General features: G+C 39.7%; 2 protein-coding genes across 2 annotated transcripts; one reads left to right on the forward strand and one right to left on the reverse strand.

Moving 5' to 3' along the window:
• Nucleotides 1–42,476: 42,476 nt before the first annotated feature.
• Nucleotides 42,477–47,748, forward strand: LOC107821704 (uncharacterized). The gene is made up of 6 exons (XM_075232967.1): nt 42,477–42,720; nt 42,850–42,983; nt 43,568–43,569; nt 43,955–44,149; nt 44,242–44,409; nt 47,056–47,748. The coding sequence occupies exons 1-6, from the start codon at nt 42,587–42,589 to the stop codon at nt 47,539–47,541; spliced, it is 1,119 nt and encodes a 372-aa protein (XP_075089068.1). The 5' UTR covers nt 42,477–42,586; the 3' UTR covers nt 47,542–47,748.
• On the reverse strand, nt 47,643–50,860 carry LOC107821703 (mitogen-activated protein kinase kinase kinase 3-like). The gene is made up of 10 exons (XM_016648151.2): nt 50,455–50,860; nt 50,100–50,354; nt 49,552–49,639; nt 49,401–49,463; nt 49,158–49,318; nt 48,990–49,065; nt 48,801–48,860; nt 48,597–48,701; nt 48,106–48,329; nt 47,643–48,012 (listed from the first exon to the last, which is right to left on the reverse strand). Exons 1-9 carry the CDS (start codon nt 50,817–50,819, stop codon nt 48,168–48,170), a joined length of 1,335 nt encoding a protein of 444 aa, XP_016503637.2. The 5' UTR covers nt 50,820–50,860; the 3' UTR covers nt 47,643–48,012; nt 48,106–48,167.
• Nucleotides 50,861–72,089: the final 21,229 nt, after the last annotated feature.

Below are 72,089 nucleotides of genomic sequence, written 5' to 3' on the forward strand. Positions count from 1 at the left end.
TTCCATGCCTACTCAAATTCATCCTTGTATAAGGACAAAATGAAGTACCTCCACGACAAATATGCTCGGGGTAAGGAGTTCAAGGTTGGAGATATGGTTCTCTTGTTCAATTCCCGGTTACGTCTGTTTCCGAGTAAGCTCAAGTCAAAGTGGAGTGGGCCATTTGAAGTTGTGTTTGTGACCCCATTTGGTGCTCTTGATCTAAGGAACAAAAATGGTGAAGTTTTCAAAGTTAATGGGCACCGGGTCAAGCATTATCTTGGAAAATTTGATGACAGCCACGTGGTGGCACTTCTTCATCTAAAGTGATGTGATGGTAACATGCGTCGTGCCGTGACGTTAAATCAGGCGCTTCTTGGGAGGCAACCCATGTCTTTTTCTTCTTGTTTTCTCTCATTTTCTTTGTAGTTTAGGATTTATTTTTGAGCTAATTGTTTGTGAGAAGTTGCAGGGATTGTGTTGATGCAGTACAAAACATTTTAGAAAAATTGAACAGTCTCTGGAGTTTGCCAGTGCGGCCGCATTGCACTTTGTGCGGTCCGCACTGGTGAAGGACAAGTGAGGTGCTCTCTCATGATTGCCATCCCGGCCACATTCCATTTAGTGCGGACCGCGGTGGACCTCCGCGGCCGCGGTCGATTTTGTGCGGACCGTGGAGGTTACCTTCTCAAGCTTCTTCTGAACAAATCCAGCGCGGTCCGTTGTTCGTTTTGTGCGGCCGTTGGTAGGTAAGACTGGGTCCCACATCTTTTTCTATAAATAGAGCTCATGGGTCACCATTTACACTTTTTGAAATTTTAACACTCAGAGACCTAAAAGCTACTGTTCATACTCTCTTGTGACCGTAATTCTTGCTTAGACTGACTAATTGCATTTTATCTTCACATCTGGTAATATTTCACTCATTCCTTGTTCGTTTAATTGATTAATTTTGTTTTTATTTTATTACTATTAGCCTGTAACTTCTTTTTCATCCTGTTTTCTCTATTTTTGCTAGCTTAGGTTGGTTTAAGTGTTAGTTCTGGGGTGCTTAATGTGCATAATGACTGGGTAAATTGAGTAGGGACAAAGTAGGTGAAAACTTGAACAAAAATGCAAAAATTGGAAACCCTAACTCAATGCCTGAACTAAGCACCCTCCGCGGACCGCGGTGCCCTGACGCGGTCCGCAGTACCATTTTGTGCGGATCACGATACTCATGTGTCTGCAAGTTGACTTGTACCCAGCGCGGCCGCATTTTACTTAGTGTGGTCTGCGCTGGCCCACCGCGGTCGCGGTACCACTTTGTACGGACCGCGGTGGAGAGATTTAGAGGAGTGGTTTTCTAGACCCTACCCCAATGCAGACCGTGGTGGCTTTTGTGCGGTCCGCGGTGCACCCAATGCGGCCGCACTCCTTTTTGTGCGGACTGCGGTACACTGTTTCTGCAATATGTTCTGCAACTTTTGATCTTCTGTTCTGCAATTCATTTTCCACAAATCTTTCACTATCTGTGTTGATACTAACAAAGCTAGATGTTTATGCTTGCAGGCAATGGTTAAACAAAGAGGCAAAGGCTCGAAATAATCGGGCCGAGGTAATTACTCCCGGGGAGGGAAGCAAAGGATGGTAAAACTCACTCCCCAGGCTAGAAAAAACATAAAGGACATGAGGAAAGAAATCAAAGCGGCCGACAAAGCCATTGACTACTCGGGGAGTGAGTAAGAGCCCTCCCGAGAGATCTCTTCAGATTCAGTCCCACTATACATCCCGTATCCGGAGAACTCTATACATAGATACACTCCTTCCTCTTCCCCCGATGCTCGAGCTTCAATCAACATTTCTTCTGGGTCATCTGAGGGCTCAGCGGCAGGTAGTGGGGATGAATACTCTACCTCTCCCACAACATCAATATCTGGAGAGGGTGCTAGAGGTGATGAGGGAGATGGGGAGTTACCTGGGGTCGGTGTGCCTCAGATTGGGGGTGTTGACCGGACTAGAAATCCCGCTGTTTGGGAAGATAGATTAGTCAGCCAGGTGGCGTTCCACAAGTTTAGAGAATGGTAGCCGGCACGAAAGTTGATTCTTGATAGGAGCTTTATTGACAGAGACCTTCTACCCCTACACCCTAATGTCCATAGACAGTTTCAAGCTCGAATGGGTTGGGAGCACTTCAAAGATAATTGTGTGAAGGCGAATGAGCACATGGTCAAGGAATTTTATAGAAATATGGCCCACATCTTGAAGGGCACTAAAGTGACCAAAGTGCGAAACAAAAATGTGGTATTTACCGGGAAGGCACTAAATGAATACCTGGGGTTCAACAAAGAAGATAAGTCCCTTTACAATGAAAAGTTGGCAATGGGCGAGGAGGTTCGTCCGTGGTTAGCCTCATACCTGGCAGTCCTGGGTACGGTTCCAGAGTGGTTGCAAGCAGGGGTCAAAATACTTCGGAGGACTTTTAACTTTGAGGCTAGGGGATGGTTGACTTTTTGTGTGTAGTTGGCTCGACCCCACTACCCATGATCAGACTATTCTGCTAGCCCGAGCTGTTCTTGCTGCATCTACTATGGCAGGATACCCTATCAACGTGGGCAATGTGATGTCCCGCGTCATTTCTACAGTGGGGGTTGAACATGACCAGAACACCCTTTTCCCAGCACCCTCACTATGTATTTTAGGGACCTGGAAGTGGAAAAGAGACCTTTTGACATTAAGGTCAAACTTGTGGCTCCGTTTTCATGGTACGGTCTGAAGGGGTAAGATAACCCCAAGGACAAAAATTACAAGCCGCCTGCTTCTGCCCCAACCGGCCAGTCTGAAGAGCCGGTTGCGGTAGAGCCCTCCACTGAGCCTGCTTCCACAGTTGCTAACATGCCTCCCGAACCTTCCACTACTGATGGTCCCTCTACTTTAGCTGGCCCGGGGATTCCATCTTCCCAAGCCCATCCTATCACTACCTACCAGATGAGCCAAACACTTTATAGCTTGAATAACTGGATGTCAGCTGCATCATCCAAGTTGTCCATCTTGACTTCTACCATTGCGGCCCAGTCGGCACCATAGCCAGCACAACTTCCACAGGCCATTGAGGATACATTGAAGAAGATCCTGGAGAACCAGGAAAAGATCATCAGTACTCAGGGTGCCTTGGCTAAGGTAGTAGATTCACATGGCAAGGCCCTGAAAGAGCTTGCTAGGGAGCACAAGAAGCTGTGCAAAACACGGGCTTCCAAGGAGTCTGTGTAGGAGCTTAGAGCGGATGTGGACAAACTGAAGGTCGCTGCATTTAGACTTGCTATTTGAGGATCTAGCTCTAGCAGCAGTACCAACAACAGAGCCACAGTAGGAGCAGACACAGAGGCTTCCAAAGAAGAAGAGCAAGCTCCCTAGTGCATATGAGGCGATCATCCAGTTGGCGGACCCACCGGAGGTTCTCTCCAGTCAGCCACAGGATGTTCCTGATATTTAGCCCGTCCAGGTCCAGGCCCTAGTCCTAGCAGCTGAGCAGCAGGAGACCAGGAACCAGTCTGAGGTTCCCGTGCATGCAGAGGACCCAGGGACCACTGATGATCCCATGCACACAGACACAGCTTAGGGAGTTCCCATATCCTTTCCTTATACTTTTTGGTGCTTATTTGTTTAGTTGGCATTGGGGACAATGCCAGCTTTTATTTGAGGGGTGCGCCCTACATTTTTGGATGATTGTATATATTGTTATATTTTATGTCTTTTTGATTTTCATCTTTGGTTTGTATATAATTTTACGTTTAGTTACTTTTATCGCACTTTTATCTTTCATTTGGTCTGTATATATAAAGTTACATTATTGTATATATTCATCCCCGTTGTATATTCAAATCCCCTATTGTACACATTCATTTTATTTTCTATTTTCGTAAAATAAATTTCGTTTTTAGTTCCTTAGATAGGCTCGTAGCTTTTTGTTTTGTTTTTGGCGCTTTCAATAAGCCTTTGGTTTTCTTAATGCCACGGTTCTTTCCAAAGGTGGAGTATTGTGTGAATCGGGTGGCTCTTCCCGATGATGGATGGCATGACAACCTTCTTAAGGATTTGAGTCCGTTTTTGTTTCTATTTTTGGTAGCTTTTAGTTAAGGTTTCCTCAAGCAAAGCTTCACTTGGGCCTAACACAGTTGCCTTTGATCCCATGGTCAAAGACAAGTCGTTGTGTTTAGGATGGTGAAAGTCGTGACCTTGAGACTCTTGTATTGACCAAACAATCATCATGTGGTCTTTCGGGACCATTGTGTGCTCAAATCGTGTCTAAGGTTGTTGTGGGTCCCCGACTCTATGTCTTTAATAATCCTTGACCTTGTGTGGTGAGAAATTGAATTATGAGTCCAAGTTCCGAGCCAATGGTCTAGAACTTGCCCTGAATGTCTGTTGAGGTGAAATCTTAAGTGAAATTTGGCTTGAGAAGTGATTATAGGCTCTCCTTGATCCAAATGATAGTTGAACAATTCCATAGCCCACCAATGATATACTCCCTAGTAAACCCTTTTGAGCCTTAAACCTTTATCTTTCAAGAACCAATACTATCAACATATATCCATTCTAAAATAAACCCTTTTTCGGCACCCGATCTTCCCTTGAGCAATGACAAAAGTCTAAGTTTGGGGGGAGAGACGAGAGAAGGAACAAGTGGTAAAAGGTACTAAAGCGAAAAAAAGGAAGGCAATGAAAAAGAAAAGAAAAGAAAAGAAAAAGACAAAAAGAAAGCCCGATGTGAAAAAGAATAAAAAGGGATTCAAGAAAAAAAAAAACAAAAGAAAAAAAGGTGTGGAAAAAGTTGAAAAAGGAGAAACGCTTTAAAGTGCAATAAAAAGAGTGACATTACGTCTCTCTAACCCCTTAAAAAGAAGTGAGATACTCAGAGAGTCAAGAGAATTGTGCCAAATGAATCAAAAGAAGTGCTTAAGGGATGATGGAACCCATTTAGACCAAACTTTTCCTACCCTGAACCAAAAGCTTTCACATTGACTCCTCAAAAGCCCTATATGATCTTGAGTTGAAGGACGCTTACATTAGTGGATACTTACATGAGGGGCAAGCATATGGTACTTAGAGCTGGACTTGTGACTTTTTCTTGAGAGAGATTAGTGAATTCCCATTAACCTCGGTTGTGTGCTAATACTCTAAAAGGTGAGGTTTGTTTAGGGAGAGTTGAGGATGTGTGAGTTTGGGTTCCACAATGGCCAAAGTGAATGGAGAGAGTTCTTTGATGTAATGAGTCAACTCTTGATGCTCTTGTGTCACACTTGATCCATAGTATTTCAAAGTTTAAATGTTGTTAATGATTCATTCGTATTGAGGGCAGTTGTTAGTCCCAATTGATGCTTGTTGAGATTATTTTAGGATAGTTGAAATACTTGGATTTTCCTTTAGGGGGTGGGTCTTATTTTGTTTGCTTGAGGACAAGCAAAGGCTTAAGTTTGGGGGAGTTGATAAGTAGAAATTTTAACGAGTTTTATGCTCCTTCTTGCTTATGCTTTGATTATAAATCGTTACAAAATAGTCCCAAAAGGCTCATAAGTTATGCTTGATTGCAGGTTTGATCGACAAAGTGACGAAATGTCAAAGATCGGCTCAAACGGAGTGAAACCTACTCAAGTATCAAAGACAAAGTAAACTGAGGGCAAACAAGCCTAGTGCGGACCGCACAAAATAGAATGCGGCCGCACTAGGTGATTCAGAGAGAAGGCAAAACCAAGCCTTAGGCAATGCCGCCGCAGTACACATTTTGCGGTCTATAGTGAAGGCTCCGCGGCCGCGCTACCTTTTTGTGCGGTCCGCGGAAGGGAGATTCAGAGAGTTGGCAAAAAATGGGCTTCAAGTAATGCGGCCGCTGTACACATTCCGCGGTCCGCGGTGAAGCTTCCGCGGCCGCACTATCTTTTTGTGCGGTTTGCGGAAGAGATGTTCAGAGAGATGGAAAATGTCAATGCGGTCCGCGTCATAGTTGTACGGACCGCGACAGCTGCCTCCGCGGCCGCGGTCCATTCTACACGGTCTATGGAGCCCAATTTTAGAGAGCCCAGAACTGAAGTCCAAGAGCCTAGTGCGACCGTGGTCCATTTTATGCGGCCCGCACTGACCCCGCAGGGGTATTTTTGTCCAATTTTTCCAGCCTAGTATAAATAGAACATTTTACCATTTTTTTAGGTTATCAGATATATCAAAGTTGAGCTGCGCTCGTGGGAACCTTATTTGTAGCCATTTTTGGCATCTTAGCTTCAAATTAACGATAGATTCTCTGTATTTACATTAGCATTTAATTAATATGCCTTATTCTTCATCTATTTCTTTATTTTCTTCTTCAAGCATGAGTAGCTAAACCCATTAGCTAGGGTTGTGGCTCAACCCTAGTGTGGGTAATTGATGGGTGTTGCCATCTATTATTGGATTAACTATGGGTGTTTGTTATTTGGGTCAATTTTATGGTTTAATCTATGAATTGGTGGTTGCAAACACTAGTTTGTGCTAAGTTGACTTGGCTCTTCTTGAGAAAGAGAGCCTAAGTCTCCAAAATTGACCCAACAAGGAATTGGGATGGACTCAAGAGAATTGATAGTCCCAGTTAACATGTTAATCCTCGAGAGAGTAATCACCCTACTTGAACCCTAGTTGCTTGATCTAATTTGCCTACCTATTTGGTCTCGAGAGAGTCAATTGGGCAAAATCACTCTCTCTACGGAGAGGTGTGAGAGTGGGTAAAATTGTGCAACGGTTATAGCATAAGCCCCAATTATATCAATCGAACTTTAATAACTTCTACCCGTCAATTAGCCACCTAGATAATGTCACGACCTTAGTGCCCTTCTTCCCATTAGATACAACTTAACAATTATCTTGTAGCATAATCTAGTTTCAATTAATAGTTTGGTAATAGTAGTTTATAATCTAAAATCCCAAAAATGTATGGAAGTGACATTTGGAATAAATACACACTTCTAGTCTAGATAGATACTAGACTCCATTCCTAGCTCCCTGTGGAAATCGATCCCGACCCTCATATCGGGTAAAAGCTATTGTGACCCATTCGTCCTGCTTTTTAGTAGTGTGGAGTTTGAAGCGATCGGGTGGCACAAAAGTTGAAGCATTATCTATCTTTCTACACTATTTACCTCATTTCTCACATGGATCCTCTAAATTATATCTTTCAGAAGCCTATGCCCACAAGAAGACTTGCAAAGTGGAAGATTTTACTTACAGAGTTTGACATCATCTATGTGACTCGGACCGCGATGAAAGCCCAAGCCTTGGCCGACCACTTGGCCGAGAATCCGGTTGAAGAATATGAGCCACTGAAGACTTATTTTCCTGATGAGGAAGTGATGCATGTTGACGAGGTGGACCATGATGAAAAGCCAGGTTGGAAACTCTTCTTTGATGGAGCTGCTAACATGAAAGGTGTCGGAATAGGGGTTGTACTCATCTCTGAAACAGGGCAATACTACCCTGTAACAGCCCAGCTTCGATTTTATTGCACCAACAACATGGCTGAGTACAAAGCATGCATTCTGGGTTTGATGTTAGCTATAGACATGGGAGTCTAGGAAATACTCGTTCTGGGAGATTCAGATTTGTTGGTTCACCAGATTCAAGGAGAATGGGAGACTCGGGACTTGAAGCTCATATCGTACCGACAGTGTCTGAATGATCTTTGTCAACGATTCAGGTCAGTAAAATTCAGATATATTCCCAGAGTTCATAATGAGATTGTCGATGCCTTAGCTACTTTGGCGTCAATGTTACATTATTAGCTACTTTAGCATATCCAAGTTCGTGATCAACATGCTTATTGTAATGTGGTTGAAGAGGAAATTGATGGCGAACCTTGGTTCCATGACATCAAGGAATACATCAAGTCGGGGGTATATCTAGTACATGCCACAGGTGATCAAAAGAGAACCATTCGACGTCTTGCTTGTGGATTTTTCTTAAGCGGGGGAATCATGTACAAGAGGACTCCAGATTTAGGACTGCTGAGGTGCATATATACTAAAGAATCTTCAACTATCATGGCCGAAGTACATTCTGGAGTTTGCGGGCCGCATATGAATGTGTATGTCTTGGCAAATAACATACTTCGAGTAGGTTATTATTGGCTCACCATGGAACGGGATTGTATCAGTTTTGTTTGCAAGTGTCATCAATGCCAGGTATACGGCCCCATCTGAGTTACACACAACGTCTGCACCTTGACCCTTTGTTGTTTGAGGCATGGATGTCATTAGACCAATTGAGCCGGCAGCGTCAAATGGGCATAGGTTTATTCTGGTGGCCATTGATTACTTTACCAAGTGGGTTGAAGCTGTAACTTTCAAGTCCGTGACCAAGAAGGCAGTGGTGGATTTTGTTCATTCAAACATTACTTGTCGGTTCAGAATTCCTAAGGTGATCATCACAGACAATGCTGCCAACCTCAACAGTCATCTGATGAAAAAGGTATGCCAACAGTTCAAGATTATGCATCAAAAATCCACTCCGTATCGCCCCAAGGCAAATGGAGCTGTTGAGGCTGCCAACAAGAACATAAAGAAGATACTTCGTAAGATGGTTCAAGGTTCTAGGCAGTGGCATGAAAAGATTCCTTTTGCCTTACTGGGTTATCGCACTACTGTTCTGCAACTCCTTATTTTCTGGTATATGGAACTGAGGCAGTTATACCTACAGAAGTTGAGATTCCATCCCTTCGGATCGTCGCAGAAGCTGAAATTGATGATGATGAGTGGGTCAAAACCTGGTTAGAGCAGTTGAGTTTGATTGATGAGAAAAGATTGGTTGCAGTATGTCATGGTCAATTGTATCAGAAGAGAATAGCAAGAGCATACAACAAGAAGGTGCGTCCTTAGAAATTTGAAGTGGGCCAGCTGGTATTGAAATGCATCCTTCCTCATCAGGCTGAAGCTAAAGGAAAATTCACCCCAAATTGGCTGGGGCCGTTCATGGTGACAAGAGTGTTGCCCAGTGGTGCTTTGTATTTAACAGACATAGAAGGCAGATTTGTAGATATGGCTATCAGTTCTGATACAGTCAAGAGATACTATGTATGAGTTCTTTGCTTATCTTAAATTGCATTTTGTACTTGGCATGTTCAAAGTTGAAATGGCGAAGGTTTTTTGTTCTGTTACCCAAATACTTTCATCCTTTGTTACCCCTTTTGAGCCTTATTTATTTTTTTCATACCCCTCTTTTGGAATCAGAAGCAGAATTAGAGAATGAAAAAATGAAAAATGATGAAATGATAAAAAATGAATGATGATGAAAAAAAGAGGGGAAAAGAAAAGAAAAGGAAAAAAAGAGAAAAGAAAGAAAGAAAGAAAAAAGAAACAAAAACAAACAATTTTCGTTTGAACTACGTTCGACCTGATTCCTTTTAAGGATATGTAGGCAGCCTTACACGATTCGGTCCTATCAAAATAAAAAACCAAAATTCCCCGGATTTAAAGAAACTGGGGCAGAAGTTTTGGTTTTGAAAAAGATCTGATTCCAAAAGTTGTTATTTTGAACCCTTTTCATCTTAAATTATTTTGAGCCTTCATGCCACCCTTTCTTTCTAACCCTGTCCAAAAGCCTATTTACGATCCAAAGAAAGACCTTCCGATCAATCTTTGAGGATGCCAAGTCAAGCAAGATAGATGTATGATTTACATCATGGGTAACACTTTGTTCATGGGCACAAGGGAAAAATGAATAAAATGAGAGTCTTATTGGTGAAAACCCTCATGGGCATCGTAAGGCAATGGTGAGTTGAGAAAAAATTTAAAATGAGAGAGTTTTATTGGTGAAAACCCTCACGGGCACCATAAGGCGATGGTGAGCTGAGAGAAAATTTAAAATGAGAGAGTCTTATTAGTGAAAACCCTCGGAGGCACCGTAAGGCGATGGTGAGTTGAGATATGAACAAATGGGAGAGGCTTGTTGGTGAAAACCCTTCGGGGCACTACAAGTCGAATGAGGCTCATGACTTTACAGAGAAATTGGATCAGTGAAAGCCCGATTTTTGAAGTATGAAGACATGACATGAACTGAAAATATGATTGGTTGGACGGATTAAGCTGATCAATCCGAAATGCATGTCATGATCATTGGAACTGGCTGCTTCCCTCAGATAAGTCTTATTTTCCCATTCTTCTTCACATAGTCATATGTGTTCAAAATTTTCCTTTGTTCCTTTTGTCAAAAATCATCTCACTTTGCTTTTTGAGTCTATCTTTATGAGTCTCTTGCGAATTAGCCCTTGTTGAACAAGCAGGAAAGGATTTCAAAGCCTACTACCAGCTTCTAAATTGGACAAAGCGGAGTTTGGCTAGGCACATCACATGATTTAGAATAAGAAGTATGGTGATAACTGAGGTTCAGACAATCAAGTGAATCTTGAATTTTGAGAAAATACAAGGACTCAACAACTTTCAGAATGAAAACACAATGCAACAAGTGAGTGTAAGAGATTCAGGTCATTCAGAGGTTTTGTGGTCCAGTTCCAATCAAAAGGTCAAACAACTCCTTACTGGCTCGAAACAGCTGATCAGAATGAAGCATGGCAGTGGCAGAAGTAGACACTCAGCAATAATGCCACAAACTAACCACCACGTTTTCAAACTAACAAGATTTTATTTGTCTGAAACATGGGCAAGAAAAGTTGTTAATTCACAAGGACCTCCCATGAAAAAGGCATGGTTCAGGGGCAAGAAATTCTGTTCAGAATCCTCCAAGAAGAGAGCATGGCTCAGGTAAGTTCATTCTCGGCTTCTTAGGACCCTCCTGGATAATGGGATTTAGTTTTCAAGTTTTCAGGACCCTCCTGGATAATGGGATTTAGTTTTCAAATTTTCAAGACCCTCATGGATAATTGGATTTAGTTTTCAGGACCCTCTTGGATAATGGGATTTAGTTTTAAGTTTTCAGGACCCTCCTGTATAATGGGATTTAATCTAAAATTTTCAGGACCCTTCTAGATGATGGGATTAATTTTCAAGTTTTCAGGACCTTCCTGGAGAATGGGACTTAGTTTTAAGTTTTCAGGACCCTCATGGATAATGGGATTTAGTTTTAAGTTTTCAGGACCCTCCTGGATAATGGAGATTTAATTTGAAATTTTCAGGACCCTCCTGGATAATGAGGTTTAGTTTTAAGTTTTCAGGACCCTCTTGGATAATGGGATTTAGTTTTAAGTTTTCAGGACCCTCCTGGATAATGGGATTTAATTTGAAATTTCCAGGACCTTATTGGATAATGAGATTTAGTTTTAAGTTTTCAGAACCTTCTTGGATAATGGGATTTAATTTTAAAAGTTCTCAGGACCCTCCTGGATAATGGGACCTAGTTAAATTTCAAGACCTTCATAGATAACAAGATTTAGCGTAAGTACTACCTTTAGGAAATATAATTTAGCTTTAAAGTTGTCACTCTTAAGATGAGATTTAATTTGCAGTTTTCAGGGCCCTCCTAGATAATGGGATTTAGCTTTTAAATTCTTAGGTGCTCTTTTAGGTAACATGATTTGATTAACACTCATAGATATGCCCTGATACCAAACTGGGGCAGAAAAACTTCTTTCGTTTCGTCTGTTTTGTTGTAATGGCAGGCGCCCACCTGGAGAATAAGGGAATACATTTCAAGTTTTGGCAATCAGGCGCCCACCTGGAGAATAAGGGAATACAATTCAAGTTTTTGGCAATCAGGCGCCCACTTGGAGAACAAGAGAATACAGTTCAAGTTTTTGGCAATCAGGCGTCCACCAGGATAACAAGGGAATACAGTTCGAGTTTTTGGCAATCAGGCGCTCACCTGGAGAACAAGGGAATACATTTCAAGTTTTGGCAATTAGGCGCCCACCTGGAGAACAAGGGAATAGAGTTCAAGTTTTTGGCAATCATGCACCCACCTGGAGAACAAGGGAATACATTTCGAGTTTTTGGCAGTCAGGTGCTCACCTAGAGAACAAGGGAATACAATTCAAGTTTGCAGCAATCAGGCGCCCACCTGGAGAACAAAGGAGTACAGTCCAAGTTTTTGATAATCAGGTGCCCACCTGGAGAACAAGGGAATACAGTTCAAGTTTGTCAATCAGGCGCCCACCTGGAGAATAAGGGAATACAGTTCAAGTCTTGGCAATTAGGCGCCCACCTGGAAAATGAGGGAAATTATTTCAAGTTCAAGCTGTTGGCAGGTGCCCACCTGGAGAACAAGGGAAATCATTTCAGAGTTACTTTCAATTCGCAAATTCAAGAAGCATCAGAAGCCCGCCTGAAGAACAGAGTCCATTTTTCAGTTTCATGTTGGAGATCAAGTAGAGATTCAAGAAAGATTCAAGACAAGAAGTAGATAGGATCTTGTATTTTTCTTTTACTTTTGCTGTAATATTTCCTTTTATTGTCGATGTAATGGCAGGAACCGCGGACTAAAACCTCGACGGCACTTCACTTGGCTCTCCACCTCGGTATACTCCATCGCTCTTCTCACTCCGAACTACACGTGGCCTAATTCCTTTATAGCCAAGGATATGTAGGCAGCTCAAATACCAAAGCTCGGTCACATTCTCTTTTCTTTTAGTTTTTGTCTCTCTAAATAAGGGTCGGATCAAAAAACATGTTTTATTGTTCTTTGTCTGAACACACTTCGTGTTTCCCGTCAAAGAGGGGCAACTCTAGACATGTAATTTTTGACCCGCGCATTAGAATTACCCTTAACAGTCATAGTATTTTTAGGATATATATTTGAGTTTATTTCAATAGAATTCTACTTTATTATTAATTTTAATTCTATTTTTAAAGCAAAAAAAATTGAAAAATACAAAAATAGTTTCATGTTTTATCTCATTTCTGTTTAGTTTAGGTTATAAATATTTTATAGTGATATTATTTTAATTTTACCATGACTTTAACGTATTTTTCTCTATTCTTATTTTAATATGATATTTAAAAAATACCAAAAAATAGTTTCATATTTTATATATAGTTTAGTTTAATTAAGTAGATTGATCTTTACATTATATAGTATATATTTAAAAAGAACTTAAGTAAAGCCTGCGTATTATTTTAGCCCAAAAGAGGCCCAAAATCAGCAGCCCACCCTGCCGACCCACTTTCAACCCATGACCCACCCCACTTTTCACACTCAATCTTGGTCATCCATTCACTTTATTCCAACAGCCCACAATTAATTCTCCTACCACATAAAATCTTAACATTTGCTAACCCTAAACCTAATTTCTCTCCCAAACGGTGCCCACACCTTCCCAGCCCTCTGCCCGCCTCCAAACTCGCCGGAAAAACTCACAAACCCGGGGAGTTCACTCGCTGGTCCCCCCATGGTCCCCTCCTCTCTTCTCTCCTTCTTCCATATCACTCAAATCGTACAAACCTCATCATATCAATTAGATTCATGCGTTTTTCCTTTCTTTTTCGTTTTTTTAAGAAAATCTGAGACCCTTAAATAAATCTTGGAAGAATGGGAACCGTTGGATGAGGATTTTTGTCCAAAGTTTTTATTTTTCCGATTTTTATTTGTGAAAGGGGATTTTCGGAATTTATTTGGTGGTCCACACGAGATTACTTGGAGAAGAGGAGTAGAAGATTCGAGAGGGCCTATATATTTGGAGTTTTCGGACAGAAATGGGGGGAGAAGACTAGAAAAAGAAGATTAGGGTTGAAGGAAAATTAGGGTTCTGGTATTTGATTTCCACAACTTTTCTCTTCTGATTTTGGTTTTAGTTTTTCATATATAAAAAAAATCAGTTTCTTCTAGTTTCAATTTTACTCCAAAGTCAGAAAAAATACAAAAAAAAAAGTTTCTTCTTCTGATTTCTGCTTGAAATGGAGATTTAATAGAGCCGAGGTTCACTTGACGATCGAGGTTTAATCTTGCGGTTCCAGATTCATTCATCATTGCTCCGTATGTTTTCGTTTGAGTTCGTCATTCAATCTTCTGCTTGTATTGTCTTCCATTGGACACCAATATATTGGAAACCTCACTTCAGGTATCATCTATGTTTCTTACTTTTGTTGGATGATGGTGTGATCAATAGTATGATAGAGCCTAGTTAGTTTGCCATATGTTTAAGAGTCCGTTTAGCCGTGATTGATTTGGAGTTGATATTCTGTTCTACTTTGATATGAATCATATTTCTGTTTTGGGATTAAGTTCGATGTTGGTTTAGCTCAATTTTTCTGAGTTTCCAAACTTTGTTTGTTTATATGACTCATGAATTAGTGAGGCATCATCTCAATAGGTTAATAGGTTGTTTCTCCGTCCCGTTCGTATTAAAGAATTTCCTTCGATTGCATTTTCATGTTTTCATTGGGTTAGCGTCATACATCAAGTTAGGGGCTAATTTCCTAGATCTTGTTTTTGTCTATTGCCGCTCGTTTTGGGTTCATATTCTGCGGCTTTGTTTTATTGAAGTATTAGTTTCTCCATCAGTAATCATATCTAGAGTGCTAGTCATGAAACTAACAGTGGTAACATTTTAAATATCATTAGAATACTAATCATGTTTGCTTTTCTCTTAGTGCAAGCTACTACTTTTAGTAATAATTTTAAGCCCAAATGTTCAGTATCTTTCCTTTATTGATTTGATTTAAATTCTTTAAGTTCTTTTGGGTGTTAACTTCTATTCAATTGTATTTAAATCTTATATGCCTGTGTCAAGCTTTAGACCTTTTGCCACTTTATTTCGGCTTGGTTATTGTTGCTTCAACATGTCTTCATTACCCTGTTGGTGATCTTTGATTGTTCGTGTTATTCTTTGGCCGAGCATGTTTCAATTAGCTAAAGTAATTAAGGCATGTGGCTAGGTAGTTAAGCTTTAGTTGGCTCTTATCATCTTAGATTCACACTTGTGTATTTTTATTTTCTTTCCCTTTCTTAGTTCGTGTGATTGTTTGTTTGTCACCAACATTACGTGATTTTGGATATCCATCTTTTAGATATTCCACTGCCATTGTTTGTGTGGATTGTTTGAGTTGTATTATGTTCGGCCGTGGGAAGTGGAGAAGGTGTTAGCCCATTAGCAATTAGGTATTTTTCACATATTTTAGGATTGGGCTTGGTCTAAAAATAAACTAAAAGACCAAAAGAGCATGCCATGAGTTATTTTGTTTAGCTTCTTCTATTTATTTCATTTCTTTATCCGCTAGTAGCATGTTTTAGGCCGTTATCACTCGGGTAGGCAAATCTTAGGTTTTCTTTATTTCATTTTCATTTGAGGCAAGAGGTCGTTTCTTTTAGTTTATTATTCGGGGAATGCTCCACATAATTTGTATATATTTTATCCGGGGTATGCCCCGAAGTACTTGTATTTGGAGGCTTAAAGTGGAAATCGTAGTATTTTTATTTTTATTTTTATTTTTTATTTTATTAGGCGGGAATGACCTCGAGCCTCTTGTGTGTTTGTTTTTTCTTTTTTCTTTTCTGTGTTTGTTTTTTTAATCTCAATTTGAATATTTTAAAAGCCAACTAGATCGAGTGTGTAACCATACTAGTTACAGGACCTGGGGAGTGCCTAACACCTTCTCTCCGAGTCAAATGAACCCTCTTACCCGAATCTCTAGTGCGGACTTGGTTTTAGAGTCTAAAATGTTTAAAATGGAAAAATCGTTTTTTTTAAAAACGGTGACCTGGCACACCGAAATCAAAGTCAGGTGGCGACTCTGCGTTATTCCCTTTTAAACAAATGTTTTGTCACGTTCAAGTTTGAAAACCCTTTTGAGCTTTATTAAATCTTTTTGTTTATTTAAGAGGGTTAGTGAGTGAAGTGGTTAAAAAAGTGGTGTGACACCGATTATGAATATGTGACCGATGCTGGATAAGTTCCAAGGACAGCAAAATCGAGGACGAAGATTTGAAAGGAATACATCGGTTGAAAACACTGCATTCAATGAATAGCCGTTATAAAGAATCTTATCATTTATATCTAGCCGTTATTTAGCCATCAAAAGGGGTTTATTCGTATTAAAGAAATACTTTATTTGGGGATCTTGTCTCCCCAAAATATAGCTACAAATAGGAGAATTTGTATCTATGAAAGGACATGAAAATCATGTGTAGACAAGATAATATATGTTCTTATTCTATAAAGCTATTCTCTCTCTTTTGTTTTAGATATTGTTCTTATTATTGCTTCCGGAGAGGCTCACCATACAGCCATGCTTGTATTTTATTTAATCAATTCATTTTTGTTCTTAATTATCTTATATTCTTGGATCAAAATAATTCACCTATCTATAAACCACGTTACAAATTTAACTATACCATTTTATGGGTAAACAATTTGGCGTCCATCGTGGGACATAGACAATTGTGTAATTACACTGATTCATTCATCTGTTACTATGCAGTTTGATTCTTTTCTTTAGCAAAAGAAAAATCAGATATGATAGCTAAGATTTAAATAATTCTTACAATGTTAGAGCACACAACGAGTGTGAGGATGTGCTCCAGCGTGATGATTCAACTATTGAAACTCGCAACGAAGGAGATGAAACAACTCCTCTTCGCGAAGAACAAAATCCCCGGCATGTGAGAAGTCCAATTCCTGATGATGCGGATGATGAACATGTTGTTGAAATGGTCAAAATTTTAAGGAAGCAATAAAGAAAAATTACCGAAGCATCTCTCAAGACAAGACTGGGTAATGACAGAGTTGAAGAAAGGCGCTTTCAGTTGCTTCCAATAACTCCAATGGTGGAATTCGATTTCCTACCAGCGTGTCTGCAAATCAAATAATGAAAAGAACCGATAACATCGCTCCAAGGGAAGAGTTTGGTTTTAATGAAAATAAAGCAGGTGGTGTAGGTAGTGGATCCGGGAACAACAACAACGTTAATGACCCTTTGGAAACCGAGCTTATGAGATTCATGATGGAAATGAATGAATGAAGAAAACAACAACAACAACCATCATGTATAATCCCACAAGTGGGTCTGGGGAGGGTAGGATGTACGCTGCCTTACCCCTACCCTAGAAGGGCAGAGAGACTATTTTCGATAGACCATCGGCTAAAGAAGGTGAGAGAAGCCCTGATAGCAAGTAATAGCAAGACAAATAATTATAAAACTAAATCGAAGATAGTAACAGAGAATATGAAAGGGGTACCGATAATAAATAATAGCAAGATAACATATTTAGAAAACCAATTCCAAGGCAGCAAACAAGAATATAAATGAAGTACTGCTAGCAAACTACGGAATTACCGATGACAAGGGATAACAGAACGAGACATGTTGGCACTTGTTTTAAAAAAAAAATTCCGTGTTCTGAGGTTTTGAAAACCTCATTTAGAGCCCCCTCAATTTGCGTGCACAATCCGAGCACGTAGCCGGAAAGCTTAAATATGATAATCTGTGAAAAACGATAAGTTTTGATTATAAAATGAGCTAATTTGACTCTAGTCAACGTTTTAGGTAAACGGACCCGTGATTTGATGGTCCCGGAGGATCCATAGGAAAATATAGGACTCGAGTATATGCCCGGAATCAAATTCCGAGGTCCCAAGCCCAAGAAATAAATTTTTAAAGGAAATTGATAAAGAAATTTGAAATGAAATTTGATTGGAACATGATGGTATCGGGCCCGTATTTTGGTTCTGGCACCCGGTACAGGTCTTATATATGATTTAAGACATTTCTGTGGAATTTGATGAAAAATGGATGTCACATGATGTGATTCAGACTTAAATTGCAAAATTTATATTTAAAGAAGTTTTGAGAAAATTTCATTGATCTCGAGATTTAATTTGATGTTCATGAGGTTATTTTGATGATTTGATTACACGAGTAAGTCCATATGATGTTTTTGAGTTAGTATGACATTTAGTTTGGAGCCCCGAGGGCTCGGGTGAGTTTTGGGATGTTTTTACACTTAGGAAAAAGTTGCAAATTCAGAGAAGTTGCAGGTCTCTGAAGCCAGGTCTCGCGGCCCACGGTGGAAACTTTGCGGCCGCGGTGGGGACTCCATGTCCGCGGTGGGATTTGTGCGGTCTGCAGTGAGCAAGGCCAAGCCTTCGCGGCCGCGCTCGATTTCTTGCAGTCCGCGGTCGCAGTCTTTTTTATGCGATCCGCGGAGAGGGTCTGGGAGGAGTATAAATAAACGAGATTTTTAGTTATTTTGCACTTTTCAATCGGGTTTTGGTTTGAACCTCGGGTTTTGACCACATGGGCCCGGGGGCGATTTTTGACTTTTGGGTAAAACTTTAGAAAACTCATTTTCATGCATTCAAATTGATTCATTTAACATTTATTGATGTAATTAAGTAACTTGTGAGTAGATACGAGCGAATTGGTGATGGAATCGGGGGGTAAAGTTATAATTGAAACTTGAGTTGTGTTCGAGGCATCGAGGTAAGTGTTTGGTCTAACCTTAGCTTGAGGGATTAGGAGTTGTGTCCTATTTGCTATTTGCTTCTTGTCGAGTACAACGTATAGGCATGGTAAATTAGGTGTTCATAGTAACAAGTATCTATACGTTGGTGTCAAGCATGACCGTGGGTCTTATATTGTGATTTTCATGATTTCATTGTATTATTCATGCCTTGGTGAAGATTCCTAATTGTTGTATAAAGTTTGTGGAAAGAATTGTGACCTATGAACATTGAGGAGCGTTGGCTCAAGTTGTATAGTGAAATTGTGAAAGTGTAAGTGACAATTGAACTTTTAGAGCAATGGCTCGAGTTGTGAAATGAGTTGTGAAAGTATAAGTGATAATCGAACCTCTAGAGCATTGGCTCGAGTTGTGAAGTGAATTGTGAAGTAAAATTGAGAAAGAGAAGAGGTCATTATGTTGTCACCCTTTCCGGGCTATTATCGATTTATTTGTTGTTCCCTTGCCGGGATTTAATTGTTTAATTGTTGTTCCCTTGCCGGGGTTCTTATTGCAAATTTCCTATATTTCCTTACCCTATTGTTTGTGATTATTGTTTGGGTGAGGAAGAGAGTTAAAGCACGAAGGGTGATTCCGTGCATTGTTTGTTATTGTGAGGAAAGAGTATAAAGCACGAAGGGTGATGTCGTGCCGCACGACGTACCATTCCGTGCCGAATCCATTGATCATATGGTGAGGAAATAGAGTAAAAGCACGAAGGCTGATGCCGTACATATTTTGATTATATAATTGTTTTGGTGAGGACGAGAGTAAAAGCACGAAGGGTGATGTCGTGCATATTTTTATTATATACCTGTTTTGGTGAGGCTGAGAGTAAAAACACGAAGGGTGATGCCGTGCAATTGTTGATTTTTGCTTCCTTGTTGATATTTTAGTTATGTTGTTTCTTTCCTTACTTGATGCCTTTCTATTCGGAATTATTATCTTCCCCATAGCATGTTTCCCCCTCCCCCATTGACTGGTTATTTCTATATTTCTTTTCCGCTGTATATATATATATGAACTGAACAAGTTTATTTGGTGGTCTGGTCCTAGCCTAGTCATTACTTCGTCGAGGTTAGGCTAGACACTTAGCAGCACATGAGGTCGGTTGTGCTGATACTACACTCTGCACTGTGTGCAGATCCAGGAGCAGCTTTCGGACAGTAGTTGGAGTGCTTCTTTCAGTCCACCCAGAGACCCAAGGTAGACCTGCAGGCGTCCGCAGGCCCTGGTGTCTCCCTCTATCTCTATTTCCTGTTTCATTTCCTTTTGTTCAGAAACAGTGTATTGTATTTCTTCAGACCTTGTATATAGTAACTCTTAGACAGTCTGTGACACTGTGACACCAGGTTTTGGGGTATTTGAGGTTTTAAAAGTTGTAATAGACGTAGCCTTAAGATATATAATTGTTTACTTCCGCTTATTTATTTAAAATTTTGCTCTTACCATATTATCGACTTGTGTTTGCTAAAAGGAAGCAAAAATAAAAGTGTAGCAAGTAGTTAAGGTTTGGCTTGCCTAGCTCCCATTAGTAGGTGCCATCACGACTCCCAATGGTGGGAAATATGGGTCGTGACACATGTGAATAGAGCAAACTAAGGAAAAAAAGGGTACCGTACTAGCACTAATACTATCGAACTAGAGAAGACAAAGGGAAACGCATGACTACCTACTAACCTTCTACCCTAATCTTTAACCTCCACACCCTTCTATCTAGGGTCATGTCCTCGGTTAGCTCAAGTTACACCATGTCCTGCCTGATAACCTCTCCCCAAGACTTATTTGGCCTACATCAAGCCCTCATCTCACCTCCCAAGCCCAACCTCTCACATCTCCTGACATGGGAATCTGTGCTTCTCCTCTTAAGATGCCCGAAGCATCTCAACCTTGGCTCACACATCTTTGCCTCCGCAGGGGCCACTCCCACCTTGTCCAGAATAACTTCATTCCTAATTCTATCCAATGTAGTATGCCCACACATCCATCTCAACATCCTCATTTCCGTTACTTTCTTCTGCTGGACATGAGAGTTTTTGACTGGCCAACACTCTGACCCATACAACATAGTCGGTCTAACCATTACCTTGTATAACTTACCCTTAAGTCTCAACGACACATTTTTATCACACAAGATACCGGAAGTGAGCCCCGACTTCATCCACCCTGCTCCGATATGGTGTGTGACATCCTCATCTATCTCTCCATCCTTCTGAATTATAGATCCCAGATATTTGAAACTCTCTCTCCTGGAAATGACTTGCGTATCAAGTCTCATATCCCTGTCTGCCTACTAGGTAACACCGCTGAACTTGCACTCCAAGTATTCTATCTTGGTCCTGCTCAATTTGAAATGAATGAACGAATGGACCAAAATGCTAATGAATTCCATGCTCTGATGGATCATATCCCGAGAGTACCACTAGTGTTAAAGGGACCAAATTCAAAGAAGTATACACAGTTGCCATTCAAACCAAGTGCGGCCACATAAATGATTTTGAAAAGATTCAAGATGCTCGATATTCCGAAGTATGATGGGACTTTGGATCCACAAGAGCGTATCACAACTTACACTATGACATTAAAGTGAAATGACTTGGCTCCGCACGAGATCGAATTTGTTTTGTTGAAGAAATTTCACGAAACCCTAACGAAGGGTGCTTTAACTTGGTATTCTCTTTTACCTGAGCATTCCATTGATTCTTTTAAAATTCTTGCAAATTCTTTCATTAAAGCTCATGCTAGGGCAAGAAAAGTCCAATATAGGAAAGCAGACATATTATGAATTCCTCAAGGAGATTATAATTGTTGCAAGAGTTCGTAATACAGTTTCAAAAGGAGAGTAATTATTGCCGGAAGTACTAGATGAGTGGGCGACTGAAGCGTTCACCAAAGGTCTGAATCCACTGAGCTCTAATGCATCTAGGAAATTGAAAGAATGCTTGTTGGAATTTTAGGTAACCACATTGGCAAATGTCCACAATCATTATGAATCAAAAATTAGAATCGAAGATGATCAACTAAGCTCTTTGGTGTCAGCCAAGATTTGCAATAGCATCCAGAATCAGGAAAAATTTAAAACTAACTTTGATTTGGACTAGAGCTCTTCCAGGAGCCGAGTTCAGCCTTACAAAAGAGTTGATGGGCGTGGGAGTAAAGGATTTCAGTCATCAGTTAGGTTTGCTTCCGATAGAAGGACGGATCATGGTCAGAATAGCAGAATTTAATAGGAGAAGGAACCATCAGGGTCCCGGGATTCAGCATACCCCCAGTTATCTGACTATAACTCAACATCAGTTTAGTAGAGCTGGTTTCGGCTATGAGGAATATTAAGGAAGCAAGATTTTCGAAATCAATTCGATCGGATCCTAGTCAAATGGATCCTATTCTATGGTGAGAATTCTACGGAACGCATGGCCATAAAACTAGGGACTCTCGACACCTTCAAAAAGAGGTTATAGTGTTGTTGAAGAATGGTCACCTTAAAGAATTTCTAAGTGATCGGGCCAAAACTAATTATGGTAGGAATCGAGATGCTATGGAACTAGTTAAACCAGCTACAGGGTCACCTCGCCTAACGATGAATATGATCTTTGGTTGTGACAACGTAAATGGGTAACATTTTTAGCAGTAAAGAAGACAAAAATATCAGTAATTCATGGCAAGAGGATCCGAGAAGCAACAAAAGATAATGAAATCACCTTCTTGGAAGTGGATGTTGATAGTTTTCTTTTACCTCACAATGATGCTCTAGTTATATCGCTTAGTGTCTTAGATTTTAAAATTAAATGTATGTTGGTTGATCCAGGTAGTTCAGCTAATATCATCTAATTGAGAGTTTTGGAACAAGAAAAGTTAACTGGAAATATAGTTCTGGCAACAAAGCTTCTAGCCGGGTTCAACCTAATAAGTGTAATGACCCGAGGAGAGATTTTACTAACCACGCATGTCGCAGGCATAACAAAGACCACTCTGTTCGAAGTGGTAGATGGCAAAATGGGATATAATGTGATACTTGCAAGGCCATGGATTCATGAAATGAAGGCTATGCCATCGGCTTACCATCAGCTGTTGAAGTTTCCCACACCGGAAGGGGTCAAATAGATTAGAGGAGATCTACCAACTCCAAGAAAAATGAATGCAGTTACCTTGTCCAGTAGCAAGGCAAAAGGGACAAGCAAATAGCAACTAGAGGAACCAGTGCCCTCTTCCATCCCGATTGAAGATAATGGAGAAGAGGAGTCGTCGGATTTCTATCAGGTAGCGAGACCTTTTCAGGTACCGGAGGAAACAACTGCGACCAAATCATTCACATAGGAGCTCGAACAAGTGGACTTGTTCACAGAGTTCTTAGAAAGAAAGTTCCACTTAGGAACATGGTTTAGCCCTGAACTAAGACTGAAAATTATTGATTTTCTTAAAGCTAATATTGATTGTTTTGCATGGTCTCATTATGATATGACAGGTATTCCGTTGGAAGTGGCTGTCCACAAGCTAAGTTTATACCATAACTTCCCTCTGGTAAAGCAGAAGAAACGACCGATAGCAGAGGTCAGAAACAGGTTTGTGAAAGACGAAGTAACCCAATTACTAAATATAGGTTCAATTCAAGAGGTATATTATCCTGATTGGTTAACTAACGTAGTGTCTGTTCCTAAAATGAATAATAAAGTTTAGAATGTATGTAGATTATAAATATTTGAATAATGCATGCCCTGAGGACTCTTTCCCGTTGCTGAACATTGACCAAATTATTGATGCCACGATCAGACATAAGTTAATAAGTTTTCTTGATGCGTATTCTGGGTATAATCAAATTAGGATACACCCGGAGGATCAAGAAAAAATCTCATTCATCACAAATTTGGCATTTATTGTTATAACATGATGCCTTTCAAGTAATGTCGGAGCTACTTATCAAATGCTCGTTAATAAAATGTTCGAACAGTAAATTGGTAAAACTATGGAGGTTTATATTGATGATATATTGGTTAAGTCTCTTAATGTAGTAGATCATTTGGCTTATCTACAAGAGAAATTTGATATTTTAAGGAAATACAAGTGTAAAGGAAGTTTAGAGGTTAATTGGACGGTTCGTGGCACTTAGTAGGTTCATTTCGAGGTCTTCGAAAAAGTGCCATTTGTTTTTACTCTTAAAGAAGAAGAGTGATTTTTCATGGACTCCGGAATGCCAGCTAGCATTAAAAGACCTAAAGAGTACTTGTTTAGCCCTCTGTTGTTGACAAAACCAAGGAAGGGGAGCAATTGTAAATTTATATAGTGGTTTTAGAGGTTGCGGTAAGTGCAGTTCTGATCCGACAAGAGGAAGGTACACAATTTCCTGTTTATTATGTTAATAAGGTTTATCAGGAACGGAGACACATTATACGCACCTTGCAATGTTGGCCCTAGCTCTCGTAGTCTCTTTTCGAAAGCTTGGGCCTTATTTTCAATGTCATCCCATAGCCGTTGTGACGACTTTCCGTTTGAGAAACATCCTTTATAAGCTTGAATTATGGGGTCGATTAGCTAAATGGACAGTCGAAGTTAGTGAATTTGACATTGAATATAAACCCAGTACTGCAATCAAGTCACAATATTTGGCCGGCTTTATGGCTGATTTTAGTCCCGGTATAATGCTTTTAGCTGCTAAGGAAGAAGTTTTATTATTGGAAACTATTTTCAGTGTATGGACCTTGTTTATGGATGGGCCTCCAACTTAAAAGGATCCTATCTCAGGATAGTGTTAATCACTCATTCTGGAGAGACCCTGAGACAAGCCATTAGAATTGTACCTTTGACGAATAATAAAACCGAGTATGAGGCTTTGGTTACAGGACATGAATTTTCCTGAGGACTAGGCTTCGAGGTGATCGAAGTAAAATGTGATTCCTGGCTGGTAGTAAACCAATTTTACAGAATTTTTGGTTCCAAAGAGGAGTGTATGCAATGGTGCTTGAATAAGGTACAAGTTCTGCTTTCCCGGCTCAGGGAATGGTTGGTTATTCATATCCCAATGGAAGAGAGCATGGAGGCGGATGCATTGGCCAATTTAGGATCATCTGCGGAAATAAAAGGAGTTGATTCTGGTGCAGTTATTCAGTTGTTGCATTTGGTACTAGACATATATGAGTATTGCGAAGTTAACTCAACTAACCTGATTTGGGATTAGAGAAATGAATTTATAGAGTATCTAAGGCATAAAAAATTGCCTAAAGATCCTAAAGCTTCCCGACGCTACGAACTAAAGTTGCTCGTTATTGCTTTGTTGACGGTCAATTATACCGAAGGTTGTTTCAAGGACCATTGGCTTTTTGTTTTGGGACATCAGAGGCTGACTATGTGATGAGAGAAGTTCACGAAGGAGTGTGCAAAAATCATTCCGGTGCGGACTCGTTGTTTCTCAAATTGATGAGGGCTGGCTACTATTAGCCTCGAATGGAACAAGACGTGAATGCATTTGTACAAAATGTGATAAGTTTCAGCATCATGCATAGTTAGAGCATCACCCGGCAGAGCTTTTGCATTCGGTGGTGTCACTATGGCCATTCATGAAATGGGAAACGAACATAGTTGGTCCCTTACCACAAGGGCCCAAACAGGTAAAAGTTCTTTTGGTTTTAACTGATTATTTTACTAAATGGGTTGAAGCAGATGCTTACAAAAGATTGGATAGCTATAAGTGGTTGATTTTATATGGGATCACATCATTTGTTAGTTTGGAGTACCAAAAGAAATTGCTTGTGACAATGGGCCGCAATTTATAGGTTTTAAAGTCACAAAGTTTTTAGAAGGATTGAAGATAAAAAAGATTACATCTTCTTCATACCATCCAAGTGCTAACGGATAAGCAGAGTCGACCAACAAAGTTATAATTCAAAACCTTAAAAAGAAATAGAGGATGCGAAAGGTAACTGGCCAAAAGAGCTACCGGGAGTATTATGGGCATATCGAATAATGGTAAAGTTAATCACGAGAGACACACCCGTTTGCTTGTGTATAATGCGAAAGCTTTGATCTCGGTGGATATTGGGGAACCGACCATTAGGTATTACCGAGAAAACAAGGAGGTGAATAACGAAGCAATGATGATTAAGTTGGATTTGTTTGAAGAACATCAAAATTTAGCTTATGTGAGGATGGTGGCACAAAACCAAAGAATAGAAAGATATTACAATCGTAGAGAAAATCTTCGATATTTCAATCGGAGATTTGGTTTGAGAAAAGTAACTCAAAGTACTCGAGAGGTTAATGCCGGGAAGCTAGGACCGACGTGAGAAGGACCTTACCGGGTTTCATCTATAACCGATAAAGGTTCATATCAGTTGAAAAACCAAGATGGAATAAAATTGCCAAACAATTAGAATGCGACTCACCTCAAAAGGTATTATTGGTTAAGATCCTTGTTGATACTGAAAGTATAAACTACACTCTTTTTCCCTTCGATCGATTTTTGTCCTAATTGAGTTTTTCTAGTAAAGTTTTTAATAAGGAAGCAACGTAAAGCATACTACGAGGAAGGATCATCAACGATGTCAAGAGCTCCAGTATTCGAATTCTCATACTTAGCATCCGAACACTAGGGGGAACCATAGTATATTAGAACACTGAAAGTGTTGTGAAGACCGGGGACTGTTAGAACCCGGAGCTTTATTTTATCAGGATCGAGGACTGCATGATTAACCCAATATAAATAAATAGTACAAGTTAGCCTCACGTATTGTCAGCTTTATTTACTTAAGCAAATGAATATTTTTGTAAATGTACTTTTAAAGATGAAAGTAATAAATCAAATTCCTTTTATTTTTATCTTATTTCTTGTGCAAATGATAAGTTAAATTATTGTTAGTTAAACTTCAAATGCTTGTGCCAGAATAAACATGAGATGTCCTATTCAAGAGCACCGTAAACATAAAGGCCCTCTCTTATGAAATACTCATAGTCAAAAGGTAGATTCCGACAACATGAATGTCCGGATTAAAGTTATCGGATGTAAGAAAAATTCCTAAGCTTCATTAGTTAAATAAGAAGAATATTTTTGCACAATAATTAAGCAAAAAAATTTCTTTCATTACTTAAAATTCTAAACTCAACAAAGAGGTTTGGCATAATTACAAAGAAAAAATAAAATATATACATCGATTGTTTTTGCTTGCGGAGTCCGAAGGAAGAGAAGTTTCTTCTACTTCTTTTGTAGATGAAGGTTGTTTCGCATCCGGTCCAAGGCCTTCATCTATATCTTTCTCTTCTTCTTTAGATTCCTCTTTGGTTACCGAATACTCAGAGCTAATGTTCAAAGAACTTGAAGCGGTGGGCCGAGCAGGAATGTTGTCAAGGGCAGTTGTCTCCAACTTACGAGCTTTAGCAATGCAATTATCTATATTTGCAATGCCTTCTATAGCCTCCTCCAAGATCTTCCTCCTTATCTGGTAAAATGCATAAGTTTTTTCGAGGCGGAAGGAGTCTTCTTGATCCCGGAGTTTCTCAATTTTGGATTGTAGCTGATTATTTTCAGCCCTCACAATGCCATAGGATCTGTCAAGGTCGTTATTTGTCCTCGCATGTTCGTGGTTCTGCTCCATGACTTTTTTGAAACTTTCCTCCTTTTGGCTTTTTTCTCCTCGGCAACAGTAGCCTCTTCAATTTTGGAACGTAAGTTTGCTTCTAGGTTGGTGGATTCATTCCATGGAAGGGGACTCATATTCGGCTACGGCATTTACATCATCTTGCAATTTAGTCCACTTGGCTATCTTTAAGCTCATCAAGTAATTAAGAAACCTCTTGGCTGTGGCCCATTTTCTCTTGCTCAAATTTCTCCAATCGGGATTCGAGCTCGCCCATTTGAGCAACTTTTGCTTCCAAAACTGGCAGGCACTTGGCAAGTTGGTCTCGTTTGACAGCAAGTTGATTTCGTTCAGTAGTAATGTCCTCTATGTTCTAGATCATCTTTTGAAGAGGCAAGGAGGTTAGCCTAAAAAGGTTAAAAGTTAAAGTTATTAGAACAAATCTTAGCAAGAAAAAAGGGAAGAGAAGAAGATTAAATTGATACCTGAGCCGAAAGGTGCATACTGTTATTGATCAGTCACTCAGCAGAAAGAGCATCCATCTTTTTCTAATATTTGTCCTTAGCCAGAGGCTTCAAGTAATTGGCGACATCCACCGGCTTGGAGAGTAATGGCACTCATTCAAAACTGTAAGAATGACACTGCACTTTCCACTAGGGTTTTGGATGAGTGCCCGGTAAGTGTTCCCTAAGTTCCCCTGGTTGGGTGATCGTAGGGAACAAACATCTTCTATTTGTTTGGTTGGGACTGGTGGAGAAGTAGTAGTTGGTGCAGTTGGTGTAAAAGTTGATGGTGGAGGAATGTTAGGGGTAGAACTCATATGACCGTAAGCAACAACGGGAATTCAAAAACGAGATTCAACATTTTCAACTGCTTCCATTTCCGTGAAGAGAGTTTGGAGTTCTCCCAATTGGGGTGATTGAAGCTCTCCCAGCTGAACATTCGGTTGAGCTGATGAAGATCTTTTTCTTCTTTGAAGAGGAATTGCTTTATCATCTGTTGCTTATTTATCACGGACCACTGTGGCCTGTCCAGTTGGAGCTTCTTTTGCTGAAATCGTCTCCTGAGTCCCGGCCGTAGAGGTACGTCTTCTTTTTGGTTTCTTATCCTTGGGCTAGGGACTCTGGGAGGAGGCACCTTCACCAGAAACAAGAGCTGCTTCACGAGCTCTCTTCTGATTAAGTAGATCTTGTAATTGTTGTTGGGCCTCCTCTAGGTCATCAAAAACTTAAATAACGGGGCAAACGGAAGAACCCTTTGGAAGTCATGTGTGTCATAAAAGGAAGTCAGCAAATTGGTTCTAAATCATAATGAAGGATGAAAGGGAAAAAGGTTACTTACTGTGGTTTTTGGCTTTCCAGTTAAACCTAGGGGCAATTTATTTCCACCTATGGAAGTCCAGTGTCGAAACGTCAAGAATTTTTTGTACCCACTGGGTCGGGTTTTTAACTGATAGTGGTTCCCAACGAGTAGCTGAAACACAAGAAATGAAAAGTAAGCAAATGAGGGAATTCTCTTCGACACAATAAGACAGAGATATCTGAAAACTTATGAATAAAGTTCTAAAATTCAGGGATAGAAGGGGCTGTGGCCTGAAGGATATCCTTGGTAGCAATGACAATGAACCGTTCCATCCAACCATGGTCATTATCATCGTCGATGCTAGTAACGATGGTATGGTGGTTGCGTTGCTCAGTTTGAGCACACCTCCACGAAAGACCTTTGTGGAGTAGAGGTTGATTAAATGGGCAAGAGCAAGGATTTCTCCGCCCTTGGAATACAATTTCCGAAGGTAAGACACCGTATGCCATATCAATGGGCTTACTTGAGCCAAACAGATTTGGTAATGTTGTCAAAATTCTAAAATAATGAAATTAATTTCTTGACACAATTTTAAGGTAAAAGAGTTTGTATAAACATATATGAACCCTTATTTGTTAAAGGTAACCCTTTCTACTTCATTGGGGGCGAAGATTTCGATGTTGTTCGAGTCACAATCTTCTTTTACAATAGTAATGCTAACATGGCGAATGGAAGAAAGATATTTGCGGACATGCCAATTTCTATCATTTTTTTGGGTTGATAGGTTCCTTTGAACTTAAAGGTCCATCTAAGAATTAAGTTGAGAAGGAATGATGTTGTTAACGGTAGGAGGCTCGGCATCGACTTCCTTAGTTTTATTCTTTTTGGAAGGGCCACCACCGATGAGAAGATCAGAGTTCCCGAGAACAACGGTAGTAAAAGATATGGTGGTAAGAAATTTGAATAAGGAGATTTTACTGAGAAAGAGGGGGTTAGTAGTTGAGTTCTAAGGAAATTCCAAGAAGAATGATTTGTAAAGTGAATAGTAGTGGAGAAGTTTATAGACGGCAGAATTCATGGTCATGATTACCTTGAAAACTGGCAAAAATATTTTTTGAATCATGAAATAATACGTGTTCGGTTCATTAATTGCAAGGAGACTTTCGTCTTTTTAAGTATCAGAAACTTACCCGCTAAGAAAAGAGGTCTTATCTACTTCCCGGTAACGCTAAAGTGCTATCATCGAAAAGTAGGGGGACTATCTGTATAGGGTAAAATTGATAAATGACAGGTGAACGTTTGATGAATTGACATATGGAAGCAAAGACAAGCAAGATATGAGTCAACAAAGGCCGGTACCGGTGCTGGGTAAATTCTGAGGAAAGCAAAACCGAGGACGAAGATTTGAAATGAATACATCGGTTGGAAAATACTGCATTCAATGATTAGTCATTACAAAGAATCTTATCATTTATATCCAGTCGTTATTCATCCATCAAGAGGGGTTTTATTCGTATTAAAGAAGGGCTTGGTTTTATACATAGGAGAATTTGTATCCATGGAAGGACACAAAAAATCATCTGTACACAAACAACAAGGCTTGTATTTTATTTAAGTTGATTTAATCATTCATTTTTGTTCTTAATTATTTTATATTCTTGGATCAAAATAATTCACGTGTCTATAAATCATGTTACAAATTCAACTATACTGTTTTACAGATAAACAATGACCTTTATATATGAGTTGTAATGTCACGACCCAGAATCCCTTAAAGGTTATGATGACGCCTAACACCGTTGTCAGACAAGCCAACAGTAACTGATTAACTTAATTACCCATTTTAGTATTTTTGAAATCATAATTTTCTTCAATAAATAATAAGAGATAAAATTTACAGAGTAAATGACAATGTTTCCACCACTATAATATTGAACAACTCATAAGGACCCCCAAAACCCGGAGTCGCAAGTGCATGAGCATAAACTAGGAAGTAAAATAAAATACAGCATTTGTTCGTAATACAAATTAGACTGAAAGATATAAATAACTCTAAAGGAGACTCTGATGGTTGCGGATCGTAACATAAAATGCAGCTCACGGTAAGTACTCGCAACATCCGTGCCTCCGCACCCAAAGGACCACCAAACATAAATGTACCTGCACAAAAATGTTCAGCAAGTGTAGTATGAGTACGTAAATCAATGTGTACCTAGTAAGTATCTAGCCTAACCCTGGAGGAGTAGTAATAAGGGGTCGACATCGATACTTACTAGTGGTCCAATAATATTAGGTACAGTAATGATAATCAGATATGAGGCAAAACAAATAAATGAAATAAACGATTATAAATACGTGGTACAGTCCTCCTTTTTGCAATAAACTCAAGCTCTTCATAGCAATTTCCTCCTTAATCGGAGCATATATATAGATATAGTGAATCTCATCAGATAGGTTGTCATAATTCAAATCAGGAAAACTCACAGATACACTGGCTTCTTGCCAAATATTACACACGATTCCATAAGGATGTTTTATAGAAATGTCGAGGCGTACGGCCCGATCCAACATAAATATTTAAACTGTGCATTGCCGCGGGTCGAACGGCACGTACCATAGATGCATATATTAAACTGCCGAGGCGAACAACCCACTCCTATGAGAATGTGGTGTATAAATCCTGTCGAGGCGAACGGCCCGATCCCATTAGAATAAGAAGCTTTAACAGGTCCTTGAACCCATTCACAAATAAATGTATGAGTTATAATTTCTTTAACGAAATTTTTTCAATGAAACCTATATATACATCGCGGAAAAACATTTCGTAAGAGGAGTACAATTATTTTGTGACTAATCATGAAACTCTTGAAGTCTCTACCATAGCAAGTCTTATCTCAAGTAGTAATGTCAAATAGAGGAATTTAATAGGCAAAAGACTGCTCAAATAGCACAGCTATAGCATGATATGAGCCTAAGTACTCTACCCGGACGATAACATGAATGTAGCTACGTACGGACTCTCGTCATCTCGCGCGTACGTAGCCCCAACAACAAGTAGCACACTTTAATTACAATACCTAGGGGTAATTTCCCCCTCACAGGGTTAGACAAGAGACTTACCTCGCTCCGAGTTCCATTGCCGGCTCCCAAGCCTTTCAAACAACTCAAACTGATGCCCAATGCTTCAAAACTAGTCAATAAATGTGCAAATCCATAAATATATACTCCAATACTCATTACAATCCAATACAACAATTTTCAACTTCATTTGAAAAGTCGATAAAATCACCCTCGGACCCCCATATCCGGATTCTGAAATTTTTTCGAAGATAAACCTTACCCTCAACACCACAAACTCAAATATATAATTTATTTCAAATTCCATGTCCAATTTTGTGGTCAAAATCCAAAAATATAAATTTCTAGGTTTTTCTTCAAAATCCCAAATTTTTATAAATTTTCATGCCTAAATCCATGTATAAACCTTGTACGTAGCTCACAACTAGTAGAAATTAGTTACCTCATGCTTGATGATGAAAATTGCACTTCAAAATTGCTCCGAAATCGGCTCCTATGGAAGAAGTGAAGTGAAAATGAGCCAAGCCCTCATTTTAAAGAAGCACACTGTCCAGCCCGACCTTCGCACATACGGTCCAATTGCCGTTCCTGCGGCTTCGCACCTATGGAAATCCATCGCAGGTGCGGCTCTAACTCAACCCAACAGCCTCCGCTTTTGCGGTCAAAATAGCGCTTCTGCTCTTCCGCTTCTGCGATCTACCCATCGCATCTGCACCTTCGCAGGTGCGGACATTCCCTCGCACCTATGCTCCTGCCCAGCATCGCTTTGGCGACCCTCCTGGCTGCTTTTGCGGCTCCACACCTGCGGCCAAAATCTCCTAGGTGCGGTTACACCAAATGACCACAGCTCCTGCATTCCTCCAAGCCCAAACTCGATCCGTTTATCATTCGGAATCCACCCAAGGCCCTCGGGACCTCAACCAACTATACCAACAAGTCCTAAAACACATTATGAACTTAGTCAAGCCTTTAAATCACATCAAATAATATCGAAATCACGAATTGCAAGCCGATTCAAGCTTAATGAACTTTAGAATTTCAAACTTCTACATTCGATGCCGAAACCTATCAAATCGCGTCCGATTGACCTTAAATTTTGCACACAAGTCACATTCGACATTACGGACCTACTCAAACTTCCGGAATCAGAATCCGACCCCGATATCAAAAAGTGCACTCACAGTCAAACTTTCCAAAAACCTTCAAATTTCCAACTTTTGCCAAATGACACCAAAATGACCTAGGGACCTCCAAATCCACATCTGGGCGCGCTCCCAATACCAGAATCACCACACGGAGCTATTCCCAGCCTCGGAATCCCAAGCGGACATCGATTACATTAAAATGCACTTCAACCCAAATTTATGAAATTCTTCCAAAATGCCAACTTTCCATTATAGGCGCCGAAATGCTCCTGGGTCATCCAAAACCCGATCCGAACCTACGCCAAATACAAAATCATCATACGAACCTGTTAGAACCTTTAAATCCCGATTCGGAAGTTGTTTACTCAAAAATCAAACCTTAGTCAATTCATCCAACTTAAAGCTTCCGAAATTAGAACCTTCTTTCCAAATCAACTCCGAACTTCCCGAAATCCAATTCCGACCGCTCGTACAAGTCATAATACCTGAAGTGAAGCTACCCATGGCCTCAAATCGCCGAACGACGCGCTAGAGCTCAAAAAATCGGTCGGGTCGTTACATATAAAATAGTGATAAAGAAAGAGTTTTCAATACGATATGATTTTTTTAAAGAAAATTACTATGAGCTTAGTGAGCTCATAGACTTACCATGTCAGATGGTCACGACTCAAGAGCTCGAGCTTAGCTAGAAGGTTACTCAAGCTTGCTTAATTGTTTCGCCTTAAAACTTGAAAAGCACAAGTTACTCAAGTTTTGCTTAATTGTTTCGCGCTAAACTTGAAAAGTACAAGTTACTCAAGCTTGCTTAATTGTTTCACATTAAACTTGAAAAGCACGAGTCAAGCGTAGTCTTAAACGAAGTCAAATAAGCTCACGAGTCAACTTGATTCACTTACACCTAATAGAAAAGGAAAATTTGAATCCCAGAATTGTGCTCGTCACAAATTATATGAATTTTCCATTCTCCTCTCGGTATTCATTCTCGTCGAGGGAAGCGAATTAACAAATGCAAGCAGAGAGGGATGTAATTGAGGAGGTGCAGTCCTTGTGCCTAGTTATTGTTGTGCTTTATTTTATCTCCTTATGAAAATATATGGACAACTTATGTGTATACAAACATTCAAAGAGCAAATACTTTCGGTGATGAGAGACATTATATTAATATTGTTGATTTAAGAGCTTTCAATAATACTAAGAGATAAGTAAAATGTTATAACATTGTTGATCGCAAATGGCCATAAGAAATGTAATTGTATACCTGTAAAACGGTATAATTGAATTAGTTACGTGGTCTATAGATAAGAGAACTGATATGATGCAAAAATGATAGATAGACTATTAAAAATAAGACTTAGCATTAAAATCAAAGGAAATGGCAGGCCTAGCTTCAGGAGTGGTGCTTCCAAGGACAGAAATAGGAACAATATGCAAGAACAAATAAAGTTATCTTATTTAGCTTGAGAATAGAATGTAGCATAAGTTTTGCCAATAATTTTGTGTCCCTACAATAGTTGTTGACTACTATTTATAACTATACCTAGAAAATAAGATCCTAGGATCAAGTCCCTCTTAGATGATAATAAATGGAGTCATTGATGAATATGTAACGGCAGGCCATGAATGCCAAAATTCTCTGCAATGGTTCCTATTCAATACTAGGGAATATTCTTTATTAAATACCATCTGGTGACAAATATTCAACCCGCTCACGTTGATTATGCTCCCCTCGGGGTCTATCCGATGCCAACTGCTGCAATTGTTCCTAGTCTTGGTTCTTACTCAATTTGTCTTCCACCTGTCTCCGATTTATGTATCACGCTATCATTCGATCATTTAATATAAACCAATTTTACCCTATACAGATAGTTCCCCTGCTTTCATGTAGCATATCTTTGTGTCACCGGGAAGTTAGTGAAGATCCCTTTCTTGGAGGGAGATCTTCTAAAAACCTTCTGAACAGTCTCTGACACTTGATAGGATGCACGTCTCGCATTTAATACCTCGAACATGTGTTTCCCTACGATTCATCAATATTTTTGCCGGTTCTCGAGGTAATCATGACCATAATTTTTGCCATCTATATCTTTACTTATACTCATCATTTTACCTCTTTCACTTCTAAAATTTTTATAAGTTTAATATCTTCTCTGCACGTAACCTTCTTTTGCTTTCCTCTCTTTCTGATTTATTCAAACACTCCAGTATCTCCTTATTATTATAGCTTCTTTCACTGAGTCTTATGAGAACTCTACCTTCCTCTTTGATGAGGCCTGGAAAGAAGTAAAGATAAAAGAGGTTGATGTCGATGCTGATTATCCTATGGTAAGAACCATCATTCCCAAACATTTGAGCATTGTCAATGACTTCCAAGAGAAGTTCCCTCCGCGACTCCATAGAGTTGGGCCGTTAGAAAATATCTTACTTCTATTTATCCTTCCAGTATTCTTGTTGTGAAGGAAGACTGCAACTGCCTAGATCTTAACATCATCGCTCCTAACTTGATAGAGCGAGCTATCTTCTCCAAGGAAGGCTTTACGTATGTCTATACGTATCCCTTCACGTTGGGTCCATCTTCTTTAAGCGGGGTGCCTTGACCCCGTGATCTTGGAGTTTTGCCATTGGTACCAGGTCTGCTTGGCACAAGAGAGCCCCTCTGTATGGCAAATGGTAGCTCTTCTGCTAATTGTGCACGAAGACGGGAAAAACCCTAACCTTGGAACATATGATGAACCTCTAGTGCCCCAAAATCTTCCGTGGGAGAGTAATAAATTTCAGTAAGAGTGTCAACCATGCTCTTCTCACCAGCATGGATGATGACAACGACCATGGATGGATGGAGCGGATTGTCATCATTGCTACCATGGATATCAGTTGGGCCACGACTCCATCCTTCACTATATCATGGAACCGTTCACGTAAATTTGTATTTTATTCTTTCCATCATAAAAAGAACCATTCCCCGTTATTGAAGACCTCTCTGTTCTTGTTATTTTAGTTGCTTGGTGGACACCACCAAGGTTCAAGTCCTGGACCAATGGGTTCAAAAGATTCTGGACATTACAATGACAGAAACCTGTCGGTAGAAGGAGATGGCCCCCCAAATATGTGTGGAAAGCCAAGAACCACGGTAAACTGATTTCTTCTTCCTTCTGCCTCTGTAAGAACATAAATTAATTTACTAACTACATCTTTTTCTTGATTCAGGGCTCCATTACCTATCCCGAAGTGGATGTTTTGGTTGATCCTATAGAGGCTGCGAGATTGCTACAAGATGTTTTCACTTGGAGTGGTGCCCTTGGATCTGCCTCCAGTGGAGGTGCTTCCTCTTAGAGTCCCCAGCAAGAGAACAATCAACCAAAAAGGCGGCGTTCTTCCTCGATTGGGGATAAAAATAAGAAAATAAGAAGGCCATGCCTGCGGCCACTATGGTCGTCAATGATGACGGGGAATCTACTGATGAAGAGGCTTCCCTTTAATGGAGACAATGATCTTCAAAATCAATTGATGAAGAGGTTCGAGCATTATGGGGCGAGATGGATCTAGTTGATAATGCCATCTCCCGCTATTCTGTCCTCGTTGTTGTTTCTGGTCCTGGGAGGTCAGAACCCAAGCCTTTTCTGCCTTTGATTAACGAGCAACCAATAATCAGCACTGTTTCTGCTTCTCAACCTACAACGCCAATAACTTCATGCCCCTTTACACCAGCTGCACCTTCACCATCAGCATCTGTTGCACCTCCTCCGCTGGCCACAACTCCTGAGAAGTGGATGTTTCTCCTCTCTAGTCCCCTAACCGCAGGAATTTAGGGCACAATTATTCACCCTTTCTCCAGATCCCCGAGGGAGGAGGAATGTCACTCTCTCGGTTTCAAAGGGGTGACATCTGTTGTCCAAGCTAGTGGAGCTTGCCAACTACCTGAAGCCACTGGCTTCAGAGAAAGATAAGAAGAAGATACACTCCCTTTCATGGGAGTGTATGTTGAATTACTCCATGCACAATACGGCAACGGTACCGTACTTGTTCTCTTGTTGATTGTTCTTTATTTATCTGTTATAACAAGGTTTCTGACTTTGAAACACATTTTGTAGGCCATGTGATCGACCATTTGCTGAATCGTGCCAACAAAGTTTGAACTTTAATCACGTACTATTGCATGCGTTCCTCATTCGCGTCGAAAATCCCATATACTTGGTTTACTACCAGTTTGGTATCACATTTGATTTCTATGACCTCGGAGCTAAGTCCCCAGGCCAGTTCGATTCCTACAACCAAAGCCTCATACTCGGGTTCATTGTTAGGTAACAGAACAGTTTTTATGGCCTGCCTCAGGGTCTCCCCCAAAGGCGTGATTAGGACCACCTCGAGCCCGGACCTTTTCACATTAGAAGCTGCATCCGTGAACAAGATCCAAACTCCTGATGCTGTTTCCAACACCAGCACCGCTTCTTTAGCATCCAGGGGAAATAACCGGGGACTGAGATCGGCTACAAAGCAGGCCAAAACTTGTGATTTGATCGCAGTCCTAGGCTTGTATTCAATATCAAACTATCTAATTTCGACTGCCCATTTGACCAACCATCCTGACAACTCAGGCTTGTGAAAAACATTCTGCAAAGGGAAGGTCGTCACAACAACTATCAGATGGCATTGAAATAAGGCCTAAGCTTTTGAGAGGCGACTACGAGAGTTAAGGCCAGTTTTTTGAGGTGCGAATAACGAGTCTCCATTTTTAACAAAATTTTTCTAACATAATAGACAGAAAATTGCGTACCTTCATCCTCCCGGACTAGAACAGCACTTACCGCTACCTTTGATACCGCTAAGTACATTAGTAGTTGTTCACCTTCCCCCAATTTTGATAATAGGGAGAGGGGGGCTTGATAGATAACGTTTCAAGTCTTTCAAGTCATGCTGACATTCCAGAGTCCGTTCGAAATTGTTCTTCTTCTTCTTCTTCTTCAGTAGAGAGAAGAAATGATGACATTTTTTCGAGGATCGAGAGATGAACCTGCTTAATGCGACCAATCTTCTAGTTAGCCTTTGTACTTATTTTACGCTTGTCAGCTGGTCTAGGATGTCCTTGATGACTTTGATCTTATCGGGATTTACCTCGATCCCCCTTTGTGAAACCAAGAAACCCAAGAACTTACCGGAGCTAACCCCGAACGCGGATTTTTTCGGGTTGAGCTTCATGTTGTGCTTCCTCATGATATCGAAGGTTTCTTGAAGGTGCTTTAAATGATCACCTACACTCAAAGACTTGACCAACATGTCATCTATATACACTTTCATAGTTTTACCTATTTGCTTCTCGAATATCTTGTTCACGAGCCTCTGCTAAGTGGATCCTATGTTTTTAAGCCCGAAGGGCATCACATTATAACAATATGTGCCAAAGTTCGTAATGAACAAAGTTTTTTCCTGATCCTCCGGGTTCATCTTAATTTGATTGTACTCAGAATAGGCATTGAGGAAACTCATTAACTCGTGCCCGACCATTGCATCAATTATTTGATCAATATTTGGCAGTTGGAATGAGTCTTTGAGGCATACCTTATTCAAGTCTTTATAATCTACGCATATTCGAAACTTGTTATTCTTTTTTGGAACTACAACTACATTAGCTAAGCATTCGGGATACTTTACCTCCCGGATTGAACCAATATCAAGTAGTCGAGTTACCTCTTCCTTAACAAATCTACCTCGGCTATTGGGCATTTCTTTTGCCTTATCGAAAGGAAGCTCGGGTCCAAGCTTAGCTTGTGCACGACCACCTCTAGTGGGATACCTATCATGTTTGAGTGCGACCATGCAATACAATTAACGTTAGCTTTAAGGAAATTAATAAATCCTGAGATGAGTTCGGCACTGAGTCTGTTCCCAAGTGAAACTTCCTTTCCAAGAATTCTTCGAACAAAGTCACTTGCTTGAGTTCTTCTTCCATGGATTTAGTCACATCTGTCTCTTCCACTACTTGGAAGTATCTCTGTACTGGTGCAGTTTCGATAGCTCCTCGCCTTTATTATCTTCACTCGGCTTGAGAGTAGGCGTGGGTTCTTGTAATTGTTATTTGCTAGGTTCCTTCCCTTTATTGCTGGAAATTGACACTGCGTTCATTTCTCTTGCTGCCGGTTGATCTCCTCTTATTTGCCTGATTTCCTCTAGGGTGGGAAATTTAAGCAGTTGGTGATACGTTAATGGTACGACCTTCATCTCATGTAACCATGGCCTAACGAGAATTATGTTGTAGTCTATGTCGTCGTCCACCACTTCAAATAAGGTGGTCTTTGTTACCCCTTCGGCATTTGTAGTCAGCAAGATCTCTCCTCAGGTTGTCACACTTGCCAGGTTGAACCCAGCGATGAGCTTTGTTGTTGGAATGATACTTCCGATTAATTTGGCTTGTTCCAGCACTCTTCATTGAATGATGTTGGCTGAGCTTCCTGGGTCAACCAAACCACCTTCAATCTTGAAATCTAGAACATTAAGAGAGATTACCATGGAGTCATTATTCGATAGAAGATGTCCGTAAATGTCTTCCTCCGTGAAGGTGATGTCATCTTTGGCGACTTCCCGGAGTCTCTTACTGTGGGTCACCAATACCTTTGTCTTTTTGGCTACCGAGAAGGTTACACCATTGATTTCATTCCCTTTGAAAATCATGTATATAGTCAACCGATGAGAGTCTTATTCTATCTTCAAGGGTTCTATGTTGTCTCAGTTGCGGCCGTAATTGTTCTTGCCCGGTCACTCAAGAATTCCTTGAGATGTACATTTTTTAATAGTGTCGCCACCTCCTCGTGCAAATGCCGGCAGTCCCCAGTTCTGTGCCCGTGAGTCCCATGATACTCGCACCATAGGTTGTGATCCCTCTGGTTGGGATCAGATTTGATTGGCTTTGGGAATCTTGCTTCTTTGATATTCATCATCGCCGACACTGGCTTCACTACGATGATGTTGAAATTGTAATTTGATAATATGGGATATGTAGAATCTCGGGTTCTCGGTTTCTCTTTTTCTTGCAACGATCTGTTGTTCCGGCCACAGTCGGTTCTTTTGTTCGGAGTAAAACTATTCGAGGATCGGAACCCTTTGCTGCTGCATCCTCGGCTCTTTTGTAAGGCAAGAAACAACCTTTAGAAGATCGCCGGTATGCATCAAAATCGCCTTTGAATTTATCCTGGTTCTCATCTCGGTCCTGCCCCTTGGTTGATGTCGGAAACCGAGCTGATCATCTTCTATCCTTATTTTTGACTCATAACAGTTATGACCATCCGCCTATGTGATCACCTGGAACTCGAGCAGGCTTTCCTTCAGCTTTCGAGAGGCTTCAGAGCTCCTCGGGTTCAAACTTTTAGTAAATACATCAGCCGCCCATTCGTCTGGTACGACCGGTAATAACATCCTTTCTTTTTGGAATCTGATCATGAACTCCCGTAGCAATATAGTCTCTCCTTGTGCGATTTTGAATATGTCCGCCTTCTTGGCCTGGACCTTTCTGGCCTCGGCATGGGCCTTAATGAATGAATTTGCGAGCATTTTAAAAGAATCTATTGAGTATTCCGGTAAGAGTGAATACCATGTCAAGGCCCTCTTCGTGAGGGTTTCTCCAACATTTTTCAGCAGAACCAACTTGATCTCATGTTGAGCAAAGTCTTTCCCTTTCGCCACCGTTGTATAAGTTGTGATGTGCTCTTGAGGATCTGAAGTGCCATCGTATTTTGTTATATCCAACATCTTGAATCTCTTTGGGATTAACTTCGGTGCTGCGCTCGATTTAAATAGCAACTGAGTATATTTTTTCGAATCCGGGCCCTTCAAAACTAGTGGTATGCTCGAAATCTTGTCCATTCGGGCATGAAACTCCTTCGCATTCTGATCTATCCGCTCTTTCATCTCGCTCATGAATCTCATGAGTTCGATTTTGAAGGGATCATTACCGTTGTCATTACCAGACCCGCTACCGGCCCCCCAGCATCGTTGAAACCGACCTCACCCCTTGGGGTGTTGTTAGCAACTCTTTGAGCCGTTTGATTTGCAGGAGTGCTGGGAGGAACCAGACCTCTCTCGTTTGTGTTATTGGCAGCGCCTGATAACACTTGTTTTAATTCCGTCATGACTTGATCCTTCCTTGAGAGGTGGCCTATGATGGCGTTCTGTTGCTCTCTCAAGATCCTTACTATTTTCGTGATGTGCTCGTCTGCTGCGTCATTGGGAGTTGGCTCCCGTACATGCCGCAGGTATTGTCCTCCATGGATCGGGGTTGCTTCGTCCCCCTTCATTGCGGATATCGCTGATTGAATTTTCGTGCTGAGGAGATTTTCATGTGCCTCAACGTTGTGTGCGATGTTGACATCGTTAGCTATCATTTTTTATTTTTTGCTAAGAAACAAAGAATCAAACAAGTTAGCAATAAACATAAGGATCAACTCAATTACGCAATTGTCTATGCACCATAGTGGGCGCCAAACTGTTTATCCATAAAATGGTACAATTGAATTTGTTACGTGGTTCATAGACAAGCGAACTGATTTGATCCAAAAATGATAAATAGACTAGATTAAAAATAAGACTTAGTGTTAAAATCAAAGGAAATGGCAGGCTTGGCTCCGGGAGCGATGCTTCCGAGGACAGAAATAAGAACAATATGCAAAAACAAATAAAGTTATCTTATTTAGCTTGAGAATAGAATGTAACATAAGTTTTGCCAATACTTTCGTGTCCCCACGATGGTTGTTGAAATTACTATTTATAGCTATATGTCACGTCCTTAGTCTTAAACTAAGTGCACGTGCGGCACTTGGCAACTCACTCACGATCTTGCATAACTTGCTCACATTCTTGCTATGCCAAGTCAACTCTACTACACTCATGATCACTAAGAAATGTTAGAACACATGAGAATTGCCAAAGGATGCTTTTGTATTAGAGAGAACTTGATTGGTTTGCTTGGTTGATGAATTACAAATGAATGCCCCCTATTTATATTAATCACCTAGGGGCTAGTATGTAAATAATAATTGTTCTATAAGTCCTTCCGTATTTACAAATAAGTCCTTCTCTAACAAATAATAATTTTATAGGGTTCTAGGGTCTTCCTAAGGAAACATCTATATTTCTCTAGAACCTTCCTACAAGTGCATAAATATCTAGAACATTTCCAAGGAAATTCTCCATAGTTCTAGAATATTCCGCCAAAATCTAGCCCCCTAACTTATGTAACCCTTCCATATGGCAAAAATATATGCCAAGTGACACCTATGTGGCATGATGGTGTGGCGGGTCATGACATATATGTCTGATCCTAGGATCAAACCCCTCTTAAGTGATAATAAATGGGGCTATTGATGAATATGTAACGACATGCCATGAATGCCAAAATTCTCTGCAACGACTGCCTGTTTAATACTGGGGAATATTCTTCATTAAATGTCATCTGGTGACAAACATTCAACTCACTCACGTTGATTATGCTCCCTTCGGGGTCTATCTGATTCCAACTGCAACTGTTGTTCCCGGTCTTAGTTCTTACTCAACTTATTTTCCGCCTGTCTCCGGTTTCACGTATCACGCTATCATTCGATCATTTACTATAAACCAATTTTACCCCATATAATAATATAAAGATGATAAATGTATATGAACAGGTAGTCCTTTAGAGAAACAGGTATTTTACTAAGATTGTCGTATCTCTAATACAGTCCTACACTCCTACATTACACTCTATAGATCATTGGTGGGAGTGGGATTGAACCGATTAGTGCCAACTGCCAAACTACCAGCACAAAATGTTTAATACAATTAGCCAACAAAAAATGAGCTATTTTTACTCTGCATTCAGAATCCAAAAATGACGATGTAATTTTATGATTCAAACTTAAATAGAAAGTATTTTGCATTTTGAAAACTTAATTCTAATTTCTAAACATACCCCCCCCCCCCCCTTTCCCCCTCCCAAAAGAAAAAAAATCACATTTGCCCAAATACATAAATATGTGCAAAATTGGGGGCTTAACTTGGAAGAGAACTCTTCTGCTTTCCGCTGCCGTTTTGCCTTTTCCCCTAAACAAAACCTCGAGGAACTTACCAGAAGCACAGACGAAATAGAAGCAAATACTTTTCAGTACGATAGAGATGTCGAAAACACTGGTACAGCCGATAGGCCAAAAGCGACTTACGAATGTCGCCGTTGTGCGTCTCAAGAAGCACGGTAATCGGTTTGAAATCGCCTGTTATAAGAATAAAGTCCTCTCATGGCGTTCTGGCGTGTAAGTTTTCTTTTTTCCTCTTTCTTTTTAAGACCTCGTTTCATTGAATTTGTGCAAATAAAGTTTGTATGTTTAGAAAAAAAAAATAGAATTATTATAACGAATATGGAATTTTTTTTTGTGGTGTAGAGAGAAAGACTTGGATGAAGTGTTGCAGTCACAAACTGTATACTCAAATGTGTCTAAGGGTGTACTTGCTAAGTCTAAAGATTTGATTGCTGCTTTTGGAACTGATGATCAGTCCAAAATCTGCCTGGAGGTTTGTATTTTTCCATTTTTTTCTAAACATATAATGAAGGTAGCTGGTTTAATCATGCCTAACGTGTAAATTGCTTAAATAACTTGCACTAAATAGCATGATTATTTTCCCTAGAACACTGAAAGTACTTATTCATGTAAACTGATTGGTGTGTCACAAACTTCAGAACTTGCAATCGCTTACACTAAGGATAGTCAAAATATAAAGAAATAAACTCATGAATAAGCCAAGGGGATTCAACATATAGTATGTATAAATAAAAAGTCTTTGGACCCTAGGCTGTAATTTCCAGCAATGGGGTCAATTGACCCTCCTTGGACGAGGGTAGCTCCGTCGCTGCTTGTGATTTGTCGGATATAGAAAGGACCCTTCCTATGGTTTAATCATTTAAACTGTTCTTACACATTATTAGATACATCACTCAAGCTGTTATGGATTATCCATTAAGTTGTTTGAGCATATCTAGTAACGTGAGCTGCTTAAATAAGTGCCACTAATAGCCCGTTTGGCCAAGCTGCAAAAATCAGCTTATTTTGAGAAGTGCTTTTTTTCAAAAGTGCTTTTCTCAAAAGTACTTTTGGTGAGAAGTAGTTTGTGTTTGGCTAATTAGTTTGAAAAACACTTCTGAGCAGCAATTAGTGTTTGACCAAGTTTTAGAAAACTGCTTCTAAGTGTATTTTTCTCAAAACTTCTTCTCAAAACAGTGCTTCTGGAGAGAAGCTACTTTTTTCTGCTTCTCCAAAACTACTTCTGCTTCTCCTCAAAAGTACTTTTTTTCTTTCCAAAAGCTTGGCCAAACACCTCAATTTTTGGCCAAAAGTGCTTTTGGCAAAAAAAAAGCATTTTTGGCTAAAAAGAAGCTTGGCCAAACAGGCTATAAGTGCCCCAAACCTTACCAAAATCTTTCCGAACTCGAGCCAACCAACCCGATAACACTTAATACGGCTGAACAAGAAAATAAGAAGCAGAAATGAGGGAAAAGGAGAGCTGCAAGTTGCAGGAAAGGAGAGGGAATCACAGTTTTCAAGCCAGTTCAGGGATATTGCTACTATAGTTATGCAGAAGACAATCAACCCTGAAACTCAGCGTCCATATACAATTAGCATGATTGAGCGGCTGATGCATGAAATCCATTTTGCTGTTGATCCAAATAGCAGCTCAAAGAAACAGGTAACAGCTATAGTTATTCTTGCGAGGATTTCAAACTCGTTTTTTAGTTGTTTAGGTTTAATGTCCTGCAAATTGTTTATTAACTTCTGCAGGCACTAGAGGTCATTCGGGAGCTTCAAAAGCACTACCCCATTAAACGGGCTCCCATGAGGCTGAGGATACATGTACCGGAACAGAGGAGCCCTTCCGTGTTGGACAAACTGAAGGAATGGAATGCCTCCATTGTGTCAAGAGAAGAATCTGGAAGTCAGCACTCCATAGTAAGTGACATCTACATTTGGCGCCTCATACTGTACTAACTATTATTGGATGTTATCTTTATCCAAATGCTCTCCTACCTTCAGAATATTAAAGAAATCGAACAATAAATAATACTTGCACCGAAACATTTCATTCTAAATATATCTATCCTGGAGCTAAGACTAGTGATTTCTATAGAATTTGAGATCCCATCTCTTTCTGTTGGAAATACATGCATCTGATATCCCAAGTACAAATTCTTTTAATCCTATGAATTTGACAGGAATCTGATATACCGCAGAAGTAAATGCATCTACTTCCCTTATGCTCTGTGTGATTTTAAATCATTTATAATCAATCAACTGTGGTAGCATTGATGAGTCTTCTCCATCCACTTAATTCAAATTTACCTTTGAAAGTGAGCTCAATTAGAAGGAACAGCCGAGCTCGAAAAATACATTAGGAGAGGGAGAGAGAGAGAGAGAGAGAGAGAGAGGTAAGAAAAAAAACACGTATCAGATTTAATCCATTTCTCATGCCCTTTTGTGGCTCATTCTCTTGACTTCCGGTTATATGTATTTGTGGGTGTCAACGATGTTGTATGAGATCTTTTAGGTTGTTCATGTTATCAGTTATCATCCTTTTTCTTCTTACCATGATAAAAAAAGAAGAAGTTATCATCCTGTTTCATTAGTTCAGATTCTCGGTCCTTGAATGACGTGGCCAACTTCATTAACTGTCAGTTGTTAAATCATTTAATAATTGCTTTTGTTGCAGCATAATATCCATGTGGTTGATTCTATTTAACAACATGTGTTAGTGATACTTGGTAGACATAAATATTAGGTTCTGTTCTTTCTTATAGATCAAAGATGAATGTTGAATGTCTTTCATTAACAGTTGGTTTACAAAGGCTAAAGCTTATTGAAACTTGTCAACGGCTTAGAATATCTTAGGAATTGTTCAGTCAGGTCTGTGCATAGTCGTTTGTGGTAATAATTAGTTGCAATATCGTTAATCTATTCAGGACCTTGGTTGTTAGAGTTACATTTCCCTATGAACATTTTGTTATTCCTTTATGGTGAAGCCGTGAAGGCCATTGATCCAAGTTGACTTTAGAAGCCAGTTTCATTAAATATGGCCTAAACAGTGAGTATGAGGGTGTTTGAATTGGCTTAAAAACTGGTCAAACCAGCTTAAAAGCACTTTTGGCTTATTTTTGTGTTTGGCAGACACCGAAAGTGCTTTTAAGTCAAGACCATCCAAAATAAACCAAAAGCCATAAGTAGGATATTCCCAACTTATGGCTTTGTAGCTTTAGAGCTATTTTGGTTTGACCAAGTAGATCACCTTATTATCCCTTGCATGTTTTTGTATTTTCCAAAGTATCCCTCCTCTCACTAAAAGTCCTAACCTCATTTTCTTTCTTTTCCTTCTGCCATTTCTGGTTGTTACATCCTACAAGCCATAGCAGGTAACTCTTCCGGTTTACAGTTGTGTCTTTACCTGGGCAAGCACCCTGAAAAAAAATTGTTGCTACCAATGTAATATAACCGAGTTAGCCGAATAGTAGGTTATTGAATGCAATCAGAAATGCTTGTCATAGTGGGGTCAAAGTTATCTCGTTGCATGGAATTTTTACACTCACTATGAATAGGCATTTTGATGAGTTATAGCCCTATCATCTTTGATGGCGACCCAAACTAGTGTAAGGCAATACCATCCATATTTTTGTTTTTCTCATGATTGCCAATGAAAATTACGATGTTGAATGATTGTATTTTCTAAATATATTCTACTAGTTGTTTTGCTCCTTTTACTATTTCTTTCTTCTTTTTCTTCTTCAAACATTAAATGTTTCTTTTCTTTTTCTTCTGCTTAGTATGCAAGTTCTTTTCATCTGCTACTTTTGTTAGTCTTCTCTTTTTCTACTTTATTACTCTTTTTGGAAATGATTTTCTACTTTGTCATTATGGTTCTAAACAAATTAAATACAAATTTGAATGTTGCAAATGATTTTTTTTATGTTGATTAATCGAAAATAAAAATGTTTTTTTGCATTGAAGTTACCTCTTTAGGGCCTTGTTTTACATTCTTTTGATGTGTAATTGAGTTCTTGAGTTAGTATTAGAGTTATTGTAGTTTTAATAGATTGTGTGCTCAGCTTTTCACTTTTCAGTTGAAGCCCCATGGGCGTCGTCGTTTCATTAGGCTTTTCTCTTGGAAAACACACTGCTCCCTGTATTCTTGCTTATCAATAGAAGCAGGAAGCGTCAAGAGTAGCCGTTAGGTCTCACTTTTTCTTCCTTTATTCTTCTTCTCCTTTGAACCCACTTGAGCTTCATTCATGAAAATACCATTTTATTTATTCTAAAGCTTAATGAACTTCAACAAGCACAGTTTGTGCCATCTGTACAAGTCGAATGGTGTCGTCCATTAATAAGAATTGGAGGAACCTTTTGAATCCTGGTCACCAAACTAATGGGTGATGAGAATATGAATGCTTTGAGGTGGCCAAACTAATTTTGCATCGTATACTTAGGTCAAAACTGCACTTTAATATCTTTGATTGAGTGGACAGGCTTGCTCTCATGCGCTGTTAACTAGCACAGTTGCATTTGTTTGTTTCATGGTAATTAACTACCCGTCTACTTGTTGTGTTTCAGATTTGTGAGATTGAACCTAGTCTTTTCCGGGACTGTGATGCCTTGATCAGGAATTTACAGGGGAGGTTGGAAATTCTTGCAGTCAATGTACATGTGGAAGGAGATACCTTTGTTGATCAGTACGATGATCACGAGGACGAGCCATCAAGTTTACGGAAGGATTCTACAGGTTCTGTCCTTCAGCTGAGTGAGAAAATGCAAAAGCAGACCATTTCTTCAGAAAGTGGCAATTCTAGGGGAGAAGTAAAACTGAACAAACCTGCCACAACTGGGAGTTCCGAGGGTGAAGTAAAACTGAACAAGTGCACTACTTGCAACGCTGTTGTGGGAGATTCAAAAGAATACAGAGAGCATTTTAAGAGTGACTGGCATAAGCATAATCTTAGGCGAAAAACTAGGCAACTTCCTCCACTTACAGTGGAAGAATGTATGGCAGACCTGGAACTTGGAGACTCGAAGGCTGATCTTAAAGAATATTCATTTTAAGGTTGGAACAATTTTCCTTGGCGACAACCTGCATTTTATATGATTGAAGACATATATTCTACCTGGAAAGACTTGGAAGGAAAAATAATTTAGAGAAATGCTGGCGAAGAAAATTTACCAATGAGTGATTATTTTGAATTTTATCATATTTAACAATTGACAAAAGGTGAAAAAAAGACTATCTATATCACTTTCTTGTCTCTGCTCCTCTTTGTGTGCACAAAATGCCTTTATGTTGATGCCTCCCAGTAATCTTGAGTAATGTGTCTATGAATCTGGTGTCTATACTGGTATTGAAAATATCTTATGATATATCGGATGTTATGTCTTGGCTTAGTTCTTGAGGTTCATTTCTCCAATCGAGTTCTTTCCCATCTTGCTATAGTTTGAATAGCAACTCTTGTTCATTATCGCCTTGCTCAACCGGTCTTTAAGATCCAAGCGAGCAACTTGTTCAGTCGTGTCTGTAACCTGCAACACGTTCGCAAACATTACCAATCCTGTCAATCCTGTCCTACTTCTTTCTTACGTTCAAAAGTGCAGAACAAGAAGTTCCAGTCATACCGTTAAATTGGCTGATTAGTGATGTATTCTCATCAAGATGTGTGACCTACTCTTTCTCACAACTACACCTGAACAAATGGATGATGTAGCAGCTGAGCAGCCGTGGGCCGGCGTCTTGGATTCTTCTGCAGGCAAAGTTTCAGAAAACTCTTTGCATTATCTGAGAGGTTCCTGGGAATCTCAGGGCTGTCTTTGCCATCTGCCAGTTTGAATAATGCAGCTGCCTGTCAATCCCACATAAAAATTTGCACAATCCAGTTATATCATGATCCATAGTATTATTCTTTCAGAACAAACACAACCCCGATATTTGAGCAGGCTTTCTTGAAAAGAGAAATGGAACTGTTAAAATGAAAGTTGAGAAAAAAATTTGCGCATGTGTTATGTGTGTACTCCCTTTGTCCAAGTAGTCAAAAGGTTATATTTAGTCCTGGCATTTTTTGGGTAATTTCGTCAAACAAACGTTTTAGAGCTAAGGAAATATGTCATACTTCATATTGTCCCCATGGAGGTTTAGCTGTTGCCATCTCAAGAACAGTACAACCTAGGCTCCAAATATCTACAGCAACACTGGAACATCCTGCATCCTGTACTACCTGATATAATAGTATTTGGAAACAAGAAAGGTTTCAGGAAATAAGAAACAGAAAAAAGATGTTGGAATAAACCATTTAACAAATTCTTGAGAAAATTACCTCTGGAGCCATCCAATTTGAATTTCCTTTGAAAGAAGTCATCAAAGAACATGTCTTTATCTGAGATTGGAAAATCAAATATAAACACGAATTAAAATATCCTTTTTATAAAATGGAAATCAAAACTTGGGATTCTGCTAAAAATGATTACGCTTTTGGTTCATATATTACTGCTGCATATGTACATACATGTTTAGCCATTCCAAAGTCTGCAAGCTTGATTTCACCTTTAGCATTTACTAGTATGTTTGCTCCTTTAATATCTCTGCCAAGTAACAAATTACCTTTGAGCACAGTGTACAATACCAATATTGATCAAATATTCTTCTGATAATATCATTTAGCTTTATTTTTTACCTGTGTGCGATGTTTCTCTCGTGTAAGAAGATTAGTCCAGAGAGAATTTTTCGAGTGTAGCTGCTGATAATTTTTTCTTCAAAAGGACCATATTCTTCAACTAGTTTGAGAATTGATCCTCCAGGGACATACTCCAAGTAGAGAGACAATTTGTCTCCTCTCTGTAACAAGATTGTCAATTATCACTTTTCTTGTTCTATTTTTAATTAAGTATAATATTAAAAAACACAAAAGGGGTCATACCAATTCACTTCCATAGTATTGTACAATGTTTGGATGTGAGAATTGACTGAGCAATGTGATTTCCTGTTTAACCAAGAAATTCAGATTTGGTTAAAAAAAATATCATGAAAGACCACCTAAAATTGCTTGTTTGAGTATAAAATATACAGACCTGAGTCAGCTGCTTGAGACGTTCTTTTGATTTTATGTCATTGGAGACGATTCTTACTTCCTTTATAGCACACATTTGTCCATTATCGCTGTTACAGAAACAAAGTTATAGCTATTAGTTAGGTCTCACTTCTCCATTCTTTCATATTTTTCTTTGTTATTCTTCATTTTTTCTTCTCTATTGTTATTTATGCTCTTTGAGAAATGGTCCATTTTCATGAAGACATCTGAATTATGGCTTATGAAAGACAACCCGGTGCACAAAGCTAAATAGTAACATTGTCATTGATGAGCCCTCGAGCTATTCTGGTAAATTGGTACTATCAATATCTAGCTACCTTGAAGAACATAAACATGAAAATATTTAGTTTATACACATTGACATCGTATAGATTTTTACATGATTAACATAATTATTATTATAACAATTTAATTATTTTTATCAGGGTACAAGTAAAACTTATCATAAAGAATAAATAGTTTTGACACTATGAAGCATAGAAGTTGAAGCAAAGATGTAAAATAGGATGAGTGGAAGTCATGAGATACCTATTAAATCCAGCATAGACATGCCCAAATGTTCCTCTTCCTAACAACTTTCCTTTCTTCCATTTGGACTCAAGAGCTTGCCCTACTGATTTAGCACAAGAATTTGGGGGAAGTGGAAGAGGAAGAGGATGGCGCGGATGATTACAACTTTCTTGTTTTCCAGTGGGAGAATCCAAAATCTTTCCCCATACCAATATTGGATATGTTGGTGAAGTACAAGGCGAGGTAGACTTTGAACTCTCATTGTATTTATTTCTGTTCAATTTTCCATAATATGTTATGTGAAATGAAGAAGAAGATAACTTACCCTCTACAGAAAAAGGCAATAACAAGAGGAAATATTCAACAAATTAACCTGAATGGACTAAATGACAAGTGGTCTTGAGCTAGTTCTTCGTCATCATTGAACTGATCAGATGAAGTAGAGGAAGATCCACTACTTGATCTTGTAGAGAAATGAGGTGAATCCAATGGTAAAGGCAAAGGAAGAGGACAAAGTTTTTTTTCTTTTGTACAAGTGTAGGAATGAGGAACAGAGGATGCGGAATAGTAACCATTATTAGCTGCAAAAATTGTTGGAGAATTTTGGGGTATCAAGATGGATTCATCAAAGCTTTTTGGCTTCTTTTCTCTGTTCTTCTTCTTATTCTTGTAATTTCTTGGAGGAGTTTCTATTTCTTTGGGTTGCTGAAGTGCGTGTCTTTCAAACCAAGAAGCCATTTGATTTTCAAGTGTGTATCAAAACATGGAAGTTTTTGCTCAAGTTTTGAAATGTTTGGGTATATAAGAGCATGCTAAGGCGTGTACAAGCGTGTGTTCGTTTACTAGTAGGGAGCCTTCTCCATGAGGGCCCCACAACCCCCTTCCAGAACAAGGGAGGGGGGGGGGTGTTAAGATATCATAGCTGAGTTTGTAGGTTGCATCAATAGTTGGAGACGGCTGCACCCAAGGAATAAGGATGTACTATATCGGGTAAAAAATCACGAGAGATTAAGGTTTAAATTTTGTTGAGGTAAAAAAATGTTAGATAAGTTTTTCTCATTTACTAAAGTCTTGGCATCTAAGTTACTTAATATTTGTAGTGATAGGAAATAACATGTATCCAGTAGAATAATTAAGATGCGCTCAAACTGAACCAAATATTTAATAATAGGAAAAAAATAAATAGTTGGGGCCGGCTGCAATGTTAGTAAAGATAGTTGAAGTTGACGCCAATTGTGGATTGGGAGAGGGATTGAGGGGTTGGGGCATAGAGAAGGGACAAATACTTGCCCCACAAGTTTGGTTGGGAATGGAGGTGAATATTTTTCTGTCTACTCTTTGAATATCTCACCAACTTAACAGAGAAAACAAGAACATAGTTCACTGATTATTACAAGTATTTTTCTCGAGGTAAGGTATAAGGAATAGGAAGGGAAGCTTCACTCGAGTCCATATCGTCATTAAATACGTCCTGTCCCTAGTATAAACTCCCATATTTCATATCTTATTAGTATTAGAAATTTTCTATGCTTGACTAACGCGTTGACAGCCCGAGAGCTGGAGTGAACTCTTGCAACCACATCAAAACTTACATAAACAATTAGGAGGTGGGAGTGTCACTTAAAAAGGCAGTATGGTGTTCAAGCTTCCGTTATGCGTGGTATCGAGTAGAGCGCAATTATATTGCGTCTGATGTACGCGTCCTTATCTTGCATCCAGTGACGGAAGCAAATATTTACTCATAAAATGATACAGTTGAATTTATAACGTGGTTTATAGACACGTGAATTGATTTGACCCAGAATATTGAAATTAATAAGAACAGAAATAAGATTATAAAATAAACTTAAAGGAAATGCAAGCCTGGCTTATGAATTTAGCTTCTCCAGTAGCAGAAGAGAGAACAATCTTAAGAACAAAGCAAAAGAATAATATTATAGTTAGAGAGCTGATTCAACTATTCAAGCTTTTTAGTACAGAACGTTTCATGTCTTACAATGGATGCTAATTCTCCTATACCTTTATTTAGGGAGACAAGATCCCCAAATCATGTTTTTCTTAAATGAGAATGAAACCGTCACTGATGACTGCATAACGATTGGCTATAAATGCAGATATTCTCTGTAACGGCTGCTCATTGAATGCTATCTGATATCACCCCTTGAAATCTTTGTTATCAGTTCCCCTGTCTTCTACACAGCACAGGTCACATGTTTGTATCCGGTATCAACTAATTGCTAACTCACATCTTACTATTCTTCAGTTCCACGTGCCATCTGTCACTAACCAATTTTACCGCATACATATAGTCCCCCTACGTTTTGGTAGCAACTTAGTGTTATCAGGAAGTAGATATGACCTCTTTTCTTGGCGGGAAAGTTCCTGAGCTATTTTTGACACTTGAAAGGATGCATGTCTCTTCAAATTTAATGACATGAACATATGTTATCCTGTGATTCGGCAAATATTTCTGTCGGTTTTCTAGATAATCATGACCACGATTTTTACCATCTATAAACTTCTCCACTACGTATCACTTTTTCCTTTCACTTTTACAAATCCTTCTTCTTCCTTGATTCCCCTTGGAACCCTACTACAAAATTCATCTTTTTCAGCAAAAATCTCCTTACTCAAATTTCTCACCAACATGTCTTCTAACATTGTTGTACTCGAAAACTCTGGCTTTTTCTTCGGTGGAGGCCCTAAAAAGAACAAAAACAAAGAAGTTGATGTTGAATCTGAACCTCCTATTGTGAACACCATTATTTCTCTCCATCTCGATTCTCAATTAGAACTTCAAGTCCAAAAAGAACCTATTAATCCCAAAGAAACAGACACTGGCCTGTTAGCAGGTGCCCTTCTTCTATATGTATTTCTAGCATACCCGTCGTGAAGAGAGACTGTGATTGGCAAAACATCGAAATCTTAGCCCCTAATGAGGTGGAAATGGTCACCTTCTCCAAACCAGGGTTCATGTATGTTTACACATATCCCTTCACCTTGGAAACACGTAAAGAAATTGACCTCAAAATTTTGCCGTCGGTACCAAATCTGCTTAGCACAAGTAGGTCCTTCAATATGGCGTACAGTGGTCTGCCTCTGAAAATTTTGCTCTGAGACAGGGGAAGGGAAACCCTAACTCTCGCATATATGATTAACCTCTACTCTCCAAAGATCTTCCGTGGGGAAGTACTAAACCTCAACAAATATTGCCACCACGCACTGCTTACTAGTGTTGATGATGACAATGATTGTGGCTGGATGCAACGGTTCGTTGTCATTTCCATTAGAGATATTCTCCCTATAACAACACCCGCTATTCTTGAATTGTGAAATCTTCTTCATAAGTCTTCAATCATCTTTTCTTTTCCATATTTAAAAAGACTTTCCTCCTTCGTTAACTTTGTATTTTTCTTATTCTAGCTACTTATTGGGGACCGCCACAAGTTCATAATTTGGCTTAATAGGTACAGAAAATTTGAATATTTCTACACCAGAATCTCGAAGGTGGAAAGAAATGACTAATCTTGTCCATGTCACACCTCTATTTAAGGTTATGAAACGGTCGATGCAATAATAATACCCAACAAGGAGTCAGGGAGCTATGAATGGGACTTAAGAGTATATATTGTAGTGTATGGGCATGAATTATCTCAATTTACACTTCCACAAATTTGGGTTGTTTCTAGGTCTAATTTCAAACTAATATTGCAAAGCTAAGAAATGAAACTAGGAAATTATTTTTGGTTGTTTTCAAGTTTTATAAAAAGCCAAGGGCTATGACCTTAATGCTTGTTTTGTTGGTCGGGGTGTATTATAGCTATCAACACTCAATTACCCACTCAATACCTCTCGGTCAGAGAGTGATTTTGCCCAATTTGGCTTTTTCAAGTCCAAATGATTATTGCACAAAACGGTTGATAAATGCTCAAGTCGGGTTATTATTATCTCTAGGTTGAACCCTTTAATTGGGATTATCAATCTCTCGATTGACCCAATTTCTTATTCGCCAAGTTTTCCTAGACTAAGTCTCTCTTTCTCAAGTAGAGATTAAGTCAAATATGCATGAACTAATATTTACAACCATTAATTCCACAAATTAAAACATGAACAAGGCTAAATAATAAACACCCAACCATAAACAAGCACTAACTCAAACACCCATAAGGCTTACACACTAGGGTTGGGTCACAACCCTAGTAAAGGTCTAGCTACTCATGATTGTAATTGAAGATAGAGAAGAAGAGATGATAATTAAACTCATATTGCAAAAACAAAAATGACAAAATCTATGTTAAAATAAGCCAAAAGATGAAAAACTACCTAAAGAATTAAAGAGAAAAAGCTACTGTAGATGCTGATGTCAAAAGTTAACCTGAAAATGTAAAACTCGTATATTTATACAGGGCTGGAAATTTTGGACAAAAATGCCTTTCGGAGGTTCTGCAGCCGCACAATTCCATGTGCGGTCCGCAGTTTGCTTCCGCTTGACAGGATTGAAACTCAACGGTCGCATAATTCTGGACTACGATCGTACTGCACTCTTTCTGCGGTCCGTAGATTTGTAACTACGACCACACCTTGCTCTTCTGTGGTCCGCACAATATTAACTGCGGTCACATAGCTCTTCTTCTGCGGCCTTACAATAATTGTGTGGTCCGCACTTTTGATGGTCTTGAAATGCAGACTCTCTGAACTTTGCTCCTGACCCAGCTTCTGTGGATGCATAATTAATGTGCAGACCACACTTTTTAACTTTTTTAGCTAGCCCTTCCTTCTTACTCTGCGGCCGCAGATGATATTCTACAGTCTGTACTTTTGAGCTTTTGTGCCTTTTGTGTCCTTGAGTTTAGATTACTCCTTCTTGAGTTGAATTTTATTTCGGGAGTTCACTTTCCAATATTCCTGCAATTAAGCACATTTCATCAGTTTTGGGGAACATAATTGAACACTTTTAGACTAAAACAAAAGCTAAAAGGTGCGAATAAGTATCAAAATCCCTACTTATCAACCCCCCCAAACTTAAGTCTTTGCTTGTCCTCAAGAAAATAAAATAGTTCCTACCTCCAAAAGTTAAAGGACATTATAGCAGCCATGGGTGAATCATTTACACCTTAGTTGGGACCAACAATTACCCATACCACTCATGCATTATTGACAAGGCAATAAGTTAAACTTTTATGCACATATAGCTCTATTGTGATATTCGAGCATCAAGGGTTGTCTTAGCTCATCAAGGACTTCCGTTCTACCTTGTATGTCATGGTGGATCCCAAACTCCTCCTCCTCTACTCTCCATTTGCCAAGCTCACTTAAGAATTTATCACTCAATTCAAAATTATGAAAGGTTCACTCATCTCTCTCAAGAGAATACTACAAGCACGACTTTCGATATCATAAGCTTGCCCCTCATGTAAATCACCACTAATCTAGCCCATTCGGCTCGAAATCAAGTAGCGCTTCTTTTGGGATGTAATGAAAGCTTTTGGATTAGGGATTGATACAATATGGATAAGTGGTTACACCTTTCTTAAGCACTTTCATTTAATTCCCAGCTCACACTTATACAGATTCTTTAGGCATTTTATTTTCCTTGGGGGACTAGAGAGACTTAACATCACTCTTTATTAATCATTTCATTCATATTTCTCCATGTTTGGGATCATTGCCTTTTCTCTGAATCCCTTCAACTCTTTCATTTATTCATTTTTTTGCATTTTTCTTTTTGTTATTTTCTTTTCTTTGACTTTCCTTCTCGTCATTCCTTTTTCTCCTTTTGTGACTTAATACCTTCTTTCAATTTCCTCACCTCTCCCTTAGACTTACGTTTTTGCCAATTATTTCACAAGAGTGTTAAGAAAAGCTCGAGTGCCAAGAGAGGGTCACTATAGAACTGGTAAAAGCCTATAACATGGTTTCCAAGGGAGAAAGGCTAAAGGCTTGAAGGGGTTGACTAGGGATGACATCATTGGTAGGTAATAGAAAACTCAAACGGGCAAAGGAAAGCCTAAAATCACTTCTCAAGCCTAGCAAAACTTACGATTTCGCCTTAAAACACATTCAGGAAAAGTGCTAGAACTTCCGCACAAGTACTCGGAATAGCAACAAAGCACCTCACACCTCACACAACTAGATTGTTAAAGAGTATAGATTCGAGGGCCCACAATGACCACATTCAAAATTGTAGATTACTATGGTCCAATTAGACCACTCGATGGAATCAAAGTCAACACAAGAGTCACAAAGTCACTAATTGGAGCTATTTCCTTTTAAAAATCCTTGTCTCTAACCATAAGCACGTAGTGAAATGTGTTGGTGCCAAATGAAGCATGTTTGACTCTTTGAGTTTGACTCAATCAGGTCTTTTTATTCATTATTATTACTACTACTACCTAGAAATCAAAGACAGACTCAATCCCTTAATAAGATTGTCATGCCATTCATCGTTGGAAAGAGTCACCCGATTCACACAAAAACTACCTTTGGAAAGAACCGTGACATTAAGAAACCAAACGCTTATTGTCCACTAAAACATAAAAAGAAGCTACTAACTCAAAAGGAAGCTACTAAATTAAACATTAACTAATAAGAAAACAAAATAAAGATGCTGTAAAGCAAATCTACTGAAAGCGTTACGAATATACATAATGAGAGAGGAAAAGTGAGAACATATACATCATGAGAGAAAGGAGAGAATATATACAGAATAAGGAGAAAGAAGAAAATATTGTCAGTTGTTACAAACCAAATGTCTAAAAATCATCCAAATAGCTCAAATAAACTCCACGCTCTTAATAAAAATAAGCATTGTCCTCAATGCTTAACAAAATAAGAATAAGGAAGGGTAAGAGTGAAGAGGACTCCCTATGTGGCCTTGGACATCTATGTGTCCACAACAGCGTCACCGCCCTCAGTCTCATCCAATTGGATCTCATCATCCTCAACTCTGGGAGTAGCTGGGTTGGTGAACATTTGGCGCACCACCTCAGTAGTGTCGGCAGCCAAGTCTGGCTCCTCAGATAATCTAGTGCTGATTAAGAACCCGTTCAGATGAGCTTGTTGTAAGTGACTTTTAGGCCAAAAGCCATAAGTTATAAATTCTAGCTTTTGGCTTATTTTTGTCATTTTAGATTAAAAAATAAGTGCTTAAAAGCACTTTTTACTTTATCCAAACACTAGAAAATGACTTAAAGCTATTTTGGCTTAAAAGTACATAAAATAAGCCAATCCAAACGGGCTCTAAATGTTGAGGACATACGTTGGTAAGAATATAGATTATTGGTTCCTTATATTTATTTATTTATTTGTTTATTTTATCATAACAACTCTTATTCCCTCATCTTTTAGCATTCCAGCTGGTTCCATTGGAGCTGATGGTAATGCTGGATCTATTGGTGCTAGTGTATCTGACTCCATAAATATGTCAAATGGAAGATCACCAGTTGCTTCTATCTTGGTCACCTCTCTCCTCAACCTGTCAACTGATTTCTTAGACGCCTAGTATTTCCTTATTTTCTTTACCTGCTTTCCCAGCTCCTCAATCACTGCTCCATGTGCTACTACGGTGTTCATTATAGTGGTCTGGTTCTCCAAGATCTTCTTCTATATCTCATCCACTGTCGGAGGAACCTGGGCTGCCGGAATGAATGATTGTGGTGCAACAGTACTAGATATGTCAAACAGCTTTGCAGTGGCTGTCTGCATCCAGTTGTTGAGGCTCGCTAGTGTCTGGGAGACTCACAGCACAGATAGTGGATGATTGGGCACAAGAACCGGCTTCAAAGCCAAGGTAGAACCTCTAATAGGTGCTATTGAAGGACCTGAAGAAGGAGGTGGAGGCATAACTACTGCACTATCTGAAGGCTCTGCTGAAGTAGATGGCACGTCAACTGTATCAGCAGCTACCCCGGCAGGCTCATCAGACTGGTCCGCAGTAGTAGGGGGCTGATCTTTCTTCTTTGGGTTTCCACCACCCATCAAAGAATACTAGGAGAAAGGCTTCTTCGCCCGCACTTTACTATCAAAATCCCTAAGCTCCACCCGTGCATCCGTAAAGTACTCAGTGATGGTGTTGGGATACGGGTAGGAGGTGTCACTTTGCCTGGTGACCATATATATGTTGGCCAATATCACGACATCGAAATTTATCGAGCACTCAACCATAATAGAGGCGACTAGCACTACCCGCAGAATCGAAAGATTTGTTTCATTTTGGCACAGGTTTAGTCTGCTGCACATGAATGTCTGCCATCCTTTTGCCTTAAAGTTTACGGCATTCCGCTGAATAGGAACCCCTGCTATGATCCATACTGGAGGTGGCCCTGGAGCTACAAGAATTTCAGCTAGCCACGGGCGAGCTGCATCTCCTAGTGCTAGCTTTTCCAGGTATTGCACAAGCTCCAAATCCTCAAACCCTAAATAAGTGTTCAGGATGTTCTGGTCGAATCTCACCTTCAAAATTATCACTTTTGTTACCTTGGTCCCTTTCTTTATATGCACCAAATTGTCGTAAAATTCTAGGACCAAGTATTCATTGGCATCTACCACACTCTGGGTGAACCACATCTACCCCTTCCGCTCCCGGAATTGTCTCAACACTGTCGGGTTGTATTTTTCAAGGTCTTTCAAATTGGACTGACGCTCAAGAGTGGGAAATCTCACCGGCTACCACTCTCGGAAACTCGTGAAGGCAGCCAAACTAACGAATCTATCTTCCCACACCTCTTTATTCTTTAACCTCTCAAGGCCGGCAACTCTAATATCACCCCCTTGGCCATCATCCGGAATATTACCAACATCTACTGTAGTAGCTGGTGCATGGGGGGTAGGTGTAGATGAGGGCTCCGAAGCCTGACTGTCACCTTCGAAGCCTTGGAAGTGCTTTATGGCGTAGAAGGCTCGTCCCGGAGCTGGAATCTCCCCGATGGATTTGATTGGACAACTGGCTGCACTTCAACCGAGTTGCCCTCTGATGCTTCCCTAGACGGGACATAAGAGCTTGATTCGGCGGGCTCTACATTTCTACCTCAGCCGATTATTGCCTTTTTGGTTATAATCTTTTGAAGGGCGAGAGGTAAGGCACTCTTGCCTCAGCCTCTGGAAGGGTCACCCCCCTTTGATGTATCACCGCAGCCTCAAGATCTAACCATTATCTGTACCAAGCAACAACAGGAGTCAGTTCTAGTTCAAGTGCAGATAGATAGACACTCACAATATAAACATATTTGTAGGCGGGGAATTGCAATCCACACAATTACAAGTGCGGTTGCAGACTAGCAAGTGGGTCGGGCCCGGTCTTAAATGGTCCTAGTGATCCCGGGCTTCATGGGATTTTTGTAGGAACCAGCCTGGGACTAGAACCACAAACTAATAGTCCCAAGATAAGTGGGATAGTCCCCGTCCTAAGTGGCCCAACAGATAAACTTTCTATTTTTTTTAAATTTTATAGAAGTTAGAAAAAAATGGTAATAAAAATATCTAAGGCAATGCGTTATAGTTTTTATTATAGCATTAACAAAATATGGCAATATCTTTCTTAGTATTCCTCCCCCTTATGGAATGAACACAACAAGGTGCTAATACCACCATTGAGAAGAAAATGAAACTAATCAAGATATGCCAAAATACAAGTTACATATTAATTTACATGGTATCTCTTACAAACTTCATAAATCCATTAAGGTCTGGAGGCATTTCTGTTGGTGGTGGCGGAAAAGAAGCTTGGTCATCACTGCTTCCGAGTGAAGCAGAATCCTCCGCAAGTTCAACTAGCATTTCTTTGTAAGCTTCGTCTACCTCTGGTTGTGATTCAGCAAGTCCAAAATTTCTTTTTTCTGGACAGATCCAATTTATGAAAAGTACTGATTTTCCAAGCTCTCCCTCATATATTCTCTATAATCACCGAGTTAAAGTCTTGCTTGACTGAAAGCACTCTCCGATGCCACTATTGAAGCTTAAAATGTCTCGGTCCATCCTTGAAAGAATCGGAAAGTGTTTTTCTTTGTCCTTCCACCATTCCAAAATATTAAAGGAGCCGTCGGGATTCACTTCCTCAATTCCCTGTGACAAATAATCTTCAAGCTTATTTAGTTATGAAAAATTCTCTAGTACTAGAATGTTGAGAACCCCTGAACCCGGCCCAAGTAGTAAGTGCTTTAACTCCCGCAGTTCTTTTAGATGATTGAGAATCAGAAGAAGAAGAAGGAGTTGGAACATTTGGTCTAGCCTGATCTAATACAACTTGATAAGCATTATAAATAGTTTGAACATTTATTTTAATTGAGGTTTTTGCTTACGGAAGTTTAGACAACTCCTCTTTTTCAAGTGCTACACCATTATAAATAGTTTTATACCAAAATTGAGGACCTCCTAATTTCATAGTAGGATTTAACAAGGCAGCAACACCATAAATAGGGGGAATGAGGATTTTTTTTAAACATTTGTCTCATAGAATCAATAGCTTGTTCATAAATTTTCCCACCCTCTAAATAATGAGCAAACAAATTTGCAAGTTCTGCAATATAAACTAAATAATTCGAAATAGTAAGATAATATTGCCCAGAAAATTCATTTGTAGCAATATAAAATCTTTCTAAAAGATCTGCAAGCATTTTAACATTATCCCAATCCGCATTTGTAAGATGCTCATCATCATCACTTATATGAGCATTAAACATTGAGTTTATGGGGTTTTATATTCATATGCAATAACTAAGCTTTCATACATGTAATTCCATTTAGTTTGACAAGATTTAGAAAACTTTCTTTCTCTTAGGCCAAATTCATCACATCTTTTAAAATATTCTCTAAGTCTACTTCTATGGTTTGAATAAAAAAAAGAGTTAAGAGTCATTTTAACCTTTTCAATTTCAACATATAAAATTCTCATATCATCATCCACAATTAAATGGTAAATATGGCAAATACATCTAACAAGAAAAATATTACTAAATGTAGGACTTAGTGTAGTAGTATGCAAAGTTACAACATTTGTGTTACTAGTAGCATTATCCTTTGAAACTGACATAATTTTATCAATAATGCAAAAAATATCTACAAATATCCATAACTGTGCCAGCAATAAACTGCCCTGTATAACGTGAATTAATTATTCTATAAGCAATAATGCACTTTTGCATTATCCACTCCTTTCTCGTCCCCCCTTCCCCTCCTCTCCTCTGACCGTCAAAATATTTAAAAACTAACTCCTTGCCACAAGTTTTTCACTTAGCCTTATTTTGTGGAACTAGTTGAGTGAAAAAAGGCCAAACAATAGATGTTTCTGTCCGTTTGGGACGTTGTCTAGAAAAAGTAGGGGTAGTAACAGGAGGGTCAAACGGGGCATCATTTGGATTATCATTAGTTGGGTTAACTTCAGGAGCAGGACTAGTGGGTGTATCATTATCCGATTGCGTTTCATCAAAATTTATTTTTTCATCATCATTTTTATTAATAGTTGGATTACCATAAAGAGCATTCATATATTCATGGTTTAATTATTCATCAGCTCCAACATTATGCAAAAATTGACTCTCAGTAAATTGTAATAAAGCATTATCACTATCAAGAATAGCAGGTGTAGGACGGGTATGGGGTTTGGATTGGGGAGTCGGGGGAAGAGGAGGAGGAATAGATTGGCTAATAGATTCACCACTCTTGGATTTTTCCTTATTTTTACTAAATATTTTTTTAAGGAATAAGCCATCTTAATTAATCAAGCAATACAAAGTAATACAATAAACAAAACTATAATATTAAAACTTAAGATTTGGAAAGAGTTTACCTAATTGACGAACAACTTGTTGAAAATTAATTATCGTTGAAGACTTGAAGACTTCAATTCACCAACATTATATTTTTTTCACAAATTGCAACAATAAAGTAAGCAATTATAAAAGAAAATTAGAGAGATATTGATGATTTGTGAGAAAAATAAAAGAGTGAGAGGATATTTGTAGTTGAAAATAGAGAAAAAGTATAATTATAAAAAGTTTGGGGTTAAAACAAAGTTGGGGGGGGGGGGGAGGGGAGGGTTAAATGGCTATTTTGTAAATAGCCAATGATATTTTTGGCAGAGAAACAACTACATTTTAAATGACCTAATGGGCAGATTTTTTTTTTTAAAATTAGAGCTGTTGGGCCTGTTTAGGACCGTTTGAACCGGCCCACTTCCCAGCCGGTCCCGATCTTGCAGGCCTCGAGCACTGGACCGATCCACTACCTAGCCCATCTCCCCACAGTCCTGGTCTTATACGGTTAGGACCATTTAAGCCTACAACCCATATGGGCCGCAGTCCTGGAATGGCTCACTTGCTAGGCTTATCACACAATTTGAACTTGCGGCAGCAGAGATAGAACTGCGGTCTGCACAATTTTTGAGTGCGATCGTAGATCTGAAGTGCGTTCCGCACAATTATCATTGCGGCCACACATTGGATATTCCAAAATAACAACTCTCTGAAGACAGAGATTGGGCCGTTTTGCGGCCACACACACTTTTCTGCTGCCGCGATGGAATTTCTACAATCCGCACAATTTCAAATGCGGTCCGCAAAATCATGCTTGACTAGTTGCCCTAATCTCAACTTCTGCGGACCGCACAATTTTTTGTGCTGCTGCAGATTTCAAAATAAAATCGGGCAGACTTTCTAGGGTTTTTAATTTTTTCACAAATTCGATATGGTAATAACAATTAAACATGATAATCAAAATACCCATACCCCAAATAGCAATTAGGAGTTGACCCAACAAAATTTAAACCCCACATGGATATAAAATTTACTTTTAGTGATAAATGGCTTGAACTAACTAACAAATTGAAAATTAGACTAGAAATTAAAAAATCTATGAGTAATTGAAGCATACTTGTGAGCACGTGATTTTTGCCCTATAAGAATTACTCCCATAAAATACAAGAAAAATATTTTTTTTCCATTTTTATAATTTTATGGGATTTTGTGGGAATTTGTGCTAATTGTTTGCATTTCTGTGCATGTTTATTTTTGTTAAAATCATGAAAAATGCCAAAAATGTCATGCATTGCATTTAGATTTCATTTTCATATTTTTTAGGATTAATTAGTAAATTAGTTGTTTTATTTAAAAATGAAAATCACAAAAATTGGTTCATTTCTACATTCTTAGTTTTAATTTTAGATTATTAATTTTTCTACTTTAATTTAGGGTTAATTAATTGTTAATAGATAATTAGTTTAATTTTACAAATTAGATCAATTTAGGATTTTAATTAATAATAGAAAAAGAAAAATATAAAAGAAAACAAAGAAAAAGGAAAAAGGGAATTAGGGAAAGAGGGTTGTTTTATTAGGGCCAAATTGCAAAGCCCAAATCGTTTTTTCCTCACCCATCTGTCCAGCCCAACTTTGCAACCCGGTCAAGCCCCACTTCCATACCAAAACGACCCCATTTCTGGACTCCTCCATCTCAACCATTGGATCAATGAGATCCAACGGACCGGAACTCACCCATTCCCCATATAAAACTATCCAAATCCAGCCCCACCTCCAGTCCAAACCCCATCCGTCCCCATATCTATCCCTAACCTCCAAACCATAGATCCCGCCGCCCCCAAAATCTCCACAGTCTCCGCCGGCGGCGATGGCGTAAACCACTCCAATCCCCTTCAATTTAACACCCCGGAATCCCCTTCATCTCCTCATCCCAAATCTCCAACCCGTTTCCTTCAAATCATCACCCCGACTTTTAGATCTAAATTCGGAACCCCCAAAACCCTAATTCGCCCAAACCTACCCAAAACCTTACCAGGTCGTCTCCTTGCTCCCCTCACCCCTCATGTCTTGTCGTTTTGCTCAAAAGGCCTGTCAGATTGAACCAATTCCAAATCTGGTTGAGCATGCATGAGTTTCCAAGGCGATTTGAGCCGAAAATGGGTGTCACTTGTCTGTTCTCAAGGGGAAAAGTCATTTGACACCTATTTTTGGATTTAAATCGGAGAAGATGGGTCTAGTCAGAGCCACCGATCATTCATTGCAGTAGGTATTTGTCCCTCTTCCCTTCTTCTATCTTCCATCAGCCTGCCCTTTTTAGCTTCTTTACATCTTCGATTTCTTCTACTTTTTCTATTTTTCTTTTGACCGGAAAATGAAAGGGGGTAGTTAGTCTTAATTTTAGGCTGTTAGATTTTGTCTTATTTTTGTTGTAATTAATCATCGATGTTAGTCAGTTAAGTTAGGGTTAAAATATTGCATTTGCCATCAGACTCAGTAGTTCTTCATTTTGGGTTTATTTTAATTGGTTAACTTGTGTTTAATGAATTTTGTTCCAAAGTCAGCATGTTAGTGAATCGTGGTGTTTTGATTCCCTGTTAAGATGGTCATATTAATTGTTTCAAAGGTTAAATCTCAAATAGGTTCATTTATTGATTGTTCTTGCTAATGTCAGTTCTGATTGTTCAAGTGTTGGTTTATTTCTGATTTCATTTCATGTTAAACCTATTTAGGTTTTAGAAATTAATGCCATTTGATTCGGTTTGCCTATGGATTCTGTTAGAGAATTGTTTGTTTAGTTTGTAAAATGTTCAGAACTTTCAGTGGTTTAATTGAACAAAAAGAAACTTAGGGGGGGGGGTCATGGAAGGGGTTAAATGAACAACTAAGAACTTGGGAGGTTGTTTTGAGAGTAGAAAATCAGATTTTTCTATTAGGAAAGCTTCTAGAATATGGGCAGCTGGCCCAATCTTGGCCAGCACAAGTGCTGAAGCCAATTAAAGGCTGCTAGTTGTCCCATTCAATTAAAAAAGATGCCTTTTGCAGGCTAGGAATAATTCTCATTTCTATTTTAGGCATATGGCGGGTGAACAACTTTCATTGTCTTGAGGCTGACTTGCGAAAGTGACTTGCATCTGAAACACTCCGTCGATCCCATCCTCAAAAGTCAAAAAACAGACCACCCCAGTCCACGCCGGCAACACCCCCTCACGCCACCGACCACCCACACCACCAGGTAAGACTCCCCTCCCCTTATCTCCCACGCCTCCTTTTTTCTGAAGCTTAGAAGTTCTCGTCCGACCACTGCCTCTAGTGAATTCAAGCGGAAGCTTTTACGTCGATCGTTTTTTTCATCCTCTAAAGGTTAGATCTGTCCGATTCTTGAAAACTTGGTGAAGTGTCAGTGTTCGGTTCAGTTTTAGTTAAGAAAGTGACTGCAAGCGTCACGATTGTTTGTGGTATTGCAAACTCTTCTCTACTTTTCCCTGCATTCCCCCTACTACTGTCAGGGCTACACCAGTGGTAGTGGTGACAACCCTTTTTGGTTTTTGGGTCGTGGTATTTTCTGTGTTTTCAAGGAAATTCTCGAAGTTGTTGGAGACAAGTTGGGAGCACGAGAACTAGCAAAGGAGAGCAACCTGGATGAGCGTCATCAAAGGGCGGTGGGAAGCGGTGCGTGAGGGTACAACTACATCGAGCATAGCAAATCAACACAGGTTTGGTTCTCGGGAGTTAGTACCTCCCGTTCTACTGTTCCCCTTTTGGTGTTAACTAAATTGATGTTACTTTAGTTCACATTAGTTCAATCATTCAACTGGTGTACTAGTAGTCACTTGTTTCCTTCCAGTTTGATTCGTTGTCTGTTGTGTACTAGCGAGTCTTCTTTAGATTGTCGTAGGTGTAGTGGCTGCAGTCTGGGATAATAGATTAAGGGCATGTCCTCGGGTGGGGCAGAGTGTGGGGCAAAGTGTAAGGCCGGGGTCAGGGGGTGGGATGGGAGGTAGGGGAGGTAGAGGGGGCAAGGGAGCCTATAGGTTGAGAATCGGGTCGTGGAACGCAGGTTCACTAATGAGTAAGTCTATAGAGTTGGCGAAGATCCTTCATAAGAGGAAGATTAATATAGCGTGTGTCCAGGAGACGAGGTGGGTCGGATCGAGGGCGAGAAACGCGGATGGGTATAAGTTGTGGTACTCTGGAGTCCTGAGGGGTAAGAATGGAGTGGGTATCCTAGTAGATAGCCATCTTAGAGAGTCGGTGGTAGAGATCAGGCGGGTGAATGATAGACTAATGACTATTAAATTGGTGGTGGTTGAGTGTACTTTAAATGTCGTTAGCGCGTATGCGCCGCAAATAGGCTTGGATGAGGAGATTAAAAGGCATTTCTAGGAGGGGATAGATGACATCGTTCATATTATTCTGCCTTCCGGGAGGTTACTCATAGGAGGAGATTTCAATGGTCATATTGGGTCGTCTACAGGTAGTTATACTGAGGTGCATGACGACTTTGGTTTCGGGGAGCGAAACGGAGGGGGTACTTCACTGTTGGACTTTGCCAAGGCATTCGATCTAGTGATTGCGAACTCAAGTTTTCCGAAGCGGGAGGAGCATTTGGTTACTTACCACAGTTCGGTGGCGAAGACTCAGATTAACTATCTCCTCCTCAGGAGATGCGACAGAAGGTGGTGCGAGGATTGCAAGTTTATCCCAGGTGAGACCCTTGCAACGCAACATAGGGTGTTGGTGATGGACATTGGTATTATGATAAGGAGGAAGAAGAGGTCAGTACGAGGTTGCCCGAGGATTAGGTGGGGCGCCTTGACTAAGGATAAAGCTAAGGAGTTGCAAGGAAGTTTATAGGCAATGGGAGCTTGGAGAAGTAGTGGGGATGTAAACACTATGTGGTCGACGACGGCGGACTGTATAAGGAAGGCGGCGAAGAGGTGTTAGGGATATCTTCGGGCCGCACCGGTGGCCACAAAGGAGACTGGTGGAGGAATGCAGTTGTCCAAGGTAAAGTGGAAGCAAAGAAGGCGTCTTACCTGCAGTTAATAGGGAGCACTGGCGAGGAGGAGAAGAGAGCGAACAGTGAGAGGTATAAGGTAGCTAGGAAGGAGGCAAAGATTGCAGTAACGGAGGCTAAGACGACAACTTTTGCGCGTCTGTATGAGGAACTGGGGAACAAAGGCGGGGAGAAGAAGTTATTCCAACTCACTAAGGTGAGAGAGAGGACGGCTCAAGATTTGGACCAAGTAAGGTGCATAAAAGATGATGACGACAAAGTTTTGATGGGGGATGACCAGATTAAGAGGAGATGGCAGACATACTTTCATAAACTTCTAAAAGAAGAAAGCGATCAGGATATTGTACTAGGTGAATTGAGGAATGCTGACAGTCCCCACGAATTAAGTAATTGTAGGAACATTGTGGTCGATGATGTCATGGAGGCAATGCGTAAGATGAAAAGGGGCAGAGCTACCGGGCCAGACAAAATTCTGGTTGAACTTTGGAGGTGTGTGGGCAGAGCAGGCTTGGAATGGCTTACTAGGTTGTGTAATGTTATATTCAAGACTAATAGGATGCCTGAAGAGTGGAGGTGGAGTATAATGGTTCCGTTGTATAAGAACAAAGGCGATATCCAGAGCTGTAACAACTATAGGAGTATCAAATTACTGAGTCATACCATGAAAGTCTGGGAGAGAGTGGTAGAAATGAGAGTGCGAATGACAGTGTCTATTTCAGACAACCAGTTCGGGTTCATGCCGGGGCGATCTACCACAGAAGCTATCCACCTTATTAGGAGGATGGTGGAACAATACAGAGATAATAAGAAGGATCTCCACATGGTATTTATTGATCTAGAGAAAGCGTATGACAGAGTTCCTATGGAGGTCTTATGGAGCTGCTTAGAGGTTAAAGGGGTCCCGGATGCCTACATTAGGGTGATTAAAGACATGTATGATGGAGCTAAGACTCAGGTTAGGACAGTAGGAGGCGACTCTGAGCATTTTCCGGTTGTTACGGGGTTGCACCAAGGGTCCGCGTTAAGCCCTTTCCTATTTGCCCTAGTGATGGATGCACTAACTCATCATATTCAAGGGGAGGTGCCATGGTGCATGCTATTTGCTGATGATATAGTTCTAATTGACGAGACACGAGGCGGCGTCAACGAGAGGCTAGAGGTGTGGAGACATGCCCTTGAGTCTAAAGGTTTCAGGTTGAGCAGGACAAAGATGGAATACCTCGAGTGCAAATTTGGGGCCGAGCCGACGGAATCGGGAGTGGAAGTGAGGCTTGATTCTCAAGTCATTCCTAAGAGGGGTAGTTTCAAGTACCTTGGGTCAGTTATTCAGGGGATCGGAGAGATCGACGAGGATGTCACATACCATATAGGGGTAGGGTGGATGAAGTGGAGGTTAGTGTCAGGAGTCCTGTATGACAAAAAAGTGTCACCGTTACTAAAAGGTAAGTTTTATAGAGAAGTGGTTAGGCCTGCCATGTTGTATGGGACCGAGTGTTGGCCGGTTAAGAACTCACACATCCAGAAGATGAAAGTAGCAGAGATGAGGATGTTGAGGTGGATGTGCGGGCATACAAGGATGGATAAGATTAGGAATGATGATATTCGAGAGAAGGTGGACGTGGCCCCCATAGAGGACAAGATGCGGGAAGCAAGACTCAGATGGTTCGGGCACATTCAAAGGAGGAGCACTGATGCACTGGTGAGGAGGTGTGAGCAACTGGCTGTGATGGGCACGAGGAGAGGTAGAGGGAGACCTAAGAAGTATTGGGGAGAGGTGATTAGGCAGGACATGGCGCGACTTAGGATTACTAAGGACATGGCCCTTGACATGGAATTGTGGAGGTTGAGCATTAAGGTTGTAGGGTAGGGTAAGTTGTGAATATTTCTACAGTGCACTAGAGTGAGACTAGCTAGTTAGGAGTTAGTCTTAGGATGCTACTGGTCAGCTACTGATGTAGGGCTTTATCTGCTGGATATTATTATACCTTCCATCTTTCTCGTATTTCATATATTTCTTATATTGCTGTTATTTTATTATTTTATATTATTTTGTGCTATGTTATGCTATTTTATTATGAGTCTATTGATAGTACTAATATATTGTCTCTTGTTGCTTTTTGAGCCGAGGGTCTCCTAGAAACAGCTTCTCTGTTCCTCGGGGTAGGGGTAAGGTCTGCGTACATATTACTATCCTCAGACCCCACTTGTGGGATTATACTAGGCCTTTGTTTTTGTTGTTGTTGTTGGACTTAGAGGCCTATAAATGAGGGTCCTTCCTTCACTCTAGATTTCAGATTTCAAGCCTCATTTTCTACACTAAACTTCTGGAAAAAAGATCAAAAAACTCACACCCTGAAAAACACTCAAAGTTTCTGCATCCTTTTTTGGTTGAAAATGGTTTGAAATTGCTCTTTGGTTTTCATTGTTGGATGAGTTTAAAAGTTTAAGGTATCTCTGATTTGTCTGGGGTTAAAAAGTGGTTTAAAAGAGCTGAATATTGCTGTGTTGATGTGCCGATTTACTGCTGTTGCTGAAATCCTCATTCTCCTTGTTTTATCTTGACCTTCAGGTACTTCTTGGACTATGAATAGCATGTGAAGTGTAAATGTGCTATCCGATGTGGAATTCTAATGAATATGAGTTGCCTGTTGAATCTTATTCTCCTGTTCCTTAATTTCATTCAGTTTTCTGTAATATTCTAGCTTGTTATATGCATTCTACTTAATCTTTCATATTACTGATGATGTATTATATTGTTAAGTTTTGGCTAAAGATTTCAGTATATTCTATTGGGTTGTGAGTTGGTTAAAAACCTGTCATGGGTATAGAGAATGCTCAAGGCTTTTTGCAGTAGGGATCTAGGTCATATGATGAACTTCTTTTGGTTCTTGTTTAAATCTGTTCAAAGCCAATGTTGGTTTTCAGATTCAGAGTTGGTCACATAACAATCTCGTTGGCTTATTTCTTCCTATAGTCTGGTTTGAACATTTGTGCTCTTGAGGAGCCATAATCCAAATAATAAGTTGTTAGTCTGACGAGTGCTGAATATTCCAATTGTATAAGAATTCCACTATTGTTTGTATTAGAAAGGTTTAAATTGAGGTTTGAATTTCATACAAATTGTCTATAATTCAGCTTGCGCTAAATTGAGATTTGAATGCTGCATAGCTTTTTCCTCATGTTACTATTTCAATTAAATCTAAAACAATGTTTCTTTTAGATGTGTAATATGGTTATTTGAGTGTTGTAGCATTTAGAGCTTTGTACATCATATTGTGCATGTTGACCATGGTCAAACGGGCTCAACCAATTTTCTTAGGCTTCAGATGTCTCCTCCATTTTGTTTGGACTCGACCTTGAGTCCTACGCCCTTCAACATTTACTTTTCATTAGAATCGGCTTACTTTGGGCCTGGATTTTGGGGCCATTTGCTTGAAATGCCATTTCACATTCCTTGGGCTCGCCTTCGAGCCCGATTCCCCTTTTTAAATAGTTTATGTGGGTGAAAGCCCAAGGCAGACTTGGCCCAAATACTTGATGGCCTAGTCACGTGACATAATTTTTGACGCGCCAAACAAACGGGTACACGTACTCGTGACCTGTTTCAAGATAATTTCTTAATTAAAAGGGCAAATGCACATAGGTTCTAAAATGAGTAATTAAACAATTTAATAAGCCAAGTAAGATCAAAGTGACCGTGCTAAAACCACGAAACCCGAGAATGCATAACACCTTCTCCCGGATTAACAGAATTCCTTACCCGGATTTCTGTGTTCGCAGACCATAAATAAGAAATTTCCTCGACTTGAGATTTTAAACCGGTGACTTGGGACACCATAAATTATCCCAAGTGGCGACTCTGATTTTAATTAAATAATCCCATTTTGATTATCACCTAAAATTAGAAAAACTCCCTTATACCGCCTTTCCAGTGGTAGTAAAAAGGAGGTGTGACAATACTAGTGATGAAGAAATGCTAAGGAATAATCACAGATGCGTATTTAGCGTGGTAGATGATTGAACAGATGCGTGCAAAGTTTTAGCTTTTTGAGTGCTCAGAGAGTGAAAAGATTGTACAGTATCCTTTGGTTTACTATTTATACATGACGGGTTTGGCTACGACACAAAGAGACGAGTGCGGCCGCAGAATTCCTTATGCGATCCGCACTCTACCTGTGGTTGAAATGCCTTTGATGATCTACAGTCCGCACAATTTGAGGTGCGACCACAGATTTTGACTACAGACCGCAGAATTCGCTGTGCGGCCTCTGTTTCTCTGACAAACAAACTTCAGAGAGTTTGCATTTTCCCTTTTCTATTTCTGCGGTCCGCACAAGAATTGTGTGGCCCACAGGTACCTTATGATGTAGCAATCCAAATTGAGTGGTCCGCACAATGAACATGTGGTCCACACTTCTTTCCATACTTAGCCAATTTTCTGAGCACATTTCCTGTAAAGCAAACTCATCCCTGCAACACAGTTCAAATCCAGTTAGCACAAAATTAACACCAATCTACAAAAGAAGAAAAAAAAAGAAAAACAAATATGGGTTGCCACACAAGAAGCGCCCAATTTAACATCGCGGCACGACGCAGATTACCATCACTTGAAATGAGTCACAGCTATAATATGTCCATCACCAACTTTTCCCAGATAATGCTTCACCCAGTGACCATTGAATCTAAACACCTCATCATTTTTATTCTTTAAGCCCAATGCACCAAAGGGTGACACACCCACAACCTCAAATGGGCCACTCCATTTAGACTTTAACTTTTCGGGAAACATCCGCAACCGTGAATTGAACAACAATACAATATCACCCTCTTTGAGCTCTTTGTTCCAAATCTACTTGTCATGAAGGTATTTCATCTTCTCTTTGCATAAGGACGAACTTGTGTATGCATGGTACCGAAACTCATCCAACTCATTCAAATGTGCATAAGTTGGTGGCGACATCCCACTCAAGATTCAACTTCTTTAAAGCCCACATGGATTTATGCTTAAGTTCACCAGAAGATGACAAGCTTTTCCAAACGCCAATCGGTATGGAGACATTTCGATAGGTGTTTTGTATGCCGTCCTATAAGCCCATAAAGCATCATCAAGTTTCTTTGATCAATCCATCCGATTAGCATTCATTGTTTTGGACAAAATACTCTTTATCTCCTGTTTGGAGACTTCCACTTGACCGCTTGCTTGTGGATGATAGGGAGTCGTGACTTTATGAGTGACACCATA

The sequence above is a fragment of the Nicotiana tabacum genome, chromosome 16, assembly GCF_000715075.1.
Source record: "Nicotiana tabacum cultivar K326 chromosome 16, ASM71507v2, whole genome shotgun sequence".
In the NCBI taxonomy this organism is placed as follows: domain Eukaryota; kingdom Viridiplantae; phylum Streptophyta; class Magnoliopsida; order Solanales; family Solanaceae; genus Nicotiana; species Nicotiana tabacum.

Coding starts and splice junctions, on each gene's coding strand:
- LOC107821704 (XM_075232967.1), top strand. CDS start 42,587: ATGTCGAAAACACTGGTACAGCCGATAGGCCAAAAGCGACTTACGAAT. Junction 42,721..42,849: donor CTCTCATGGCGTTCTGGCGT/GTAAGTTTTCTT, acceptor TTTGTGGTGTAG/AGAGAAAGACTTGGATGAAG. Junction 44,150..44,241: donor ATAGCAGCTCAAAGAAACAG/GTAACAGCTATA, acceptor TAACTTCTGCAG/GCACTAGAGGTCATTCGGGA.
- LOC107821703 (XM_016648151.2), bottom strand. CDS start 50,819: ATGGCTTCTTGGTTTGAAAGACACGCACTTCAGCAACCCAAAGAAATA. Junction 49,640..50,099: donor GTCTATGCTGGATTTAATAG/GTATCTCATGAC, acceptor TTTCTGTAACAG/CGATAATGGACAAATGTGTG. Junction 48,861..48,989: donor ACTTTGGAATGGCTAAACAT/GTATGTACATAT, acceptor TTCCAATCTCAG/ATAAAGACATGTTCTTTGAT.